General features: G+C 28.9%; 13 protein-coding genes across 13 annotated transcripts; 5 read left to right on the top strand and 8 right to left on the bottom strand.

Annotated features, from left to right (window-relative positions):
• Window positions 1-1,428: 1,428 nt before the first annotated feature.
• Window positions 1,429-2,029, top strand: Phum_PHUM359210 (mitochondrial import inner membrane translocase subunit TIM16, putative; the record flags this gene model as incomplete). Its single annotated transcript, XM_002427965.1, has 2 exons — window positions 1,429-1,802; window positions 1,990-2,029. The coding sequence occupies 2 exons, from the start codon at window positions 1,429-1,431 to the stop codon at window positions 2,027-2,029; spliced, it is 414 nt and encodes a 137-aa protein (XP_002428010.1).
• Window positions 2,030-2,640: 611 nt separating this feature from the next.
• Phum_PHUM359200 (uncharacterized protein) lies at window positions 2,641-3,636 on the bottom strand (the record flags this gene model as incomplete). Its single annotated transcript, XM_002427964.1, has 5 exons — window positions 2,641-2,830; window positions 2,942-3,052; window positions 3,125-3,297; window positions 3,374-3,466; window positions 3,556-3,636. 5 exons carry the CDS (start codon window positions 3,634-3,636, stop codon window positions 2,641-2,643), a joined length of 648 nt encoding a protein of 215 aa, XP_002428009.1.
• A 218-nt stretch (window positions 3,637-3,854) lies between these two features.
• Phum_PHUM359190 (Crossover junction endonuclease EME1, putative) lies at window positions 3,855-5,451 on the top strand (the record flags this gene model as incomplete). The annotated part of the gene is made up of 4 exons (XM_002427963.1): window positions 3,855-4,019; window positions 4,093-4,991; window positions 5,066-5,370; window positions 5,405-5,451. The coding sequence occupies 4 exons, from the start codon at window positions 3,855-3,857 to the stop codon at window positions 5,449-5,451; spliced, it is 1,416 nt and encodes a 471-aa protein (XP_002428008.1).
• Window positions 5,452-5,821: 370 nt separating this feature from the next.
• Window positions 5,822-8,195, bottom strand: Phum_PHUM359180 (Acetylcholine receptor protein subunit delta precursor, putative; the record flags this gene model as incomplete). Its single annotated transcript, XM_002427962.1, has 8 exons — window positions 5,822-6,130; window positions 6,237-6,405; window positions 6,492-6,657; window positions 6,738-6,933; window positions 7,024-7,187; window positions 7,326-7,408; window positions 7,502-7,731; window positions 8,049-8,195. The coding sequence occupies 8 exons, from the start codon at window positions 8,193-8,195 to the stop codon at window positions 5,822-5,824; spliced, it is 1,464 nt and encodes a 487-aa protein (XP_002428007.1).
• A 10,843-nt stretch (window positions 8,196-19,038) lies between these two features.
• Window positions 19,039-20,571, bottom strand: Phum_PHUM359170 (histone acetyltransferase type B catalytic subunit, putative; the record flags this gene model as incomplete). The annotated part of the gene is made up of 4 exons (XM_002427961.1): window positions 19,039-19,329; window positions 19,436-19,590; window positions 19,674-19,885; window positions 19,964-20,571. 4 exons carry the CDS (start codon window positions 20,569-20,571, stop codon window positions 19,039-19,041), a joined length of 1,266 nt encoding a protein of 421 aa, XP_002428006.1.
• A 1,351-nt stretch (window positions 20,572-21,922) lies between these two features.
• On the top strand, window positions 21,923-22,447 carry Phum_PHUM359160 (YY1-associated factor, putative; the record flags this gene model as incomplete). The annotated part of the gene is made up of 1 exon (XM_002427960.1): window positions 21,923-22,447. The coding sequence occupies one exon, from the start codon at window positions 21,923-21,925 to the stop codon at window positions 22,445-22,447; it is 525 nt and encodes a 174-aa protein (XP_002428005.1).
• Window positions 22,448-25,040: 2,593 nt separating this feature from the next.
• On the top strand, window positions 25,041-26,772 carry Phum_PHUM359150 (DNA polymerase beta, putative; the record flags this gene model as incomplete). Its single annotated transcript, XM_002427959.1, has 5 exons — window positions 25,041-25,400; window positions 25,469-25,654; window positions 25,736-26,231; window positions 26,322-26,587; window positions 26,758-26,772. The coding sequence occupies 5 exons, from the start codon at window positions 25,041-25,043 to the stop codon at window positions 26,770-26,772; spliced, it is 1,323 nt and encodes a 440-aa protein (XP_002428004.1).
• Window positions 26,773-27,966: 1,194 nt separating this feature from the next.
• Window positions 27,967-29,267, bottom strand: Phum_PHUM359140 (uncharacterized protein; the record flags this gene model as incomplete). Its single annotated transcript, XM_002427958.1, has 3 exons — window positions 27,967-28,734; window positions 28,936-29,073; window positions 29,151-29,267. The coding sequence occupies 3 exons, from the start codon at window positions 29,265-29,267 to the stop codon at window positions 27,967-27,969; spliced, it is 1,023 nt and encodes a 340-aa protein (XP_002428003.1).
• A 199-nt stretch (window positions 29,268-29,466) lies between these two features.
• On the top strand, window positions 29,467-30,729 carry Phum_PHUM359130 (peroxin, putative; the record flags this gene model as incomplete). The annotated part of the gene is made up of 5 exons (XM_002427957.1): window positions 29,467-29,683; window positions 29,764-29,948; window positions 30,036-30,235; window positions 30,316-30,463; window positions 30,538-30,729. 5 exons carry the CDS (start codon window positions 29,467-29,469, stop codon window positions 30,727-30,729), a joined length of 942 nt encoding a protein of 313 aa, XP_002428002.1.
• A 1,008-nt stretch (window positions 30,730-31,737) lies between these two features.
• Phum_PHUM359120 (uncharacterized protein) lies at window positions 31,738-34,902 on the bottom strand (the record flags this gene model as incomplete). The annotated part of the gene is made up of 10 exons (XM_002427956.1): window positions 31,738-31,788; window positions 31,867-32,139; window positions 32,213-32,371; window positions 32,458-32,947; window positions 33,030-33,232; window positions 33,323-33,562; window positions 33,679-33,950; window positions 34,036-34,300; window positions 34,374-34,716; window positions 34,790-34,902. The coding sequence occupies 10 exons, from the start codon at window positions 34,900-34,902 to the stop codon at window positions 31,738-31,740; spliced, it is 2,409 nt and encodes an 802-aa protein (XP_002428001.1).
• Window positions 34,903-35,652: 750 nt separating this feature from the next.
• On the bottom strand, window positions 35,653-36,506 carry Phum_PHUM359110 (erm, putative; the record flags this gene model as incomplete). The annotated part of the gene is made up of 2 exons (XM_002427955.1): window positions 35,653-36,216; window positions 36,288-36,506. 2 exons carry the CDS (start codon window positions 36,504-36,506, stop codon window positions 35,653-35,655), a joined length of 783 nt encoding a protein of 260 aa, XP_002428000.1.
• Window positions 36,507-38,946: 2,440 nt separating this feature from the next.
• Phum_PHUM359100 (uncharacterized protein) lies at window positions 38,947-39,985 on the bottom strand (the record flags this gene model as incomplete). Its single annotated transcript, XM_002427954.1, has 3 exons — window positions 38,947-38,960; window positions 39,254-39,378; window positions 39,681-39,985. The coding sequence occupies 3 exons, from the start codon at window positions 39,983-39,985 to the stop codon at window positions 38,947-38,949; spliced, it is 444 nt and encodes a 147-aa protein (XP_002427999.1).
• A 5,858-nt stretch (window positions 39,986-45,843) lies between these two features.
• Phum_PHUM359090 (tight junction protein tama, putative) lies at window positions 45,844-54,763 on the bottom strand (the record flags this gene model as incomplete). The annotated part of the gene is made up of 22 exons (XM_002427953.1): window positions 45,844-46,067; window positions 46,231-46,445; window positions 46,949-47,068; window positions 47,163-47,311; window positions 47,428-47,624; window positions 47,698-47,837; window positions 47,931-48,169; window positions 48,261-48,396; window positions 48,502-48,935; window positions 50,413-50,587; window positions 51,741-51,963; window positions 52,059-52,230; window positions 52,320-52,492; window positions 52,578-52,699; window positions 52,799-52,950; window positions 53,021-53,171; window positions 53,292-53,352; window positions 53,432-53,713; window positions 53,797-54,057; window positions 54,251-54,435; window positions 54,523-54,695; window positions 54,734-54,763. The coding sequence occupies 22 exons, from the start codon at window positions 54,761-54,763 to the stop codon at window positions 45,844-45,846; spliced, it is 4,014 nt and encodes a 1,337-aa protein (XP_002427998.1).
• Between the last annotated feature and the right edge of the window lie 17,109 nt (window positions 54,764-71,872).

Raw genomic sequence — 71,872 nt, 5'->3', positions numbered from 1 at the left:
TGTAAAGTGAAACAATGTGAAAAATAAATTCTCGTTTGTTCGTTTGTTCGTTTGTTTGTTAGTGTATTGTTCAATATTGATTAATCGTTACGATATTATAAAATTAATAATACCTTTATTTAAATGGGTTACCTTGACTCATGGGTGGAGGATTATTATTATTATTATTATTATTATTCTTTCAATTCATTTCATTTTTAAAATTTCCTTTAGGCGAATTATTATGACAAACAATCGAATCACGATAAGAGTATTATCGATAATATGTAAAATCAATTGGAACCGTTCACAAAAAAAAATTTTTTTTTTTTTTTATCTGTCTTCTCTTTCATTCCTTTCTATTATTATTATTATTATTATTGAAAGAACCTTTAACAACATCGTCCATTATTATTATTATATCAGTTTGTTTTTTTTTATAACATTAAATACTTTAATATTTTATCTGATTTTTAGGTAAAATGAAAAAAAAAATTTTTTTTGTTATTATTATTATTAATCTCCATTAAATTAAATTTCATTTTGTTTTTTTGTTTTTTTTTTTTTTAACCTTTTTAAATACAAATTTTGATAATAACCGTTGGTTAACACCTTAAAGAGAGAGGAAGGGAAAGGGGGGAGAGAGGGGAGAGAGGAAACGGATATGCTTTCCCTTAAAAAAAAAAGTTTTAATGGTTTTTCGTTTTAAATATATATATTTTAAATCGTTGATTCCGTTTAAAATAATATTAAATTATCCGTTTGAAATGTTTTTTTTTTTCGGGGGGGTGGGGAGTGGGGAGGAGTTTAAAAATATTATTTAATGTTAATTGCCTTTAGGAATAAAAAGAAAAAAAAATTTTAAATTGTGTACGTCGTGATAATATTTAATCCGTATAATCAAATGTTTTTAAATTTAATGTCCAGGTGGTAATTTTTCATCGCCTTTTCCTTACACACACACATAAGGAAAATATTATAAAATTAAATTCATTTTATATATTTTTTTTTTTAAATTTTATTTCACATAACGAAACCTATCATTTCTTAAATTTCCCCCTCCCCCCGACCATTTTTTTATTATTTGTATTATTAACATTATAATAATACTCTAGTAGTAGTAGAGTAGAATAAAACTTTATAACTCGGATAATTTTTTAATAATGGTAATAAAAATAAACACACAAAAAAATAAGCAATAATAATAACGAAAATTCGAAAAAAAATTTACGCGGTTTTTTTTTTCAAAATGGCCGCTTGGTTTAATTTATAAATCTAATACCACGATAAAGATGGCGCACTAAGTAATGTTCTTCGATATGTGATATATATATAATTTAAAACAGTAAATTTTAAAATTGAATTAAAATTTATTTAGTAGAATCGTTTTTTTTTTTTTCTCTTTTTTGTCTTTTATTGTTTTTTTTATTGTTGTTGTTGTTGTAAATAATGGCCAAGTACGTGGCGCAAATAATTATTGTAGGTGCTCAAGTTATTGGTAAAGCTTTTGCAAGAGCTGTCAGGCAAGAACTGAATGCAAGTAGAGAAGCTGCAAGGAGAGGAGGTGGTGGAAAAACGGGAGCAAAACGTGCACAAGAAAACATTAGATCGGGTATAACATTAGAAGAAGCACAACAAATTCTTAACGTTAGCAAAATGGATCCGGTTGAAATAAAAGAAAAATATGAACATTTGTTTAATGCAAATGATAAAACCAAAGGAGGATCTTTTTATTTACAATCTAAAGTTGTGAGAGCTAAAGAAAGGCTAGAACAAGAATTAGAAAATATGAAATCGGAAAAACATAAAATGAGTCAACAAGAGTAATAATTTAATTAGTTTACAAATATATAAATTTAAATTAGAAAAATATTATTTTATTAACGAGTGTAAATAAATTTTTTTTATTTTTTTCATATATATATATATATATATATATTATTTAGAAAAATTTTTTATTATATATATAAATTTGAAAATGTCACAATTTTTTTTCGTTTTTTTTTGTAGTCGTAAACAAAATGAAAAATGTTTTAATATTCGATTTTGACGATAAGATCACAATGAGTTAAATATCGTTTGTGAGGGAAACGAAAACTCTTTACTATTTAGTAAATAGTAAAAATTTTAAATGATGCACTATTTGATCATTTCAAATTTCTAAATTTAACTTATAGGAAATAAGTGATAGAGGAAAGGAAGCCCAAACAAAATGGGCAAGTAATTGTGCCTCCTACCAGTTGATTATCGATTAGTGTATGTAATTAAAAACCTTATTTGTAAATAAATTTTTTTTTTTTTTTAAATTGTTTGAAATTCTTTATTTGTTACTTTAGTAAAAACATTTATTTGAAAGTTAATACATTTATTTTATTTAATCAAACAAAAATAACCACCCTTATAAACTTTATTATAAATTTTTTGATAAGTAAAGATCCTCCGATATATATATAATAAAAAACTACTTTACTCTTTATGGATATTTTACATTGACAATTCATTAGGAAAAAAGACATTTAAAAAATCTTACATTAAAAATAAAATATTTATATATATATATTTTAGTTTTCTCATTCGGAAATTTTTTTTAAAATCATTATGATAATTATTTTTATTACAATCGATACATAAATACATCATCATATTACAAAAATATTACCTTCAACCTTCATTCGGAATCACTGGTTCTTTTTCTAATTGTGCCAATTCAGTTTCCAAATTTACAATAGCTTGTTCTATATCATAATTTTTAGAAACTAATTGAACCCATGTGGCTTCTAAATTGATTAATTTTTCACCTCCGCTTGTTTGCGAACTTTTTCTATCCCAATTAATTTCTTGAATTTCTTTACTAAATAGAGAAAAAGGAATTATTATTATTATTATTTACCATGATGACATCTAAAAATTTAAATAATGAATTTTAAATTCTTAGCGATTTAAATGATAATTTGAACTTTACCGAATGTCTTGAAGTTTTTTCTGAGCACACGAAACTTCATTCACTAAAAATTCCAAATAACTTCTCCAAGCTTCACATCCATATTCTAACATTAATTCTAAATTATCAACTCTAAAAATAAAATTACCCAACATAATTTTTATTTTGTAAATAATTATTTATTATTATGATTTGTTGAATTACCTTGTAGCTTGATGTTCTAGCTGCGATAATGAATTGTCAACACATTCAGCCCAGGCTGACATGTCAGTTAATTTTCCAGGTGGTGGAAGTGGAAGTTCATATCTTCTCATACTTAAAACTTCCATTGGTAACCTTTGCTGCATTCTTTCATTTTCATTTCTCATTATTTTAGTCTAAAATTATTAATTAGTAAATTTATAAATTCCATCACTTGTTACAAGCATTATTTATATGATGTACCAGTCATACCTCAAAAGATGTAAGATTTAACGGTGGTAAATGTTCAAGATAATTTTTTGTAGGTCTGTACCTTCGAGTTTCTTCTTCGACCATTGAAAGTGCCTAAGAAATTATGAATATTGATTACATTTGAAATTGCACAGTATTATTATTATTATTAGTAATTTTACATGAATATATTAAAGTCTTACAGCTTCTCGCACTCCTGGTTCATCGTAACCTTGATCGATGTATGGCAAAGCATCAACAATAACATCATTGGCCTGAGCCATTTTAATAGAAAATAAAATCAAAAAGTTTAATTAAGGTTAATACTTATTTGGATACAACTATTTACAATGATCGTGGCACTAGAATTTTCATTCTTGCAAAATTTTCATGGCGACAAATATAAGTTTCAACGGTTCTTTTATGCATTATTATTTTAAAGTTATTTTTATTTAATAAATATGATAATTATGAAAAGAAAGTTATACAAAAGAGTTCTAAAATGGAAGTCATAGAAATATTATCCGATTCGGAAAATTCTCATTCTTCTAACGATATCAAAAATTCAGTTACATCTGCTAATAACGAAAATGATGTTTTCTTAGTTGATTGGAACGATGAAGTTTATCCTCCAACAGATTATCCAATTAATGAAGAACCTTTTGAGGTATGAAAAAACTTTATATTTTTTGCGTAAAAAAGTGTTTGTGTAATGCAATTTTTTATTTGTATGATTTTAGAACGAAGGTTTAGTAAATTCTAAGGAAACTGATGGAAATGCTGCTTCTTCAACAAAAGAAAATGATTTTTTATCAAAAAATTTCAATTTTCCTCAGAAAGATCTACTTTCTACTTCCAATTATGATGTCAGTGACGTCAGCGACACTTCAAATTTATCTGTTTCGCCTCTGAAATCAAATTCGTTAAAAAATTTATTGCAAAAAAGTCCTAAAGAAAAAAGAATTAAAAATAAACTTTCGCAAGAAGAAAAACAATTAGCAAAAGATTTAAAAGAGCAAAAAAAACAAGAGAGGGAAAAATTGAAAGAAGTTAAAAAAGCAGAGCAATTAAGGCAAAAAAATGTCAAAGCTATTTTAATTGAAAATCAAAGAAATCTTAAACCCGAGGAAAATATAAAATTTTTAAAAGTTCACATAGACAATGAAATTGTTAATTTGAATTTGGGTGGTAACATAATTACTCTATTACAGCAAAATGATATACAATATACTGTTCAAAGTCAAATTAAAAGTCATGTCATTACTTGGAGTAAAAAAAAAATTCACAAAGAATTAAACGATTTCGGAGAGTTTATTGAAAAAATTGAATATAAAGATGAAACTGAATTGCTTTATGTAATCGATTGGAAAAAAACAATTAATCTCATAAATGATGATGAATTGCTAAGTCACTTGGAAACCATAAGAACTGCATACATAGAGAAAAAAATCACATTGGTCATTTGCGGTTTACAAAAATATTTTGAATTTTGGAAAAATAAAAAAAATAACGATTCAAAAGGTAAAGGTAACAAACTAACAGAATTAGAAAGAATGTATAAAGAATCTCCTTTAGTCACTAAAGATCAATTAGAATTTGCATTATGCGATTTGCAATTATTAGGAAAGCATAATTGCAGGTAAGGATTATTATTTTAATATTTAATAATTTTTTAAACAATTTAATCATTTATTTATTGCTTTTTCATTAAAGACTTTTAGAAAAACCTGAAGAATTATCAGCTTTGGTTTTAAACATAACAAAATCATTATCACAAATCGATTATAAAATAGATAAACAAAAAAGGCAAGAAGATGATTTTGAATGGTTTGCAAAAGGTGATTTTTCTCAAACAGTTAAAATCGATAAAAATGGTAATGGATTAATCAATTTATGGCAACAACAAATATGTCAATTTAGCACGGTAGGCGTCGATACGGCACAAGCTATTGTCAGCCAATACAAATCTCCACTTGCTTTAGTTAAAAAATATAAAAGTTGCTTGAATTCTGAAGAAGGTGAACTTTTATTACAAAACATTCAAATCCGAAGAGATTTTGGTTTGTTGTCTTCGAATAGAAGACTTGGACCTCAGCTGAGTAAAAAAATATATAAATTTTTTAACAGTGATGATCCAGAAGCTGAATTATAACTTTTTTTTAATTATTATTTAGATATTCTGTTATTAAATAATTTTTTTTTTTTTTTCCAGATTTTTATAAAAATATATATATATATTTTCACAGTATCTAATTACTACAGTCTATTTGAATTAAGAAAATTCTAAAAATAATATAATCCTTTGTTATTGACTAAAAATTCATATTGAAAACTTAACAACAACAACAACAACAACAGTTTAACAACACAAGCAATAATAATAATAATAATAACTAAATTAATAATTGTTTCAGTGTAAATTATTAAAACACGTGAAAGTTATTATGAATTGAAAAAACTTTTATTTATTTATATCCACACGAATCCCCAATAAAATGCATTAAAAATAAAAAATGATGCCGGAAATAAAATTCTACTCCTACGATCGATCCAGTCTGCTATTTCTTGGGGAGTCATGGTCGTGAGGCCTTTCGTTTGTTGATTGTTTGTCGGACTCGATGTTACCGTAGGTATGGGTATGACGATATTTTGACAATTTGAATCGCATAATTTGTTACTCGTAGTCGTATCGACAGTTTCAGCCGATTGATTATTACTACGAAAAGCTTCCATATTTATCGATTCTATTGAATTAACCGTGAGTTCGTTTCGACTGCTCTGTAAATAAATTTAATACAAAAAACAACCATTAAAATTTATATTATTTTCAGGTTTTTAATTAAAAACACAACGATCTCCACGACGATCTTATAATTACATTTACGTCACGCAAATAAAAAACATTGTCTTTTCCTTTGTCGTTTTCATCGACCACGGAAGGCCACGATTGACATCTTTCTATGTAATTATTTAATTGTTTTCTATGAAGTTGAGGCGTAAGAGTTGATTTTAATATATGTTTACTATTAACCTTCTTCAGTGCGACATTTTGCCTATGAATGAATCAAAAAAAAAAAAAAAAAAAAATTGTAATATAAAAAAAAATTTAAAAGAAAAAAATGATCAATCAATCATTCACTTTCTTCTCCATATCGTATTGACGAATGCAAATTCTACGAGAGAACCAAATATGAAAGCCGTACAAACAAGAAACCAAATTTCTGTTGCTTTTATATAAGAAACTTTTGGAAGTGAACTTCCCGTATTTCTCGTCAATGTTATAAAAGTAAGCATCGTGCTCGTACCTGTTTTAAACAAAAAAAAACATCAATATGAATAATAATATCATCATTATTACGATAAGAAAAATTCTGAAAAAAATTACCCAAAGTCGTTCTTCCAGGTACGGCATTTGGATCCAGCCAAAATGATACCCACGAGACGACGACTAATAAAATACTCGGAACGTAAAAATCCATTATGTAGTGACCGATTTCTCTTTCCAATTGAAATTTAACCGTCAGCGAACTGTAATTTCCAGCTGGAAAATTTGAAAAAGAAAAAATGAGGAAAATTTTATACTTAAAATAGGTTAGATGTTATAAAAACATACAAAATTTCCCATAGTGGGCAAAAGAATTTGTTAAATCTTCTCGTTCTTCTTCTTCTACTTCTTCTACTTCATCTTCTTCGAAATCTGAATTTTCATATGAAACAACTGATGAATTTTCCCACGTTTTTATCAGTTTGTATTCCGTCAGGTGTAAATCTTTATTTATAATAACGGGATCTTTCGGTTCCCATTTTAATACGAGTTCACTTGTGTTATAAGTCCCTGACGAAAAAACATGTATGTATTAATACAAAAAAAAAGAACGTCACGTGATTATTTCCCATCGGAAATTATTATTATTATTATTATTATTATTAAAAATAATCATTGTAAATTTTTTTTTTTTTTCCATAAACTTACAGCTTTCCAAAACGAGCGGACATTCTTGTTTATCAAATGGAAATTTTTGTAAATTCATCAGGCAAAATAATGTAACTTTCACTCTGGAGGAAAAAACAAAAAATTTTATCAAGTTTTAAAGTGAGCGAAAACGAAACCGGAAATAGTATCGCCTAAACCGGAAATAGAATTTTTACCTCCTCGAAAAATAAATGGTTCCATCGGGTCTGACGGTGACTAAAACGTCTTGCTGATCGGCTCCCATCATTTTCGATTCGTTTTCATTTACCAAATACACGTGCGGCACCCATATTTTATTTTTCAACATGGCTTCCCCAACGATTCTGTCAACTTTCGGCGCCATTTGACCATATGCCAAACGGGGATCTTTCCATCGAAGTCTCACGAGGAGATGAGCCGTAAATTGCTGTAGGTAAAAATAAAACAAATTCTTTTACAATAATTAAACCTCCCCCTTTCTCCCCACCCTCTCTCTTTACTTTTGTAATAATTAAAAAACAAATTTTTTTAATTAGTTACCATTACCAACTTTTTCATTTATTTATTTATTTTATTTTATTTTATTTTAAAATATTTCTTTAATCAATCAATCAAGTTATTTTTTTGTTTGTTTGTTTGTTTGTAAATTTAAAAAAAATACTCCCTAATATAAATTTACTTGTTAAATTTTTTCACGGTGTTAAAATATTTCAGGTAGATTATTATTATTATTATTATTATTACCAAGAAATGAGCTTCGATGGATCCCAAAAAATAAACGTAGATCCTCGTGTGAACTTGTAAAGGTTCCGTCGTTGAACCTGGTCTCGTCCATTTGTCGTACCCGCATTTCACAGCTTCTTGTAATAGCATGTGAGCGTTTGAATTCATTCCAGAATCCGTAGTTGAACAGGTAAGGCTACAAACAACAACAACAACCGTAATAACTATAACTATAACAATATTAATAATGATAAATTAATGTTATGTTATGAGCAAAGCAATTTCGTTTGTTTCGTTTTTTTTTTTTTTATTTTATTTTCACGCCCCCCCCCCCGAGAAAAACCCCCGCGAATCCATTATCATAATTGTACTTTAGAAAAATCCGACAGCAAAAAAAAAAAAAAAAAACAATTTAATTTTTTTTCATTTTCTTTTCTTTTCCTTCTTTTTACTTTCGAATAGAGGTTACGAGTTCATCAATAACGACAACAACAACAACAGCAACAACAACGTGGCGTTGTTTGTTTTCCTGTTAAAATTATTCACGGTTCACGTTTTATTATTATTATTATTATTATTATTATTATTTGAATGTGATTAATAAATTTCTTATTTATCGACTCACGAAAATTTACGAAAATGGAAAATCCCTGTCGGAAAATAATAATGATAATAATAATAAATGAAAACGGGGGATGAATTGAAATTTTTGTTTGTTCTTTTTTTTTTTTTTATAATTTTCAAAAAATTATTATTATTATTATTATTATGGTTTATCCACCCGCATTTTATTTTTATTTTTATTTTATTTGTTCGGTTGTTGTTTGTTGTTTGTCGTTATTGTTTTTTTTTTTTTTTTTTTTTTTTTTTTGTAAATTTAATCTCGATTGAAAATTTTCGCGTGTCCGATCGTCAAGGTTGGCTTTTCTCTCTCTCTCTCTCTCTCCTCATAAAGTTCGCGACCTTTGAAAATTTATTCGGAAGGTTGAGATTATAAAGGATACCCGCATGACATTTTTTTTTTAGTTATTGGGGGGCCGAAGGGAGGGAGGGAGAGTTTAATTGAAAAATATCGCGGTAGCATCGAATTAAAATTGTATTTAAATAATAATAATTTTTTAAAAAATTCTCTCTCTCTCTCTCTTTCTCTCTCTCTGTCTCCTTTCTTTCTCTTTCCCCGTCTCTCTCTCTCTCTCTCTCTCTCTCACGTGATTCCGCGTTTAATATTAATTAATATAACAATTATTATGATTATTACACGTCGTCACCTTGTCTATCAAAAATTTTTTTTGTCGTTTTTTTTTTTAAACAAAAATTCTTGTCGCGTTTAAGAAAACGAATAATAAAAATTATTATTATTATTATTATTATTATTTACTTTTCGTCGCTTGTAAAAAAACACGTAAAATAATAATAATAATAATAATAAATTCATCGATCGAACGACTTGCAAAAATAATAATAATAATAATAATAAAAAATAAATAAATAAAAAATTTTTGTTTTGTTTTTGTTTTTTTTTTGTTCAAATTTAAATGACTGCAAACAATAGCTTTGGTTGTTGTTGTTGCCATTATTATTATTATTATTATCATCATCATAATCATCATTCCATTCGTATTATTAAAAAACCTTTTGGGTCGTTAAACGTTTTAAATTTTAAACTTCGAAAAATTTTTTTATTAATTTTTTATTATTTTTTTTTTTTTTACAGGAACGTCATCGTCGGTTGTTGGTTGTTCACCTTCTCATGGCGAATTCATTTTTTTGATCAAAAGCTTCGATGAAAATGTCAAAAAATTATTAGATTGCCGATACCTGAACGTGTAAGGTAAGTCAATTTCATTCCTTTTTTTCCCTTTCGTTTCGTTTGTATATCAAAACGCGAAAAAAAATGAAAACTTTGGTTGTTGTGTTTGTTTTATGAATGCTGTCGAAATGTCTGTCGTGGTGTTGAAAGCAATCATTTTATTTCGTCTGCCAAGGCTTTAAAAAGAAAAATTCAGGCGTCGGTATGAATTTTCTTCACTTATTTAATTATACAATTGAGTTAGAAATTCACCGGCTTGTGTTTTTAACACTAGTTTCTGTTCTCGTATTTTCCCTCCCACCCACCCCCCCCATGGCCATCATTCGATTTTCCTTTTATTTAATTTAATTTAATTTTTTTTTTTCGTTTGTTAGTTTTATGTATGTGTGTCGTCGTTGAAAATAATAAAAAAAATTTTAACCCCATACGTCGCCTTTTTCTTATAAATCCAATGCGAAACAATTATATCACGTGATAAACGTTCCAAACGTTCGATCCAGGGAAAATCTCCCCCCCCCCCAAAAAAAAAAAAAAACTCGCCATCTTTCGCCGTAACGGAAAAAACCTTCCCCGTACGAATAATAAGTGAGAAAAAGAAAAAATAAAAGTTTTCGATTCGATATCTCGAAATTAATCGATATATAAAATGAACGTTATAAAATGTTTCGTTTTCCCAGAAAGTGAAAATTCAAATTTTCTATTTTCTTTATTCTTTTTCTTTTTTCCACACGTACTAATCGTTAAATAATAATTAATTATTTATGTGTGCGTGGGTGTGTGCGTGAGTGCGTGCACACGCACTTTTTTTTTCTTTTTTTTTTTTTCAAACGAAAACGATTTAATTTTCGAAATCGACTTCGATTCGCTTGTTTTTCGCTCGTTAACAATTATGTAAATAACAATTATTATTATTATTATTTTGACTTTTCCTTCGAGAGAGAGAGAGAGAGAGAGAGAGAGAGAGAGAGAGAAAATTAGTCGTAAAGTAAAACGTTAAAAATTTTTTAAAAGTTATGACGTATGAAAAAAGCAAAACTACAAAATATAGTTTGTAATCTGTCATACAAACACAAACACACAAACACGGTCGCGCGCACGCACACACACACACACACACACGTACACACGCCATCACAAAAATTGTGTGATAACGTTTTTTTTTTTTTTTAAATGAATTTTTTGTTTTGTATCGTTTCCTTTTACTATTAGTATTATTATTATTATTACTATTTAAAAAAAAAGAAAATGGAAAAACGAAAATTTTTTTACGTTAAACTGGGTGGTCGTCGTCGTAGTCGTAGGTGCCACCATTTTTTTTTTTTTTTTAAACTCGTTTTTTTTTACATTACTTATTATTATTATTATTATTTTTAAACATTTCTTAACTTAATAACAATTTTCCCTCTCTCTCTCTCTCTTTCTCTCTTCGTCTGACAACAATATTTCACATATGTATTCCATTTCGTATGACAACACACACGACAAACACTCCTCGCTCGTCTATTAACCCATTATTATTATTATTATTATCAATTACATAATATTTTTTAATTTAGGAAAAAAAGGGGAAAAAGAGTTTAATTTTAAAACATTTTATCTCCCCTTTTTTCCCCGCGACAATTTTCTTTTCTTTTAGACAAACAACAAACAACAAACAATATTAAAAATTTGTTTAAACATAAATTCAATTGTTTTTCTTTCTTCTTCTTTCTTCTGCTTTTAAATTAAAAATCACTCTTACTCTTTTTGCAAAAACACCAAAATAATAATAATAATAATAATAATGATAATGATAATGGTGATAATAATAATGATGATAAAACTCACTATTCATTTTTTTTTTCTTCCGCGGACGCGATTCCGAAAAATAATAAAAAAAAATTTATCGTTAAAAAATACGTTATTGTCCTTTTTTTTACACAAAAAATATTCCGAAACATTTTTTTAATAATAATAATAATAATAATAATGATAATGATAATAAATAAATTAATTAATCAATAAATAAATAAATAAAAATCGATTTATCATCAATTGATTTAAATTAAAAATTTGTTAATAATAATAATAATCAAGTGTAAAAAATTAAAATGTTTCGACGACAAACGTAAGGATTTATAAAATAATAATAATAATAATAATAATATGTTTCATTATTATTATTATTATTATTCGCGAAAATCATTTTAAATTACGGTATGAAATGAATAAGAAAAACTTAACGTTAGGCAACGTGTAAAACTAAACTAAAACTAAACTGAAATCTTCAATTAAGGTTTAAGGTATATAACAAACGTAAATTTGCAAATTCGCGCACGCGCAAAACCCAATCAATCTTCTCTTAAGCACAAATGCATTTTTTCTTATTATAATAATAATGATGATGATAATAGTAAGCAAAGAAAATAAAAGAAAAATCCGGGGAGAAAAATCATCATCATCATCATTATTATTATTATTATTATTATTATGAGGAAACGTCGTTTGTTACATGCATCATCTTGCAACAGGTTGTACCGTTTCGGTCACGACACAAGTTAAATAGAAAATGATAACAAACGACCTGCTGTCGTCGTAAACAATTATCATCATTATCATTATCATTATCATTAGTATTTCGTTTAAAAAAATTAGTACCCTAACTACTCGTCGAACGGGTACCTTTTTATTTTTACAAAAAAAAAAAAAAAGAGGGGATGGGAGAGTTGGGGAGGGGTAAGTGGAGGAGGAGGAGGAGGTATTACGCATTTATAATAAGGGGAGGGGATATCATTGACGTGACGTCATAACTTTTTTGATTTATTCGAATGGTTTAATAATGGCTGCCGCGGTTTTTGTTGTGTTTTTTTTTTTTTTGTCAAAATAATAAATTATAGGTTTATAATTTTTAAGGTATAAAATTTGTATACCTGGTTTTTTTAAAAAAATTTATTGAATGTTTTAAATTTAAAAAAAGAAAAGTTAAATATTAGGAATGCTTCTCTTTTAATTGCGTTCGTTCGTTCGTTTGTTTGTTTGTTGTTTGTTTTTCACCGGGTTTGATAATGATAATTTTTTGTTTTTTTTTTTTTTTTTTGTTTCGATTTTTTGTTTGGAAATGATAATTTGAATATTTTAAAAAAAGTTAAAATCGTTTTTTTATTTTTTTGTTTCGGTTGATAAATAAAAGTAAAATTCTATAGATCCGTTTACACGGGATTCTAATACCACGTTTTTTTTTTTAATAAATACTATTTTATACGTGAAATGAACGCCATTGATAAAATTATTTATTTTGATTTTATTATTATTATTATTATTATTATTATTATTATTATTATTATTATTATTATTATTATTAATTATTATTAGGTAAACGATTTATTATTCGATTTATTAGTGTCGTGTAAATAACTCAATTTTCATTTTTCACTCTCCTGACACGATGACGTCATTACACGAAAAATTCTTTTTTTATATTTAAATTATTTACCGCTCGTATACGGGATTTAAAAAAATTCGTTGATGTAATATTAATTAATTATTATCATTATTATTATTATTATTATTATTATTTATTAGAAACAAACGGGTTGGATAGTGATAATAATAATAATTATTATTGTAGTTTGCGTTCTTCGGCGAACGTTTCTTCGCGAATTTTATTTTTCGTTTTAACAAAATGAAAAAAAAAAACATTTAATAATAATAATAATAATAATAATAATAATAATAATAATAATAATAATAATAACAATAATAATAATAATAATAATAATAATTTAAAAAAGAAAATGGCGAACGTGCTTACGAGTTTTTCATTATCTAAAATTATTTCTTCCCTCTCCCCATTTATTTTCTTCTTCTTTCATTTTTAATTTTATTTAATCGGGGAGGAGGGATGTGGGGAGAAATTACCGGGAGTGGTGGTGTACTTCTGTAATCAAAATATTTGGTGGTTAGGTAAAGAGGATGTTTTAGGGGCGGGAATTCGGGGATCGGATTTTCCAGGGTTTACTAGGCGTCCGCTAGGGGGATGAATCTTCAACTTGGATGCCTTGGGGAGGGAGCCCGAGGTTGAGAATCGTAAGTTCAAATCCTGGGAATGGGGGGAGTTCAATTTCGGCTCGTTCAAACAAGAACAGATCTGTACCTAAATAAGGGGATAAGTGTCACAGAACTCTTTCGAGGCATTGGGGATGCGCCGTTCCTTGTTTCGTGGGGGTGAAACTGGGTACTTGATCCAAATAGGGAAAATGCGAAGCTGCGATGTGAAACTCTGGAAACTCGCAGATTCTGCGGAAGAGGCAGGAACGATAATGACAGATCGGGACTGTCTCTCGAAGGGTAAAAAGAGGAAGTACCGGGATCTTCCTCAGGTGGGATTTCTACTTTCGCGAGTGTGTGAACCTGATGGGTATGGCTAAAGAGGGGGCTGAACCTGAAGTGCAGGTTGTACTTCTGCAAGCGCCCCTCCCTCCGGAAATACGTCCAGGAGTTTTAGTTGGGTAATGGTTTCGGCCGAGTCCCCCACAATATCCCTGCTACCGGGTGGAGAAAAGTTAGTGCAAAATGCATTTCTCCTAGGTTAACAAAAAAAAAGGCGTGGGGGCGGGGTGGAGAGAAATTCACAACAGGAAAATTTCAATTTAAAAAAAAATAAATAAACTCATGTAAAAAAAAAAAAAAATTCTCATGCTTACATAAATTTATTAATACATATTCAACATACATATATTTATTATTATTATTATCAACATGAATACGTAGTAACGGAAAAACGTAATAATAATAATAATAATAATACAACGGTTCAAACAAATCGTTATTTAAAATTAAAAGGGAAAAAAAATAATAAAATAAAATAAAAAAGGGAAAATTTTTATCAGTTATCACACAACAGTAACGACAACATAAAAAAAAAAAAATTTCCCACTAGAGAATAAACAAGTTATATATAATGAAAAAAAAAAAAAAATTACAAGATACGGTTCAATTATTTTCTTTTCTTCTTCTTTTGGCCGTAATGACGTAATAATATAAATAATAATAATAATAATAATAATAATAATAATAATAATAATAATAATATGTCGGATGATTTAATGATCTTATTAAGGTTATATTTAAAAAAAATCCTTTTCTTGTTATTTTGGTATTGTCGTCGGTCAAGTTGTTGATAAAAAAAAAAAAAAATTTTTTCTACATTATATCAATTTATTATTATTATTATCATTGAGAAAAATTTTCCGAGAGTTATACATATTATTATTATTATTAAAACAATATTTAACTACTTTTTATTTTCTACAATAATTAGATTACGGAAGTTTCGTAATGATGAAATTTTCTTTTTTTTTTTCTTTTTCCACGTTTTTCTTTTCTTTTTTCTTCTGTTGGAATCGTACCTGTGAAAGAGAGAGAAAGAGAGAGAGAGAGAAAAAAAATTTATTAAATTCAAAAAAAAAAATGTTGGTATTTTATGTTAATGAGAATTTAATAATAATAATAATAATAATAATAATAATAATAATAATAATAATAATACTAATAATAATAATAATAATAATAATATGCGTATGATATTTTTTTTTAATTAAAAAAATGTCCGCATTTAGAAATTTGAAATTGAAATTAATTTTTTCTTTTTTTTTTTATATATATTCGAAAATGATAAAAATTCTTCGAATGTTTAATAATAATAATAATATTTTTGTAAAAAAAGGGATCACAAAAAAATTAAAGTTAAAAAAACGACGCGGGGGGGGGGGGGTGGGGAAGAAAACGAAAAATATATAAAAACTATATAATAAACAATAAGTAACGCGGGGAACCGTTAATTTGACGTGGCAGAATCGAAACTTTTCAAAAATTTAAAAAAAAAAAGGAAACGTTCCGGAACGTTTATGACGTTGTCGTCACGTGATTACGTCAACGGGGCAAAGTAGTTAGTGGATTGAGTAATGGATCCGTTGTTTCAATATGATTTAAATATCGAAAATTTTTTTTATTTTATCGAATTCGTTGGAAAAACAAAAACAAAATAATAATAATAATAATAATAATAATAATGGTAATAATAATAATAATAATAATAATAATAATTTTTCGCGATAAAAACGTATACGTTATCGGATAATTATTATTTAAAAAAAAAAAAATTTTTCCAGTGAAATATTATTTTAACTGTTTTAGTTTATACGTTTAAAAAACGATTGAATCATCATCGCGACATTTTCCGTCCTATAATAATAATAATAATAATTGAAATCAAAATGGCGGCTTTGAAAAGGAAAACAGTTTTTCGTACAAAAAAAAAAAAAAACGGAAATAAAACCGTTTTTGAAAATGTTTATTGAAACATTAAATTACCCGTTAAAAATATTGATAACAAGAACAAAAACATTTTTTTGTTTTCTATATTATTATTATTATTATTATTATGTTTTAGTCGTTTGTTGATTGGTTGGTTGTTGTTTTGTTTTTTGTCGTATTACGAGTAGTAGTACCTTAAATTTTTTTTTTTTTTTCTCTTCTCGTTTGAAATATATATATAATTAACATAATGAATGACATTGAATGGGATGTAAAAATCCTTGTTCGACGCATTTTCTAAAACAAGCAGGATTTCTTTTGACTTTTCCAAATAAATCCTGTCGTTGTAGTAACTTTCCCTCCTGTCGTCGTCTTCCTAATACGAAATTAATAATTTCATCTCTCAACGATTGATTTTTTTTTAAACGTTTTTCCTCTCCTGGTAAATCTTTAAAAAAAAAAAATAATAAAAAAATTTTTTTTTTCAAACAGATCGAACGAGGAGAAAACAAGATGGCGGCGGTGGATGCGATGGAAGGAAAACGTTCAAGGTCACGTAAGGTAAGTTTTTTTTTAAAATTTTTTTTCTTACCCGTGATTTTTTTTTTGTTGTCGTCATCGTCGTGCCTGTACCTGAAAATTTTTTTTTTTTTTTTCTCGAAATAAAACTTATCAAGTACTTACCGTCGTAATATTGATGTTACCTTTTACGTCACAGGCAGGTATGAAGGGGAGGTGGGGGAAAGAAAACGATCGTCGTCGTCGTTTTCGTTTTTGTTTGCTTTAATAAAACACGAGAAAAAAATTTTCAATTTTAAATTAACGACATGTTTAATTTGTTAGAGTTTTGTTGTTGTTCTTGTGTTTTATTATTGGCAAACATTTGTTGTAAAAAAAAAAAAAAAAAACCTTAAAGTTATTTATTTATTAATAAAAACGACGAAGACGATGACGACAACGATTCGAACTGGAATTAAGTGGTTAATGACGTCATTATCGGAATCTTTAATTTTGAAATTATATTTTAATTAACACATGAGAAGACACGTGGGGGGGGGGTTATCAAATCAAATCTAACAATTTTGACTTCATATTTATTTATTTATTTATTTTTACGGTGAAATAATTATTTCTATAACATGCATGACATCAAACGTTTGGAGAGAGAGAGAGAGAGATACAGGGAAGAGAGAAAGAGAGAGAGAAGGGATACAGGTGAGAGAGAGAGAGAGAAAACAGAAAGAGGGGAATACAGGGGAGAGAAAAAATAAAGAGAAAGAGAGAGAAAGGGATACAGAGCAGAGAGAAAGATAACAAGGGAAAGAGAAAGGGATACAGGAGAGAGAGAGAGAGAGAGAGAGAGAGAGAGAGAGAAAATTATTTATTTTTGATATATATATTAAAATTTCTTATCATCATTATCGTTTGTTTTTTTTTTTTTTTTATGAAGAAAATAATTTTCTTTTTTTTTGGGGGGGGGGGATTTATTATCATTTCGAGGGTTGTAAATGAGAGGATAAGAGAGAGAGAGAGAGAGAGAGAGAAAGAGAAAGACAGAGAGAGAGAAGGATATACTATTTGGAAAAGTTTTTTTTTTTTTTTAAATATTATCATCATTATTTCCACCAATTTGAATTTTCCAGTTTCGAAATGTCAAATTTTTGGCTTGTTTCCCCTCTACCTTTTTTGCCTTCGTTGTTTTTTTCCCCCTCCCCTATACCCGCATGTACGTTTCAAAACCTTTTTTTGTTTTATATATAAATTTACCGTAGGATAATAATCACGTAATCTTTTTCTTTAATTAATTTTTTTTTAATGACGTAAAAGGATATTTTCGCTTAAACAAATTATTCTAAATTAAAAATTTAAAAAAAAATTATCATAATCATCATCATCATTATTATTATTTAAATACTTGTGGTCCCTTTAAAAAAAAAAAAAAAAAAAATGATTAAAATGGTGATCGTAGGTTAATAATTGATAAGTATGAGGAAAAAAGAAAATGACGAGGAGGTTTTGGGTTTTTTTTCTTTTTTTTTTCTTTTCTTTTCTACTATTATTATTATTATTATTATTTTTTCTAAATTCTAAATTTTTTCTAAATTTTCTAAAACTTTAAAAGTTATTATTACACGCGCACTTTAACTTTATTTAAATTACTTTTTAAATTAAACAAAAAAAAAAAAAAATTTCTCTCGTCGAATTTTATTGAATAAGTTATCATCATCATCATCATCGTCATCATCACCGTTTCGCGTTTTAAATATGAAAAAAAAAAAAAAAGTTGTAGTCAATTTTTAACCGTTTGTTAATTTTTTTTTTAATATAATTATTACAAATGTTTAAACAATTTAAAAAGAAACAAAAAAAATTAATAATAATAATAATAATAATAATATTAAAAAAATATATATTAATCACTGAAATAAAAAATAATTTTTTTAAACAAAACAAAAAAACTTAAAAACTTTTTCCTTTCCTTTACACACGACACGGCACACAAAATTATTTATAATAATAATAATAATAATAATTGTCTTAGTATTTGAAAATGACACATCAAACTCCGGACACATTTAAAAATCGAATAAAAACTAAAAAAGTTTTTCCCTCGACTTTTATATTTAAACAAATCGCAGCAGAACGCGTACACGCACGCACGCACGCACGCACGCACGCACACATCACAACATCCATTCATTCATACATATATACACACATATATATTTTATCATTATCATCATTACTCCCTCCGTTTCTCCCCCCCCCTCGCCGCCGTTCCTTCGTACAAAGACGAATGGATATAAGGGATGACATTTTTTTATGTCAATTTAATTCCTTTCGTAATACATTATTCGGGGGGGCGGCGGGGCGGGGAGGAGTCGAACGATAATAATGATAATTTTTTTATTGTGATGCGATCCGATTCAAAACTCTTTCGTATTGAGTTTCGAGTTCTTTATACGATTTGTCCAAATTTGAAAGACGTTGTTCGTCGCTGAGAAAAAAAGTCGCTTTCATTTCCGCTATTTCTTGCGGTTTTAAAAAAAGTTCCAATTTTTTAAATTTTTTCTGCTCGTTTTGATTGGGTAGATTTAAACGTTTTTTAACTTCGATTCTGTAATCCTTGTATTGTTTTACATTTTCCTTATCGACAGTTTTCAATTTTAATATTTCGTAGACTCTTCTCGCTTGTTTCTGTAACGGAAACGTATTATTATTATTATTATTATTATTTGCAGCACTCATGTGTGTTTAATTTGTTAATTTCATTCCTGGAAAAAAAAATTTTTTTGATATTTACTTTGTTGATTTTGAATATGGATGCAACTTCTTGTATCAATTCCGATGTGAAACCTTTCGACCAAAGATAATCAGGTTGGAAAACTGATAAAGTCATGCAATTTTTACAATCGACAAAATCTCTTACAAGTTGTAATTCTTCAGATGGATCCTCAACTACAATTAATCAAAAGAAAAAGTAATTAATATTTACATAATTGTTTTTTCAGGTTTTCCCACTGCATAAAATATGTTTGTACCTGTGATGTCTTTAACTTCGCTCATGATTTTATAATGGTTGTAAATTGATGTTAACAAAGCAGCACCCAATCCTTGTCTTTGAAACGGAGGAAGTACCAACATTTGACTTATTCTCGGACGAATGTTTTTAGGGTAAGCAAAATATTCGTATACTGTCGCATAACCGGCGAATGCATGCATGGTTTCACCATTTTTTTTATATTTTTCAAACCTGAATATTTTAAAACATTAATCAAAGGTTAATCAAAGTAAAATGTTCAATCCAATTTTTATTATTTTATATACAAACATGAAAAAAAATTTCCATTTTTCATCATCTGTATCTATAAAACTAGCAGCATCGATAAACCACAATATGAATGTTTGTACTTTTTTATGATATGCAAGAAGACCAGGGCTGAATATGTTTCCATAATACACAACATAAGTTTTCTGCATCATTCCTCCATCTCCTCCTCCTCCTTCTTCTTCTTGATTTTGTACATTGAATGTAAATGATTCTTTCAATTCACCAGGAGGAACAAATTGACACTCATTATCGAGTGATGATATGAATTCATCTAAATTTTCATTTAATGGTATTTCTAATTTTTGAGTTAAAATTTCATGAATGTTATCTGCTTCCACGCAATCATATTTATCCGGATCGACTTTTTCAGAATAAGATATGTTTAAATAGGGATTTAAATAGGAAGCACTAAAATACAATTTGATTTTTAAATTTTTATAACCGTAAATTGATTCTTGTAAATTAAATATTTGATGTGACATAACCGGTTTGAAAACCAATGAAACATCATTTAAATCATTTTTATCTCTTATTAATTTAAATTCTAATGCTTCGTTACTATCCGTTACCATCGCTTCGCAAGGTGTTCTCGTTTCATCGTCATCCATTTTTGTTAATACTGTAATGACATGAGAAAAAAATTTTTAATATTACACACATGAAAAACATATTCGATTCACTTTTTTTTTTTTGTAATAACATTTTAACCTTTCATTTTAGAATTTAATGAATTAATTTCAACAACCATTTAAAATTTTATATAAAAAAAAAAACACTTTGAATTGATTTAAACAATGTGTGTGTGTGTGTGTGTTATGCACAAAGTAGCTTTTTTGTCAACAACATTAAAACCGCCAAAAATCATTTTTAACAAGGTTAGGTTAGAAATTAATTCTTATGAAATAGAATCAATATCATCTCACCTTTTTTTTTTTTTTTTTTTGCTTTTCAAAGATGTTGATTAAATTTTTTAAACGATATCAATTAAGAAAATGTGTGTGCGTGTGTGACGTAATAATTATATAAAAAAAAAAAATTAAAAAATGACGTTTTTATATTTGCATAGATTACACACACATATCGATAATAATAATCGTCATATTTTATTTTTTTAAATAATATATATTAATTTTATTAATAAAGATTTAATAAATAATAATAATGATAAAAAATTAAAATCAAATCGGTAATAAAAAAATTTATAATAAATATCACTTAACATAAATTATTAATATTAATAAATCTTTATAGCAGACGATTTTATTTTCTCAGAAAAAATGTTAAACGCTTAAGTCGGTGAAAGGTTAAAAAATTTTTTTTTTAATTTTTTAAAGAGAATGTGAATGAGTTAAAAACATAATAAATATATTATAAAGAAAATTGTTTTCGTTTGTTTAAAGTGAAAATTTTTTAATTACATAAGAGAGAGAGAGAGGGAGGGGAGGGTTGAAAGTTTTACTTTTCGAGAATCATCTCGAATGCAATATAACGGTAGTATTAAACCCGTTTGTTTAATTGCATTCGATAAGTTATAGGGAGTTCATTGCCTGACGTGGCAATAGTTAAAATTTTCTAACCACGATTGTCGTCAAATCGATAATAATTCTTAAATCACGCCTTTGTGTGTGTGTGTGTGTGTGTTTGTGTCAAAAGGAGCACATAAACATTAAAGTGTTATTTATGTTGTTTTTTTTTTTTTAAACTATTTAAAAGTTTTTTTTTTTTTTTCATCATCTTCTTCTTCTTCTTCTTTTTTTTTCTCCTGTTTTGAAGAATTTATAAATATTTTTAAAAAAATATATATATAAATAATATTAAATAAATAAATTATTATTCAGTCGGTTTATTAAAAAGTATTTCGTGAAATACAATTGAATATTTGAATGCTGAGCAAAATGAAATTTTATATAAAATTAAACTGCCTTTTTTAGGCAGTTTTAATTTAAATATATAATAATTATGGATCACAAAAAAAGTCCTACAAGCAGGAGAACCAAACGTCAGTCTAAGGCCTTAGAAGAAAATTATTGGGATTGCAGTGTTTGCACGTATAGGAATACAGCTGAAGCTTTTAAATGCTTGATGTGTGACATAAGGAAAGGAACATCGACTAGGAAACCTAGAATAAATCCCCAATTAGTTGCCCAACAAGTTGCTCAACAGTTTAATCCAACACCTGCCAAAACTCATAAGAGAGAAAAATCAGATAAAAAGTCTATGAATGACAGGAGGTCAAGCAAGAAAAAACATCATTTGAGAAAACTTAAAAATGTCGATAGAAATTCTGCTGAAACGAGAGAAGTTACTGTTAATAATATAACAGTTATGATAACAGAATATAAACCTAAACCTGCTAAAAAATTGGTGTCTGATCAATCTGGACAGTCTAGTAGAGCATCATCTGAATCTGAATCGAGCAGTGAAGCTCCGAGTGCAGCTGCTGATTCTGATTCTCGCAGTTCCTTATTAAAATTAAAAGTTTAATATTTTGATTTAAAAAAAAAAAAAGTTTTTCTAGTGATTATTATTATTATTATTATATTTTTTTTAGTAACAAAAACAATATTAATTTTATAGTAATAATAATGTATTAGTTGATGATAGAAAATTCAAGTTTAAATGTTTAATTGAGTACAAAAAAGTGATACTAGTCTGCTATATATGATTGTTGTCTGTAAAAAAAAAAAAAAAAAAAAAAATATTTAAAGTGTACTTTAATTTCGGTGTCAGACATTATGTTTTAATTTTTTTTTTTTTTTCATTTAATTTAGCTCAAATGGAAAATATTGATAAAAATAATTTAAATAATAAAGTAAGAAACATGATTTATTGATTATGTGTTTTTTTTATTTGCTTTGTTTGAAAATATATGCTTTACTTTTTAATAATGCAACTTTCGAATAATTATCGATAATTCATTTTATTATAATTTAAGGTTGAAAATAATTTGAAAAAAACAGCAAAACAAATAATCAAAGCAAGAAGAAATGTTAAACTCATTGAAAAAGAAAGAGGAGAATTTGAAGAAATTCATAAACTATTAGGAAAAATTGGTGAATGAATTTTTTTTTATTTACGATTCATCGTACATGTTGGAACAAATCGATATTCACTCGCTAATAAACAAATAATAATAATAATAATAATAATTGTGAAAATTTACTTTAGAAATTGATATTCCAAATATAAATGTATCAACATATGAAAGCCTCGATTCCAATTCAATCGAATGTAACAATATTCCGATAAATGTAACATGGTTGTCAGTTTTTAACAAAGACTCGTCATTTACATTATTCGATCAAGATAGCATATCATTATCTGATTTTATTCCTGATGTGAGAAAATTTAAATTTGGCAACAATGATTCAGTACTACTAACAGAAAAAACCTTCAGAAAACTTTTATTCTGTAATGAAATTGTAAGTGAACATATGAAAAAGAAGAAGGTGAAGAAGAAGAAGATGAAGAAAGGGAAAAATTGACATTTTTTTTTTTTGTTTCAGGAAAATTTATTGATAGATGATGATGATGATGATGATGGATTGATTAACTCATCAATTAGTTTATATATTTTTTATTTAATGTCCGTTCACGAAGACGAATCGCTCGTGTCATCTTGTTTCGATGCATTAAACGTCAAATCATTTCAAATACAAATCGAAGACATATTGATTATTTTTATTAATTACGGTATCGAAATTAACGATTCGAATTATTTTTTTAAAAAAAAAGAAAATCTTTTAAAAAAATATTTTAATTATTATTATAATAAATCGAAAAAGGAAAACGTCGTGGAAACATGTGGAAATATAAAATTTCCTCATCGTCATTATTACAATTTGAAAAAGGTGAATTTTAAAACGATTTATCGATCGATAAATCGATATATCGTTTTCTTTCTATTCGCACGTTCTTATTTAAAATTTTTCCGTTGTTTGCAGGTGGGTGAAACGCTCATTCGTTTATTTTCCAACGAATCGTCGTTGCCTCAATCGAACGAATCGGAAAACTTTGAAATTTTAATTAAAATTCTCGTACGGATAAATCTCGACGAAAAAATTCGTTCGAGTTCTCTGTATTCGATTTATTCGACTCTCGCGGGACTCGCGTGTTCGAGTTTGAAAGCGAAAATAAATCACGTTAAAATATCCGAATGGTTTACGATAGAAAACAATAACGATCCGTTGATTCGAATCGAAATATGTCGAATCGTATCGAAATCGATTTATCGAGAACTTTACGATACTTTGATTATAAAAACTATATCGAATATATTAAAACCGGAAAAAAACGTTTGTGATGATGATGATGATGATGATGATGATGATGCATCGATGACAGCTGCACTGCCGCTCAAAGTTCGTTAAGGTTTTTCTCTCTTTCTCTGTCTTTCTCATTAAAAAATTATTATTATTTTTTTTTATTATAGATAGAGCACGTGAAAAAGTTTCTTAGGGAATTGAAAAATAAGAAGAAAAAAATTCCAACGGAAATTTATTGCGTTTTAAAATTAATTAATAATTCACTGCCTGGTATCACTGCCACACCCGATGATATCGTGAGAAAAAAATTTAAATTTTTTTTTTCAAGATGGCGATTTTCTTAATCATTTTTAATTATTAATTTCTTTTTTGTTTTTTTTTCGGTTACAGGTAGAGATAAACGGTTTAGCGAGTTGTTTGGACCAAAAAATAAGTCAAATTGAGGATTCAGTTGATCTCATGAGGCTTAAATTAGAATTAGCTAAAATTGAAAATTGTTTAACGAATAATATTTGTGACAATTTGAAAGGGGTTGTTAATTTTAATTTCATCGGTCGTTATTCTAAAACATATGAATAAATGCTCAAAAAAAAAATTAAATTTTTTATTTTTTATTTTATTATTATTATTATTTTATTTTATTTTTTATAAACAAAATCTAACAAAGTAAGTGAACTTGGTGCGTAGAAATTTATATGTATAAACGTTTTAATTTATTTAAAAAAGTGGGGAGGAAAAAAGAGGGAAAAATGTCAGAATTATTAAATAATTTAAATTTTTACATACTTCCGTTGGGATTGGGTAGAAAAAGAATGAAATTTTTTCAAGAGCGTATTAAGGATAACGGTGGAAATATAACGAATGACAATTTATTGGTGACACACGTATTGATAGAAGATTCCATGATGGATTCATTCCCATGGGTAGCATTAAAAAATAATAATATGGATAAAATACAAGAAAATAATGGAAAATATTTGAAAATATCTTGGTTGAGCGATTGTTTAAAATGGAAAAATTTATTGGATACGAAAAATTATGAAATTAACGTAAAAGGGATAGAAAATAGCAGGGATAGAAAATGGGAAGAAAAATTAAATGAAATGGAAGTTGGTGAAACGTCATCTTTGCTGACGTCACCACCGAAAAAAAAATCAAAAAGGAAGGAGCTGGTATGTTTATTTTTTTTTGATTTGGGAAATTTTAATTATTATTATTATCATTTGTTGTTATTTTTTAGGATTTGTTACGTTGTCACGTGATTCCGTCATCGTCTTCCAGTGTGAAAAAAAATAAAATAGTGATTGAAGAATTGGAAAAATTGGAAAATGTTTATGACGTACGAAACGATACAAGTCGTTGTTATAGTTATAAAAGGGCTATCAGTGCAATTAGTTTGTATGATAAAGAAATCAAAACTTATCAAGTGAATCCTTTTTACATCTCTCTCTCTCTCACTCTCACCATCTCTCTCTCTTTTTCTAAAACTATGACGTAACGGTTTCAGGAAGCGTGTAGCATACCAGGAATCGGACAAAAAATTGCAAGTGAAATAATGGAAGTATTAGAAAGTGGAAAAATAAATAAGTTGGAAAATTTATTAGATGATGAAAAAACTAAAATATTGAAAATGTTTTGTAATGTTTGGGGAGCGGGACCCCACACGGCGGAAATGTGGTACTCCCAAGGAATGAGAAATTTAAAAGATTTAAGGAGGGGAAAATTAACGAGGAGACAAGAGATTGGATTGAAATTATATCGAGATTTATCGGAGAAAATTCCTAGACAGGAAGTTATTAAAATATTTCAAATAATTGAAAAATGCGTAACGGAAATGAATGGTGATGAGTCATCGTTGGGGGTCGAACTTGTCGGTTCGTACAGGAGAGGAAAAGAAAATTGTGGTGATGTTGACGTCATGATTGTTAATCACGATGATGATGATGATGATAAACGCCCGGGTGAAATTCTTAAAAAATTATGGAATTTATTGAAAATTCAAGGTCAAACGGAAATGAATTCACACTCTAAGAATTGCTACCATATCCGGTGTGTTCGCTTGAATTCTTTACCGGGTTTTTTTATTTTTCCAGGTTTTTTAACGGATGATCTCGTTAATTTTATACAATCGGATAATACGGATAAAGAAAATAGAAAATATTATGGAATATTTAAATTGAAGGGAGATGAGGAAAAGCACAGACGATTGGATATTTTCGTCGTTTCCGGTAGGGAATACGCTTCCGGTTTGTTTCACTACACCGGATCCGCCATGTTTAATAGAACGGTTAAAATTTTGGCGCGTAAAAAAAATATGATATTAACGGAACGTGGACTTTATGCGGGAACGATTCGAAAGGTATCCACTCGGATTATTTACATCCCGAAGGAGAGGGGGAGGGGGAAGTCGTCACGTGATAAAAAATTTTTTTTGTTTTTTTTTTAGGGTTCGAAAGTTTTAAGCAAAGGTAAATTGATACCGACGCAAACGGAAAATGATATTTTTAAACAATTGGATATCCCGTATAGGATCCCGGAGGATAGAGATTATTGAAATTTTTAAAAGGGGGATTTTCAGCCGGTGAAGAATGTTTTTCTTTTTTTTATTTATTTAAATTAATTTTTTTTTTTTAAGTAAGGAAATAAGTAAAAAAAAAATTTATGATTATGTTTGTTTTGTTTTGTAATTAAGAAACAAACAAACAAACGAGTTTTTTTGTTTTGTGGGGAGAAAGAAAGAAAAAATTGTTTGTGAATCTAGTCTAGTTATTCATTCACACAAACAAACACAAACACAACAAACAAATTTATAAAAATTTAATTTTTTTGCTTTTTTTTTTATATCAAGATGGCCGAAATATGATGTAAATGGGTGGGGGGAGAGAAGTAATAATAATAATAATAATAATAATGTCGAGAGTATTGTGTTACAAATCTGTTTAATTTTAAACTGGTAGTAATTTAATAATAAGTTTCTTTTTCTTATTTTTTTTTTCTTGTATCCTTAGGGAATCGGATAATAATATTATTATTATTATTTGTATTAGAAATTTGAAGGAAAAAAATCGATTTGATCGATTTATCGATTATACGAAAAATATTTAAATTGAAATAAAAAAATAAAAACGATTGTCGTCGGATGAATTTATTATTATTATTATTATTATTATTATATTAAAAAAAAGAAAATTTATTGTGGAAAAAAGAAAAAAAATTTGTTAAAATAAAAAAGGAAAAAATATTTCATTCATTAATTAATTATTATTATTATTATTAAAATTTGTGTCCTGGTTTCAATGGGGGAAAAAAAATTTTACGAAATCCTAATCGATAACAACTTTCAATAAAATAATTACAACGTTTCATTTTTTGTTAACCTTTGACCTTTTAATTAAAATTTAAAGTTCAATTTGATTCTATTCAGATTGTTAGTGATAAGCTTGTGTTATCATTCCAGTTATTCAAAATGCAAAAGGTGATAAGGGTCAAATGTGATAAGGATTTAAATATCAACCGTTATAAAAAGAAAAATTTTACGTATATTATTTAATATTACGCGATTTTATAATACAATTTATATAAAATTATAAAAATGATTATCGTACACAAAACACGTCCAATCATATAAAATACTGCACTACTTATTCTAGAATATTCAAGGTCATTTCATCGTTTGACCCATTGAGAAACTAACTTTAATTTCTAAAGGAACTATTTAAGTACTTAACACCCACACAATTAAGGTTTATATACATTTGACAAAATAATAATTTCATATGGAGAACATTCAGGTATATCTAAAACATTACACAACCATCCGAAAAATCCTTTATCATAATCAGTAAATTCGTCTAACCATATATTCCAATACCATGAAACTTGTTTAAATCCAGCATATATGCCTAAGCAAAGAGAAACAAAGACTATTAAAAATGGATACAATATAATCAGAATTGGAGGTACTATGATTTTATATTTAAATGATTTAGTTTCTGAAAACATTGAAAATATTCCATACCAAGTAAGGGTACCCATGAAAAACGAATACATTGATGATAATATTAAACTAATAGGTGAGCAAATAATAGACCATAGAAAAACATGCATACCACCATTTAAACTATTATAACAAATGTTTTTTTTCTTTGTCATTATGTTTAATTCTAACAATTCAAGTTCTTCCCTAGACATGTTTAAAACAACTTCAACTTGTCGTGTTTTATTCCTTCCTCTTTTAAGCGTTCCAGGTAGGATTAAATAATTTTCACTCGTTATCGAACTTGATGTACCTTTCGAAATTTCTGAATTTTCTCTTAATGCTGTCGTTTCTACAATTGAATCTTCTTCAACATTATCGCTAGCATACACATAATTCCCTTTGTTATTTTCATAAATATGTTGTTTGTTATTTACATCAGATAAAAATGTATCATCAGCCATTGTTTCAATGTAATTTTTTTCATCGCATTCTTTGTCGAAATTTATAATTTCTTCAGTCATTTCATTCTGTAAATTACAAAAATGAATTTGTGTTATCAAGAGTGAAGATTTGTGTTAAACACTATAAATTTAATAACATTATATTGATAATAATTTGAATACTTTATTTTTTTCATAAATTTATTCGGAATCTTCAATTTCTTCACAGTCTTCATCGTCACTTCCAAACATTTTATTTAAACCCAAATTTAAAGAATTGTCATTGACTAATTCAGCACAATCTAATAGTTTTAATAATGTTTTAGGATCTGCAACACTTTCATCAGATTCGCTATCTTGATCGTCTTCCTCTTCTTCTCTTTTTCTATCAGAGGTAAAATCACTGGAAGTTTGTAATTCTTCAACCTGAAAATTTCGTTTAACTTACGTAAAAAACAAAAAATAAAATTCAAAATGAATAACGAAAAATATAATAATATTACCTCGTATTTTTTTAATTGAGTTTGAACACTTTTTAATATTTTTAATATAACTTTTTCTTCTTCTTTAAGTTGTTCTAATTTTTTTTCATAAACCAGTATCTTATCTTTTTCAGACATATTTAAATAATAAATCCATTTAAATTAATGTCGTGTCATTAGACACATATTGTTTACATTAAGTATTACACTAGTGATAATTATAAATTTGTTAAAATGTTTAAATTTTATATACGAGAACTTACGGGATGTCATTTAAAATAAAATATAATTTTAGTTCGTTTGGAAAAAATGTTAAATCTTAGGGAAAATTTAAAATATGGAGGAAAATTTTTTTTATCATCAAAACAATCCATCGATTCTTGACTTTTTTGCACAGGAAGCATTAGATAATTTATTTTATCCAGCAGCTCAAAAATTTTTATTTTATTTAGCAAATCGTTATGATAATTTAACTGTTGTTAAAAAATGGTTTAATGAAATTTATTATTTTTCATTATTATTTCCTCTTCAATATCACTATTTAAAAAAGTACAGTGAGTAATAGCTAAATGTTTAAATAAAAAACTTTTTTCTCAAAGTAACGATGTTGATTTTTTAATATTTTTTTTTTTAGATGCAACTTTTTTTGAAAATTTTTACGGATTGGAAAGAAAAAATATTCAAAATCCATTGGGAAAATTAAGTAAAAAAAATTTGATTTTATCACTTGGAACTGTTGTTATATGGCCATATTTAAAATCAAAGTTAAACGAATTCAGTGAAAAATTATCGTATGAAAACGATTTCTCAATTAACGATGTAAATAAAATAAATTTTCAAGCGAAATTTTGTTTATTTCTTTAATTGCAATAAATTTAAATTAATTTTTTTTTCTTTTTTAATTAGAATAAAAAATTAAATTGGAAAAAATTTATTATCGGAAGCAATAGTGCAATTAATATAATATTCATTGTAATAAATACATTTCAACATATAAAATATTTATCGGAAAAAAGCGAAATTATATCACCTTTATTATGGATTTCTGGTGTTAAATTAAAATATAATGAAAGATTAATGGCAGAAAATGAAAATTTTACATTAAAGTTTGTAATAATGGATAAATTAATTAATTTAACATTATAAATAATCTACCAAATTAAATATAAAAAAATTTTTATTACAGAAATATAATCAAAGGTATTTTTCCTAGTAATATTTTCGGAATTGGTGCATTTTTAATCGAGCTTACTAACATGTTACAAACAGAAAATAAAAATAATGGAAATAGTTTTTTTATACCACCACCACCACCACCACCTCGTCTTAATCAGGTATTTATTAAACTTAATAATTATGAACCACATTCGAATAATTTTTTTATAAAAAAAAATTCCAAATTTTCCAGGGATATTCTCATGATGATAACCCAATTAAATGTCATCATGTTGGTAATTATTCGAAAGCTGTCATTCCGGAATCTGGTCACATGTACTGTTTAGAATGCATAATTAAATTTTTAATTGAAAATGGTTATTGTCCCATAACTAAAATACCAGCTGATGTACATAATCTCATTAGAATATATTCTCCAGTTTAATTATTTATTTATTTAAATAAATCAAAACTAATTTCTTTTTAAATATATATTTATTTATTTCTTTTTCTTATTTCATATACTTGGACAACTTAATAGAAATTCATTTTTTTAATAATAATTCCTACCCATTCATCATCTTGCCATTACAATAAACAATATAAAATTTATTTAATTAAAAAATAATAATAATAATAATTTTTTTTTTAAAAAAAGAAACCTATAATAATAATAATAACAATTATACAAATATATATATATCATTTTAAAAACGTTTAATATTTCAATTTTTTTTTTTTTTTTTTTTTTTCTCGTCGCGAATACATTAAAATAAAATAAAATAAAAAATAATGATAATGATAATAATTTTATTGGCACTAAAATTATAAAATAATTGCATTCGTTTTCCACTTTTTAAAGCCATATCATATAATATATATTTAAGAGATTCGCGATTTATATTAATACATAAAAAAAAAGTAATATGATAAGCTTCGTAAAGCAATTATTGACAACAGCAAATAAAAAAATAATAATGATAATAATAATAATAATTCTATTTGAGATCGATTCGAAATTTATTATTGATTTTGATTATGAATTCTATACTGTATATTAAATATATATATATATATATGGAAAAACTATTATGCTTGGAATGAGTATATACTTTAAACGTTTTATTTTTATTTTGTGACCCCTTGACCTTTCTACTATTATTATTATTATTTCGTTCGTTATCGATAACGGTTTCCCTTTGCGACAAACAAGTTTCTGTATTTCTTTCAACTCTCCCTCCTTCATCCCTTTTTTTTTTGGAAAAGTTGCTTCTTTCTAGACGCCTTCTTCCACTTTACGACATTTTATTTTGTACCCACAACCCATTCGTCAAAGGTCAAGGTCAAGGGGTTACTTGTACTTCTCCTAGCTTTCTTTTCTTTTAACGTTTTATAAAAAATATTCAACGGTGATTTCCGATAAATAATAGGCAAAAAAAAAAAAGATTTTTCATTATTTATCAAATAAATTCCCTCTAATCGTTTTCCTATCAGAAATTCCTTCCTAAAAAAAAACAAAATGGAGAACATTAATATCAAACCATTTAATGTCTTTTTAACGTTTTTCATCTTATTTAATAACCTGGTGAGCGTGTTGTTCAACCATCGACATCATTTGTGCTTCTAATTTTTTCAATCTTCCCTGATATTTTTTCTTACATCTATCCAAAGTCGAAACCAAAGCAGAATTTGCCGCTTTTAAATCCAAAACCAATTCTGCATTTTCCTGATACCGAAGCTCTGAATTTCTCGCTATTTGATCCAATTTATTAACGAGATCTTCGATTCTTTCTTTTAATTTCGTCGAGTCGCCATTTTGAAAACCCGATTTTTTATCCGTGTTATTTTCTTTGTCCTGAAATTTTATTCATTGATAATTTTTTTTCAAGGCATAATAAATAATCGCTCATATTTATAACAACAACCACCTCATTGATTTGATCTTTTAAATGTTTTATAGATTGTAAAAGAGATTGAAGGTGAGAATTTTGTGCTACGATTCTCAATTCTTGTGCCGCTCTTTCCTTTTCCAAAAAATGAATTTTTCCTTTCAATTCTGCTCTATCTTCTCTCATGCTCATCAATTCCTTAAAAAAAAAAAATTAAAATTTTTCAGTTTTTCAGTAAAATGAAAACCAAAAAAATTTTTTATAAACGGAAAACAAATAATTACCTGCATTAAAACGGCCGTTTCCAAATCCAACTTTCTCACGTCCGCCAAATTTAATACGTTTGCAAATGGCAGTACGTGAGGACTTTCTAATTCCACGACGGTCGTCTTAACTAAATTTCTATCACTTTTCAAAGCGTTTAATTTTTCTTTTAATTTCGTTTCGTCTTCCGGATTCCACTCGGATTGATTATTACCACCGGAATCACGACCATCTTCGAAATTATCCAAAACTCTTTTCGCGTGTCTTTCCGCTTTTTTCCTGTTCTCTATGGCTTTTCGAACGAACGGATTGTCCGCCAGTTCGCTGTTGAAAACTGAATTCTGAGGTTCTAAACAACTCGATAAAACCCAACCGAGTTCCGTTTGATTTTGTTTCGTTTCTAATAAATAAACTAAACTTTCCGCGACGTGAAGAGCTTGATCCGAATAATTTAAAGCTAATTTCAATGCAACTGCGTTCGATTCGTATTTTCCTAAGAGTAAACTTAATCTGAAAGAATAAGAATCGAATTACTGCTACTCTTGCCAACATAAAAAAAAAAAAAAAATTAATTCTCTAGTATTTTACTAACTTATCACATTGAGCTTTGCACTCTTCTAAAGTTAATGCTAAAACGGCATTTTGTGCTCTAACGTGTTCCAATTTTGAATTTAACCTTTCCGTTTCTAATTCTAGTTGTTTCTTCGACAACATGTCTCCTCTATGAAGCTCTTGAAGATCTGATTCCTCTTGCAAATCCGAAACTAAATGCTCAGCCACTTTCGTATGGCAAACCTTAAAAAAATTTTTTTTATTTTATTTTACCCTTTAAAGGAAAACTATTAAAAAAAAAAAAAAAGGGGGGGGGTTTCTATAAAATTTTACACTAACTCCAAAATTGGCTATGTCTGATCCTGTCACTTGATTATCGACTCTTTTTAATCTCACTCTTTCTGCTATTTTCGGTATAGGTGAATTACGATCGATTCGACTTGGACTGCTCCTACTTGGACTTGTTATTTTTTGGGTAACCAATGAAGGACTAGCACGATCTACAACTCTCGATGGACTGGAGACAACTGCAACTCTAACAACTTCAACACTATCTGGAACTTCACAAATTTGCTGCAATGATAAGGTAAGGTTATTTAATTCCATATGCATTCTCACATAAAACAATTTTATTATTATTATTATTAATATTTTAACATAATTAAAACCTTTATTAAAATTTTTCATACCTTTTTGTTATTTAGTTTACTAATCGTTTCTAAATCATTAAGAGCTCTATTAAGTCTTTCATTTAACATTGCATTTTCCGCTTTAACTTGAGCCAATTCTTCTTTTAAAGCCTCCAAATCTTCTGAAGGTTTATTTATTTTTTCTTCAGCCTCTTCATTTTCATTACTACTTGCTGATGTTCCAATGGTTGGATCAATTTCATTAACTTCTTCATCTATTAAAAGAGTTTGAGAACATTCGACTATTGCACTAGTTTCATTTTCATCTGTTTCTGAAATTAATTCATTATTTTTTTAATATTTTCTTTTGGAAACTGTGAAATTATAATTAGATATGTATCTATCTATCTTATCTACCAGACATATCTTCTTCTTCTCTAATCACTAAAGTTCTTTGATGTTGAACTTTTCTAGTCAGTTCAGCTATGACGGAATGCAGCTCTGTTAATTGTTCTTCATGTAACTGTAATTCTTCTTCGAGTTTTTGTTCAGCTTTATGCCTTTCTAATTCTGCCTTATGTAGAGATTTTTCAAAATGATCTCTTTCCTGGGTTACACATTGTAATCTATTCGATAAATCTAATATTTCATTTTTAAGGGATGCTAATGCAGCTACATGTAACTAAAATTAATGTTTTAAATTAATTACATAATTAATTAATATTAAAATTAATATTAAAATTTAAAATACAAACTTTATTCGCTAATTCTAATAAATTCCCACTTCCAGGATGGCTACTAGATGATGATACTAATTGCTGTAAAGAATGCGGCTCTGGACTGAGATCTCTTGCACCAGAATCAAATTCCCAAGACATTTTACCTTCTCCCAAACTATTTTCACTAGATGTGGGTAAATATTCAGGTTGCTGAGGTTTACTACTTTTTATAGCTTCAATTTCAGGTCTAAGAGCAAGTCTTCTTTTAAAAAATTCCTGATATGAAATTCTACCTTGCTCATCAGCTCCTAACTCTTTCATTAATTCTTCAATCGAATCTTCAAGATTTAATTCTCTACACACGTTTAAAAGATCTTGACTGAAAATTGCAGACGATTATTAATAATCAGGTCAAGTATTTTATTCAACTATACGACTTTATTATTTTATACCTGTCAATGAAACCATCACCATCGCCATCACATGCTTGAAATAATCTTTTAACTCTTTCTTCATCACCTATCGAACTGGTAGCATCTTCGCTGTCTTCAGTACAATCAGCCATTATTTTTATTTATTTTCAAACTTAACTATTATAGGATTAAAATTTTCATTAAAGGCGAAATTAAAAATTATTTTCATAATCGAAAACTAAAGGCACATGCAAGACTTATATGTGTAAACTTCGTACAGTTTATTTACTTCAATATTATAAACCACACATACCTTACAATATTTATTGTCTGATTCCACGTTCGTTTAAAAAAGGCTGTGACCCGCCAAAAACCGTTTAAAAAATCATTTATCTTCTTTCATGAAAGTCATTCGTGTAAAATAATTAATAAAAATATTAAAAAAAACGATATTTTTTATTTCAAATGTGGTAATAAAACTTCCTAATTGTCTTTTTTCTTACAACTTATTGAATACTTTAAAAATAATAATAATAATGAAAAAAACAATAAATTTCTGAACATGTATTATAGTAAATATATTTTACTAATATTTAATTAATAAATAAAAAAAATTAACAGAATATTTCTTTTTTTTTTAATGAAAAAGATTAAAAATTATAATGATCACAAATTATTACACTATTAATTATAATTATAAAAGAACAATTTAAGGATATTAAGCGTAAAATACAGCTTTCTAGCTAAAACAAATTAAATTTTTTTGATTTTAATGCGAATATTAACATATTTAAATTATGAGCTATTATTATTATTATTATTATTATTATTATTTAAAAAATTGACGAATCAAAAAGAGAAGAGAAAATAAAAAAAATTTCGTTCGAAAACATTCAATGATTTTAACAAACGCAACCGTTAACTCCCAAACATTGAAATTTATCAATACCATTATTTGATGTAGTTAAATTTTCTTTATTTGATTTTTCTTCCGATGATTTTTCACTCGAATGCGATCCGGGTAAATCTAATGTTAAGGTTGTACCTGTATTCGAACTTTCCCCTCTATTTAAAAAACCTAATTTATTATTACTGTCACTGTCAAAAATAATATTTTTAGTACCATTGAGTGATGATAAACTCTGAGTCTGACATTTTGTCGTAGATCTATCAGGATCACTTAAATATTGTTGAAAAGAATAACTCCTGGTTGCATTAACGGAAATGACGTCAGTATAACACGACGAAGAAGATTTTATTGGATCCGATGAAATAATATCTTTTCTATCGTTTCCACCATATGCCATGCTAAACAAAGCTTCCGGATCGCATACGAATTTATATACGTAACGTTCTCCAGCAACTTTTTGCATTATTCCTTTTTCGTAATAGTAACGAAGTGATCTGCTAAGTTTATCGTAATTCATTGCCGGCCTATTTTTTTGTACTCCCCATCGTCGAGCAACCTAAAAACAAAAAAAATTTAATTTAAAAAAAATAAATACATTATCCAGACAAAACAAACAAATGAAACAACCTCTTCCGGTTCGACTAATTTAAATTCCAATCCTCTTCCTGTCCATGCAATGCAAGCAGCACAACTCGGATCGTCCAGAAGAGCAACTAAAAATTGCCATAATTGAAGAGAACCACGTCTTCCAGAATAACTCGTTGAATTATCACTTACTCCCGGACTCCATAATTTATCATTATTATCTAATTTTTCACGAGTCGTACAACCGGAAGTTGATATCATACCGTGCACTTCGAAACCTATTTTAAATAAAAAAAAAAAAAAAAACTATTAATAATAAATAAATGGGGAAAAAAAAAGCAGAAGAAGATGATGAAGATGAAGAAAGGAAAAAAACAAAAAAAACGTTAAAACAATTTTTTCCAGATTCCCTGGACATTTTAAACCCCTTCAACCCCCTCCACCTTTCCTACTTTTCAACTTCCTATCATCTCACTCTTTTTTTTTTTTTTTTTTTTTTGTTCATCCCTGATAGAAAAAGCTTTAATTTTACCTTTGTAATTATTAATTAGAATGAAAAGCTACACCATGGTATTTTAATTTTCTCCTACATATATTTATTTTTTAATTTTTTTTTTTTTTTCTCCCAGAGAGTAAGAGCAACTAAAAAAAAAAGATGGTGGAGGATGGGATAGGGGTGGAGGAGAGGAGGATGGGGAAAAGGGAGACAGAGGAGGGAAAACGAAAACGGTGGAAAGAACAACAACAACAACCAAGGCAGGAGCAGGAGGAGAAGGAGAAGGAGCAGCAAGAGCAGAATCAGGAGCAGGGGGAGGGGGTGCAGGGGGAGGAGAAGGAGCACTCACAGTGTAATCCTAATTGACACGGGTCTTGTGAATCATCTACTAAATAATGAAAAGAAAAGCTTTTAACAACCGACTATACACTACCTTGAATTTCTATATAAATTCAACGTTTCTCCCCAGAGTCATATTTTCTCTCTTGGAGTTTTCATCATTTAACTTTTTGTTATTTATATTTTGTTTCTAATTTTTTATTAAAGATATTTTAACGTTGTTGCGGTTGTTGTTCGATGATGTAGATGATGATGATAATAATAATAAAATTTTCTAATGTTTAAATTAACCTTTTTTCCCCCTTTCTCCCTCCCCCACCTTCCGTTCATTCTTTTCCTTTTTTTAATCATTAAATCAGATTTTTTTTTAAACGTATAAAATATAATTTTTTTTTTTTTTACGGTATGTTGGCAACCTTGTTTTTAATTCTACGTATTCTTTTGTTTGTTTAATTTAAAAAAAAAAAAAATTATTTAAACATTTTTTTTTTAGTAGAAAATAAAATTCTAAGGATGGATGGATGGATGATGAATTTTGTGGCGGTTTCAAGTTGTTGACATCCGGCGCCCGGAAGTCGAGAAAATTCAACACGTAAAGAAAACAAACAAAAACAAACAATTTTCAACTCAAATGAGGAGAGGACAAACTTTAATACAACTCTGAACATACAAACAGAGAGAGAGAGAGAGGGGGGGGGGGTTTAATTGTGCAAAAGATTCTTTCTTTATTAGTTTTCTTTTGCGTTTGTTTGCTTTTTAAATAAAAAAATTAAATTTTTTTTTTATCCGCCATTTAAAATTTTTTTTTTTATTAATTCGAAGAAAAAACAGGCGTGACAATATTAAAAAAAAAAATTTATTATTATTATTATTTTTTAAACAAACGTCAATTTAAAAAAAAAAAAAAAAAAAAAATCTGCATATTGTTTACAAAATGATATTAATATTATTATTATTATTATTATTATATTTACCGGGTAAAATAAAACTTGTTGATTTTCCCGGCACGCTTCACCTACCGAATAAGGGATGAAGAAGAAAGAAAAAAAATTTTTTTTTTTTTCATTTATAAACACAAAAAAAAAAAAAAAAAAAATGAAGTGAACGGCAACAACGTTTTACCCCCTTAGGCATCCCTAAAATGAAAAGTTCAAAATGATGTAGGAGATCAAAAGGGAAAATGGTAAGGAGGAGGCGGTGGTGGTGGGGTAGGGGTCGATGGGTGGATGAGTGAGTGGGTGGGTGGTGGTGGTGGTGGTTGAGAAGGGCATAATAAAAGAGGGTTGAATATCTACTACAAGAGCGTAACAGATGATCCCGCAGCGATATCAAATTGATTTTCAAACTAAATTTTTTATGTATACATACACCGAATATTTTTTATTTAAAAAAAAATTCTTAATAATATTTTATGTAACGTGTAACGTTTTTTGTCGTGGTAATAGAAAAAATAATAATAATTTAATTACTACAATAACTTTGATTATTTTTTATCGAACGTTTATGTGGTAAAACATAAAACTTTTTTTTTTCCCACAATGATTCTTTTCCATGATTTTTATCGCGTACCCCCCTTCCCTCCCCTCCCCCTGATATGATTTTATAATATCATTTGCTGGAGATATCGAGGATAAAAATTTTTAGTATTCATAATAATAATAATAATAATAATGAAAACAGAAGGAACAATTGAAAATTTGATTTAAAGCAAACAATTTTCCATCTCTCTCAATCTCACTCTCTCTCTCACTCTCTCTCTCTCTCACTCTCTCACTCTCACTCTCTCTCTCTTTTTTTTTTTAAAAACATTTTCCAAGGGTGTGATTTTCATACAAGCTTCGAAATAATAATAATAATAATAATAAATTACATAACAAAGACTTAGAATGCAGATTTTTTTTTTTTTTAGTCTTTTCTTCTTCTTCGTATTATTATTATTATTAATATCGAATTTTGTCGTGGCACGATCTAAGTCAATTTCCTCGCCGTATTTTTTCCCTGACGAAGTCTTTTTATTCCGAGATAAAACGTGATTTTTATAACAATTATTTATTATAAAAAAAAGAAAAAAAATTTCCTTCTTTTCCATCATCTCCATCTTTGATGAGTTACAACAAATTTTAATAATAAATTTTTTAAAAAAAAAAAAAAAAAAAAAAAAAGGAAAACTTACCATTGTGCTGTTGAACGATTGGTATATCCTGCATGTGTTCGTACCCTTGATCCAAAGGTTCTTTTTTAACGGTCACGTGATGAGCAATATTAGATTGAGTTTCGCACAAAGATGGTGGAGGTGTTCTAAATCCGGAAAATTCAAAACAAAATAAATTTTTTCTTTAAATATAATACATATAATGAGAATCCACGCAAAAAGCAAACGATAATAATGATAATAAAAAAGGGTTAAAGGGGGAAAATGAAAACTTGACTCCGATGATGGGGGGGTTAAAAGGATTTATTAATCTCATCCTAAAACACAAATTTTATTGTTAATAATTAAATAGGTTTGATTATAAGTCGATAGTCCGATTAGTTGGAAAAAAAAAAAATCTCGTTTCGATTTATTATTATTATTATTATTATTGTTTGTTTTTCCTCACCTAAAACAAGATTGTGAAATATTAAAAAAAGCTGATCTCGATACTGTTTCATCAAATGTTGTTGTTGTTGTTTTATCACGATTTGGTGAATATCTTGTAAAACATGTTGGTTGGGGGGTTGTAGTAAAACAACCGTAATTATATTGATGTGGGGGTCCATAGGGTCCATATGGTACGTGAGATATATACGGACGTGTTTCTTGTTTTATGCAAATGTTTCCACCTGTCAAAAAAAAAAGAAGAAGAAAATTTAAAGATAATTCCAGAAAGAAGACCACCGACAGAGATAAAAGATATAATTCCATAATCTTATATCAAAAGATTCCAGCTGATTTCTGGAATTACTTAAAATTTTTTTTTAAAAAAAGAAAGATGGCTGATATTTTATAGAGACAAAAAATAAATTTTTTTCCAAAAAAAAAAAAAAAAACAATTGAATTATTATTATTATTATTACTAATATTAATTTATAAAATGATTCTGACCTGTTAAATGATGATGATGATGACGATGATGATGATGATATTCTGGATAATAGTGTTCATTTTCTTCTATTTCTGTACCATAACAATTTCCTTGACCTTAAAAAAAAAAAAGAAAAACCAACACACAAAAAAAAATAAGAAAAAAAAAAAAATTCTTCTGGAAGTGACATATTTTTTTCCCTTATTTAACTTTTGATGAATGAATGAATGAATGAATGAATGAATTGAAATGTTTGGAGGGAATAAACACATCATAGAAAACTTGATTTTATTCTTTTTCATTTTTTTGTCCTTCTCCAACAACATCATTCATGATGTTGACAAATAGTGTGACAGAAAATAATAATAATAATAATAATAATAATAATAATAATAATAAATTTTAACTTGAATTGAATTATTATTATTATTATTATTATTACTTTTTTTTCTCATTAAACTTATTCAATTTTTTTATTGATTTTTTTTTTTCACAAAATATTTCAAGGACAATATTTATGTCAAATTATTATTATTATTATTATTTTCTTCAAGTTCATAGGTCAATTAAACAAAAAATTTACCTTTTACCTTATTGAAAAAATGTTTTAATAATAATAATAATAATATGATTTAATGAAATTAAAAACCAATGAGAACCATTGACCATTAGAAATTGGTGGTTGGTTAATTGGGGATGATATGACAATTTAATAAAGTAAATAGAAACAGGGTGTACACACATACACACATATAAGTAAACATGATTAGTCATTTCAAGGGATTGTCAACGACCACCACCTCCGCCACCCTCACCACCACCACTACCATCACCATCATCATCACAACCTCATTATTCTCCCTTTAATCACTTTAAATTTATTTTCACTGTATTATATCCCTTTCAAAACTTAATTATTATTATTATTATTATTATTTACATTACCTGATATTTGAGATTATTTTACAACAAAAGAAAAAGACACACAAACAAACAAACACAAACACACACACATTTATAAATGTCAATAATGATAATGAAATTTTTTTTGGTTTTGTTTTAAATTTATTTTTTTATATGTAAGTTATCAATTATGATTTATTGATTATTTGAAAATATGTTTCATGTAGATTTGATTGATTTTCCATTTTCTTCTTTTGGAAAATTCTTTTCAATAAAATTTTACAATTAATTTTATTATTGGGTTGGCCAGTAATTATAATTATGGATTTTCCACCAACAGATAGTTTGTTCATGAGTTTGTTTACATTTTTGCACAGACAAGAAGAACTTTTGATAGGTTACTACTTGGTTCCTTCTGTAACATTCGGTACCAAAATTTCATGGAACTCTTAAATTGTGTGTGAGGAAAAGACATTTAAAGCCAATGGGGAGCCAAAGCTAGCATTTCCTCCACATTTTCCTTTTTTGAAAGGGTGTGTCAATGCTTCACAAGTTCATAAAAAGTTGTGGGCTGTGTAGGGTGATGAAACCTTAAAAGAATGGCAGTGTCAAAATTCCGGAGATTTTTCTTTGAAAGATGAGGATAGCTCTGGGCTTTTAGTGGAGGTTGAGAATGACTAAATAAAGACCCTCATTGATTATGATCGGCATAGTTTGACAAGGGGCATTGCAAAGAAGGTAGATGTGTCACATACGTGCGGCTTCTTGGGTACCAAAAGAAGGTTGACCCATAACCTTGGGGAGTGTGAGTTAATTAGGCAACTTGGTCTTTGTGATATGCTTCTTAAACGCAATGCGAATGACCCTTTTTTGAAAGGATGGTCACCGGAGATGAAAAGTGGGTTGTCTATGATAACATTTTGTCGAATATATTCTGGTCTAGGCAAGGGAAACAAACACCAACAACTTCTAAGGCTGACATTCACATTCATAAAAAGGTACTGTTATCAGTTTGGTGGGATTGCAAAGGTATGGTGAGCTGTTGCCACGAAATCAGACCATAAATTCAGAGATTTATATTCGACTAATTTAAATTAACGATTATTTATTAACGATATGCATCGATGATATGAACATAAAACAAAAAAATAATAATAATAATGACAGTGAAAAAACGTCACCACCAACAACAAATAAGAAACATAAAAATGAATTTGATTGTTAATTAACTTACTTTCTTGAATCCAAGGACTTCTAAGTTCTTGAAATATGGTTCCTAATAATCAAATATAAATAAAAAATTTAATAATTAATTATCTATTTATTATTTATAATAAATAAAATAACAATAAATTAACTACGATGATGGTTAACGAAGTTTCATAAACGCTCCATAAAAAAGCAAACCCTATAACGTACATATTTAAAATTTAACGTAAAAAATCGTGGCTTTAGATGAGAACGAAAATAAAAATTTTGGCGGGTTTTTTTTTTGTTGTTATTGTAAACAAATCTTTTTCGTTCATACGAAAAATGTTTTTTAACAAACGAAATTTTTACAGAAATTATTAATTAACGATTAAATTTATAGAATTAAAAAATCACCTTCTGATGTATGAGATCCTTTTTCGTGGATTCCAACACCGGAAACGCAATCATCATCATCATTTTCCGTTTTTGATCTTATTGATGACCCGACGTAATTAGAAGAATGTGAGCTTCCAAAACCGTTATCCTAAATAAAAAATATTTAAAAAACGAAAAAATTCTTTATATTAAAAAAAGAGAGAGAAAGAGAAAAAGAGAGAGAGAAAGAGAGAGAGAGAGAAACATAAGAAATATTGAAATGCATTTGTCTCCTTTGAATCTGACGACTTTACGTTCGAATCATCATTCCGGAAATAGAACAATCTTGAACCGGAAACGGAACTAAGAAAATTTTATAAACAAATCGATTTAAAAGAAATGAAATTTTCCATTAATTTTCTCGTTATTATTAAATATTAGGTTAAAATATTTCCAAAGAGGGAGAGAAAAGAAGAAAAAAAAAAATATTGAAATTTTTTTCAACTTTTCTTTTTCTTTTACCCTCTGAAACTTTTTTTTTTTTTTTTTTTTTTCTTTAACGTTATTTAATTTCTACTTTTTCAAAATTGAATCATTCAAAATAGAAAAACTAAGCAAAAGGAAATCAAAAAAAAATATTTTAAATTTGTAAAAACAAACAACAACAATAAATGTTTGCTGTCGAATAAAAAAAAAAAAAAATTTCATTAATCAAAACAACAATTTTAACGAATTTTTAAAAGTGTTTTGAGGGGGGGGGCTGTGGGGTGTGGGGTGTGAGGTTAAAACAAAACAAAAGAAAAACCTTTTGTTAAAATTTTCTTTTTTCTTTTCTTTCTTTCCAAACAAAAAAAAAAAAAAAACAGGTAAAACTGATGATAGTAGTAAACGATGTCAAGCTGTGTAAAAACCCAATTAAACTAAAAGGCTTCATACGGTGCTAAAACAAACTAACAAGAACAACACATCATCATCATCATCATCATCAGCTGTAACCTTTTTTTCAAATAATCAAAATCAGATAATGATGATAAAAATATCTTTTGTTAATGCTCCAAAATAAGAAAAAAATTTTCTTTTTTTTCCCTATCTCTCTCTCTCTCTCTCTCTCTCTCTCTTTCTCTCACGTTTGTTTATATAATTATCCATTATCAAAATGAAAATTTTTGTTTACAAGGTGTTAACAACAAACAACAAACAACAACAACGACAACAATTTATTAAATATATTGCAATAAACTTACCATTCTTTTAAGGGAATCCCCCACTTGTAAAAAAAAATTTGGTTTTTTTTCACACAAATCACATATTTAAAACACAAGGAGGGGAAGAAGGATAGAATACTACTACTACTACTACTACTACTCAACGGTGAGTATTATTATTGTTAATAACAAATAAATAAATAAAAAATTATGGATTTGAAAAAATGTTTTCACTTGAATTCATTCACTTCTTGTTTGTATCTTTTCATATTATTGATGAGATTCCCATAAAAAAAAAAAAAAAAAAGGAAGAAGAAGGTATTAAAGAGTGCATGCACGTGAAAATGTAAAAAATTAAACCACGCCCAGGAAAATTATTTACTAACGTTTTGATTGGTTAAAAAAATGAAAAGGGGAGTATTTTGAAAATTTTTTTAACCAATCATGAATTTTTCTTTTCTTTTCTCTTTTTCCTTTTTTTTTTCCTTTTTCTTTTTTTTCTTGCTCGGGAAAATTAAAAAATCAACAACAGGAGCAGGAGCAGCAGAAGAAAATTTTTTTTTTTCTTCTTTTTTTTCCTTCTTTCTTTCTTTCTTACACACTTTTTTTTATTTTATTTTTTTATCTTCTGCTTTATTATTATTATTTTTTTTCTCTCTCTTTTTTATATTTTTTTTTTATCCGGGTATTATTATTATTATTATTAATTTAAAAACGTTTTATTATTATTATTATTATTTTAAAAAACGATTGTTTTTAATTCGGTTTCGTGTTGAAATATTATTTGTTTTTTTTTTTTTTTGTGATTTGTCGGGAAAAAATTTTCCGTTTGTGAATATTATTATTATTATTATTACGACGTAGGACAATTTAATAAGGTAAAATTTACTTATTTATTTATTTATTTGTTGTAATTGTTCGCCATTAATAATTTTTTTTTCTTTCCAATCTTTCGGAAAATTTTATTGATTGACTTTTTCTTTTTTTTCTTTTTTTTCTTATAAAGGTTTAAGGAAATCGTAAAAAAAATTAAAATAAATCAAATACAATTTTAAAATATAATTATATTGATATTAAAAAAAAGAATATACGCACGCACGTACGCATACACGCACACGCACGCACTTACATACAAACGCACGCACGCACGTAGGCTCGCACGCGTACAAAAAGTTTTATTTAAAAAAATTATCATTATCATTTTTTTTTTTTTTTCATATAATAAGGTACAAAATTTTCTTTTTTCTTTTTTTCAATTAAAAAAAACGTACCTGAAAACGATTCGTTACGCGGCACGTCATTATCATTAACTTCCTCCCTCCCTCCAAAAAATTAAATTCCGGTAAATTCTGAGGGAGAAAAAGGCAGCACGAAAATGCTTTTCATTTGTCCTACGGTGTAGGTAAACAGGTAGATAGGTACGTAGGTACGTTTCATTTTTATTTTTTCAAACAAAAAAAAAAAAAAAAAAAAATTTCGTACAAAAACTAAAAACTATACTGTAACAATTAGTTTAAAAATTATTATTATTAAATATAATATTAAAAATAATAATAATAATAATAATCGAACTTCGTTGCATCGTCATCGTCGTCATCGTCATCTACGTCATCATCATGGGTGCGGATGCTGCTGCTGCTTCTCAGCATCCTTCTTCATCAGGATACTTTTCAGCAGCAGCATCCTGAGCCCATCCGATGACTCCGTCACGATGACGTCATTACACTTCCGTACGATTTTGAATTGATTACGTCACGTATTTACATAACTTAAATAATCTACAACAATTTCAACTAAAATTTAAAAAAAAAAAAAAAAATACAAAACTTAAAGTTGGAAAAAATGGCTGCGGCGAGGAGGGGAGAGAGCGGGGAGCGGGAGGGGGAGGAAATAAAAGTACAGAGCGACAAATATTAAATAAGATAGAGAGATAGAGAGACAGAGAGAGAGAGAGTGAGATAGAGAGCAGGTTAATTAATATGAAATCGATCGTGGCACCAGCTACGCTACTCGCGTCCATTCATTTAAAAATGATCGACCATGACGGAGACGCTGTTTGAATTTCTCGAATCCACGATTCCCGTGTCCAAAACGACTTTTTGCCATTTCGACGGTGATCCCGCTTGAAGTGCGAGTGACCAATCGTTGTCATCGTTTGCCGCTCTGTGTGGAAGACGAAGTTCGACGGGTATGCCGAATTTCAAACCCTGAGGACCGCACATGACCAAAGGACTTAATAGCGTTTCACCTGGAAAACAAATTCAAAAAAAAAAAACAAAAAAACTTATGAGAAGTGCCTCGAACTCACGTTGGGGAGGGGAAGGGGGAGGTGGAAGAAATACCGAACCGAACTGAATGAATGAATGAATGAATGAATGAACGGAATAGAGAAAAGAAAAACAAAAACCTACCTCGATCGGCGTCAAGAGGCGGCAAATGTGCCTCGTTCGCCCTGCAGACTTTGAAGTAAATTTCTTGCTGAACACCGTGAGGTATGGCACCGGGAGGGACACGAAGGGACACTCCCGTTTCTTGATTTTCAAGGACTCCCCCCTCGTGAGTGAATATCCCTCTAGCCGTTGCCACAACCCCCCCATTGCCTTTTCCATTCACCATACCCCTATCCCTGCGTTAATTAAAAAGCGCCACTCATGAATAAGACTCTTCTTTAAAAAGTTAGATTTATTATTATTATTATTATTATTATTAATATCTAGCAAAAATGATGACGTAATGATAAATAAATAAATAAATAAATAATTTTTTAATTTTTTTAATTCGAAACAAGAAAAAAACCTAATTAAAAAATTATAAAAATATTATTAATTATGGAAATGATGTTGAGGCCCTGTCACGTGACGTGATGATAATTTTCCTTTTCGATTATTTTCGAGAATGAGAGAGAGAGAGAAAGAGAGTGAGAGTGAGAAAAAGAGAGAAAGAAAGAGAGAGAGAGAGAGCAGGCCCCATCATCCAAAGTTTTCTTTTTTTTTCCGAAAGAAACAAATCGAATTTTTTCCAGTCGTCCCGTTAAAAACGTGACGTCACCGAGTCATGATAATACATCCACGATGATGATGATGATGATAATAATAATAATGATGATGATGATGACGACGCAAGACTCACCTCATGTTATGTTCCAAATAATGTGGTTTCTTATACAATTCGAAAGCGCTTCCTCTTTGTTCTCTATTTGCCAAATCGAGTCCGCTAACTTCGCGATTGTGTCCGGGTCCTCCGTTGTGACTGAATCGTGAAACGAAAAAAAAAATTAATCAATCAATCAATCAATCATTCATTCAATCATCATCATCATCATCATCATCATTATGAAAATTACTTTAACGAATACGGCGGATCCTGATGTCTGGAATGTGGGCTCATGTTATAATAATATTGTGAATTACGATTTGGAGATATTGTCGGAGATATCATGTCACTTTTCATGTTGTTCATATCGACGTCGGAATATTTTCCAGGTGATAAATTCTTTAAAGAAGAAAAAAAAAAAAATAATAATAATAATAATAATAATTTCGTCAGAATTTTCTTTTTTCTTTTTTGATTTTCACGACGTAAAAATGAAAATGGACGATGATTTATACCCCGTTGTGATGTATTGAATGAGAATAATTGTTTCCGTCTACTCCGCCGGCTAAAGAATAAGATTTTGCGTGTTGGTAATGATCTTTAGCCATGGTTCCCGGAGGAGATGCTGGATGCCTCCATTGACTTCTCTGACCGTCGTGATTGTGATTGCTTGTCGCGCCCGGTGGACCCCAATGATTCATGTCATTTTGACCTAAAAAAGTTAATAATTATTTGTCGTCGTGACGTTTCACAGGAATGGAGGAATTCTAGAAAAAAAAAATTACTGGAATGATGATTCGAAGAACCCCACGATTGGTCCGTTGGCGGTTGTTGTGGCGGCCTGTAATTTTTAGGTTTCGGAGGAGGTACGGGTTTGTGATTTGCCGTTTTCGGAGGAGGTGCGGGTTTTCCATATTCCGGACCCCTATTAAACCAAAAATACAATTATAGTTATTATTATTATTATTACATGCGATCGATCCCTCCCCTTTCCCTTCCCCTTCCCTTCCCCCCTTACCTGTATTTCTGATAATCCGAATTTTGAAGTTTTCCATTATTATTATTACTAGGCGGTATAACTTCTTTCGATAACGGTTGAGCTGTCGATCTTGTGAACCTGTACGGATCGTGTGAGCGAGGAGATGGATTATTATTATTATTATTATTACTCGATTTCAAATCGTCGTGAGCATTTGGACCGAAGCGATTATTATATGAATCGTAGGACGACATGGAATCGTAACTGTTACTGTTCTGCTCCGAACATACAAAAAAAAAAAAAAAATCGTTAAAAATTTTGAAAACCGGATATCGGATACCGGATGTGATATAAATTATACAAACTCACGGTTTTGACATTGTTATTGTGTCTTTCCAACGAAGAACTTGGAGCTCTCATGTGCGGCGTTGCATTTATGTAATTGGGAGGATCCGTCGGTGAAGGAGGACCGCCATCTTTACCAAATAATTTATCCTGACCCGTCCTGAAAATCAACAATGATAATAATAATAATAAGAAACGTATATCGAACGCAATGGAGAAAAAAAGAAAATTAATCTCCTCTGTCTCTCTCTCTCTCCCTCCTAACCTCGAAGCATTTATATTCGCTCTCGGAGGTTTGTTCGTCCGATCGATTCTCGGCGGAAGTTCGGGAGCAGCTTGACGATCTGGCGGAGTGAGAGGATATTTATCCCTTTGTTTATCCGGTGGTGCGACGACTCCCCCTCCACCACCACCACCCGTTCCTCTTCCCAAACCGCCACTCCGTCCGTAATCTAATTCTTGTATGATTTGCTGGTATCCGTTCGGCGGGGCGTAGGGCGGCGGAGCATTGTACGAAGGTATGTCGTCTTGGGTCGCTATGCTCGGATCGCTAGAGCTTTTCACTAGTCCCCTTGGACGCGTTTGTTGCAACCCGGTACGCGGTTCGGGTGAAAGGTCTAGGTCACTTTCCGGAGAAGACGCGTATGAAAATCGAGATGTCATTGGAAATAGGAAGTCATCGGACAGGGCTTCTTCGGGCTAAAAAACAAAGGGTTCAATGTATATATATACGTATTTAACAAAGCGTGTGCTACACACAAAAACAAAAAAAAAAAAAAATAATAATAATAATAATACATGTAAAAAAAAAAAAAATCTGACAAAAGCCCTGGAAAAGATATTATTCATGCATTTTGACGTGTATTTTTTTCCTTTTTTTTTTTTTTTTTCGTATGTTGGCAACAACACAGCCAAATAAAACATACATTATTTTATTACAAATAATTATCATGCGTACATAAAAAAAAAATTATGGTTGTCCCACATTATCATAACAATACACAATATTTTATATAATAAGCAGGAAAATACAAAAAAATATCATGGAGACCCCCCCCCTCCCTCTCTCTCTCTCACACACATTTTTCCCTGCTTATTTATTTATTTTTTTTTTCCGTTTAAATGTTAAAAATTTTTTTAATTAGACGCTTAATTTAATTAAGTCACCCTGTCAAAATAAATAATAATAATAATAATAATAATAATAATAATAATTAAATTATTACGAGTGACACCGCAACGTAAAAACGTTAAATTACCATATCCGGTATAATTATAACACGTAAACGCTAAATATTTTTACTTGTTTATTAATATACGTAGAAAAACATCCATTATTATCATTATTATTAAAATATAAAAATTTTTATTACGTTTTGAGTATGATTGCCCTCGTTTTCAGTCTTATTATATTAATTTTATAATATAATTATAAAAAGGAGCAGACAAACATGCAACAAACAAACAAATAAATAAATAAAATTAATCATCATGCGAACAACAAACAATTAAATTGTTTTAAAAAAATCACAAGACAACAATAACTACTAATACGACGACGAGGACGAGGACGACAACGACAACAAATACAACAAACAAAAAGGAACAACTACCAAGACAAAAGAAACAATCGGTGGGGGAAAAACGAGGGAAAAAATGACGGGAATAAGACGGGGGGGGGAAACTTTTCCGATGATTCTTATATGAAACCGAAAAATTGTTCGGTTATGACGGAATAACGGTTAATGCAACAATCGGATTTGCTTTGAATCATTGTGGGAGTCAATGTTTCGTAAGATGGTTCGGACGGGAGGGGGGGTGATATGTGAGTAACGGATGCACTGTTTCGATACGATTGAATCCCTCGTTCGATAGGTTCGATATATCGCGACGTGGGACACACTCGAAAGTAAACGTCTGACGGGATTTCGACCGGCTACAAAAAAAAAAAAAAAAAAAAAAAATAAGAAATCGTCAATGTAAAGAAAATTCTAAAAACCTCCATCCCTCCCTCCCTCCCACCCCTCCCCCCCGGACGAATCGACCCGACGCAGCAAAACACAAAAACAAAATTATTATTATTATTATTATTGTTGCTGTTGTTGCTGTTGTTGCTGTTGTTGTTTTCGATCTAAAAAAAAAAAAAAAAAAAAAAAAAAAATATTTTTCAACTTACTTTCGTCTCGCTCATCCAAACCGGTGACGTTTGTTGTTTATCGATCAATTCTCGAAGTTTCCTATACCAGGATTCCGGACTAGTCAACGTGATAAAACAAGAAAAAGTGTGACCCCAAACTTTTTCCAATTTTTGACATTGTTCAAGTAATTTTTTGCTGCTCTTATGCGATCCCCTAAAATTAAAATCATTTTCGTTTGTTTTATGACCATAAAAGAGAGAGAAAGAGAGATAGAGAAAGAGAGAGAGAGAGAAAGAGAGAAAAGCGATGACTTTTATGAAAAAAATTTTTTTTTTCTAATATATACAAAAACTGTGTGAAAATGTTAAAAAAAACAAATGTTGTTTCGCTTACGGACACATTTCTCGACATTTTGACATCTTATTTACTTTTTACAAGGGGGGGGGGAAAATGATAATAATAATAATAATAATAATAATAATAATAATAATAATAATAATCATTAAAGCTTCTTCATGCAACCAACCGCATCTCTTTCCCCTTTTCTATGCATATTCTCTCAAATTCGTAAGTAAACAAATCAACGCGTAGAGTACTCGCGTACTTTATCAAATCCGTTTTATTATTATTATTATTATTACTATTATTATTATTATTATTTGATATAAAGGCTACAAAACCACAACCGATCCCCTCGACCAACCCCCTCGTCCCGTAAATTTTTTTTTTTTTTAAATTTTCCGGGTGAGTATCAAAGTTACGGCGAAGAAAATAATAATAATAATAAAAAAAAAAGCAAATACATATAAAAATATTTCCGTAACGATGAATAAATAATGAATGAGTGAGTGAATGAATGAATGAATGAATGAATGAATGAATGATCGTCAAAAATAAATCGTCCGCCACCATTTTTTTTTTTTTTTTTTTTTTTTTAAAAAAAGATCTCTCACTCACTCAAAAAAAAAAAATTCATCGTCCACATTGCCCCCAATTCCCTCTTTTTTCCTTTAGCACTTTTTCCCTTCCCACCGCACACTGATTTTCAGTTTTTTTTTCGTCAATACACAAAACAACCCTTTATTATTATTATTATTATTATTAATAATATTATTAAATCCTCGAAACCTTTTCCTATCTTTTCTTTTCTTTTTTTTTTTTTTTTTTTTTTTAATTTGCTTTCTTATTGTTTTTTTTTTTTTTTTTTTGTTGTTGTTTACTCACCAGTTTAAGAAGCCGAATGCAGTACTTGCAAAAAATAAATAAGAATTATTTTTTATAAATTTATAGTAATTAATTAATTAATTAATAATTGAAATGTGTGCGTGGGCGTGAGTGCGTTCACACACACACACACACGACTTACTTGGACACGGCCGATCTAAGCTCTTTGATGACGTGTTTCGTTTCCGCTTTTAGGAAAATGACGATGGGATAAAATTGAGCGTAATTCAAACGATCCACGGCGTTCGGAGTTATGTCCAGCAGAGCGTGTTTTCCCCTGTCCATGATTTCCCTTATGGCCGACAAACGTATTATTCCAGATGATTTTTGACTTTTCGGCGCATCTTCCATGTTGTTATCGAGTTCTGAACAACAACAAAAAATTTCCCCGTTAACCATCAATATTTTTACCACCCTTCCAATTAACGACAGAAAAAAAAAAAAAAAAAGAAAAACCTACGGGGAGACGTGAATTTATCTGGAAAATCTTTCAATATTTTATCTCTGGCAATGTCCGCGACGGGACCGAAAAGCACGACCGGCCTTATAAATCCCGGATGACGAAGGAAAACTCTTTCGTATGCCGGAAATTTACTTATGCTGTCGGAAAACACGACGTCGTCCCAGTGATCCTTTTTTTTAAATGACAAAAAAAAACAGTTAAAAATATTTTAAATATAAAAAAAAAAAGAAAATTCTTTTGTTTTCTTATCTGTTTTACCCTGCTGAGAGATTTCGAACGTCTGTGACTGTTTCGTCGTCTCCTGAAAAAACTTCCACGACTTTCCGATGCCGACAATTCTTTTTTCGTGGCATTAAATTGCGCCGTCGCCAATTCTTCAGCTCTTGCCTTATTCGGAATTATTCCCTTTTGAACTTCTTGATTATTTCGACCTTTAATTTTTAATACGTATTATTCATTATTCATTATTGTTAAAATAAATTTATAAAAAACAAATTTGAAAAAACCTTTGTATACCTATTCTAAAAACTTGCCACGATCCTACGACGCCATTGTGTAAAGTGTCGACAACTCGAAACACGTCACCTTTTCTAAAACACATTTCTCCCTTGTTCGGTTGATCGTAATTGAAATGCGCTCTAAAAAAATTCATAACAACAAAATGGAGTAATGCCTTAAAAATAATAATAATAATAATAATCGTCTTCTGATTATTATTATTATTATTAAAAACTCACTTTACGTAAAATGAATCTCCCCTTTGAGATTGTACGACTTGTTCGTATTCGTCCATTCTGTGCTGTACAATGAGATCAATTTGGTCTTGAAGGCTCAGCAAAAATAAAACGGCTTCCTCACGCGTGACACCTTTCATGTCCATGTCATTAACCTAACCGGAACCAAAAAAAAATTAACAAAAAATTTTCCCAAAAGAAAAAGAAGCCAGGATCGGTTCAAACCTTTAATATTTTATCTCCGGGTTGAAGTCCTTGTAGGGAAGCAGGACTTCCAGGTTGAACGGCGGTAACAAATATTCCAGATTCATTTCCTCCAGTTAAACGAATCCCTACGGAACCGTCTTTTTGGAATGATATAAACCGTGGATCGGGCCTTTTAACAAGAATAAAAAGAATAAGAAGGAAAAAAATAAATATTTACAATAACCATTATTATTGACTTTGACTTTTTTTTTTTTTGTTGCTTCGAGCAAAAAATTTTTTTATTACTCACACAGGATGTTTAGAACGAAGTAAATCATCCTCGTACAATTGCCTCCGACTGCTGTAATAGTCTGCAAAAAAGGAAAAAAGGAAAAATGACGTCACGTTAATTTTTATTAATAAAAAAATAAATAAATAAATAATCATCACCTTCGGTTCTTGGCGGTGGAGGTCTCGGGGGTTCTTCGAGACCGCTCCTCGACCTGCTATGTGCATGATGATTTCCGGCCGAGTTTTGAGGGGTCGAGGGTCTGTCCAATTGACTCAGGCTGACGTCGTTTAAAAGGGGACCCCGCGATCGGCCGCGAGGTGCTAAATTGCTTTTATCGTCGAAATGTTGTTGGTGAGCGTGACGCGTGGGTGGTTGAACGTATAAATTTTGTGTCGGGTAATTGGCACCAGAAAAATTTTCCAGATAATTCCCTTGAGAATCTGTAAGGATATTTAAACATCATATTTTTTTCTATCCTTGTTGTTTAATATTAACGTTCCCGAATAAAATTATTATGTAATACCTTTGGTATTATTATTCGTTGCATTTTCCTGCTGTCCCGATCCCGGTCCCGGTCCCGATCCCGGCCTCCTTTCCCTTTTCACGACCAAACTAAGTTTCTCTTTTGTGTTTTCAATTAATTTCCTCGCTTCCTTCAACGACAAACCGTCCGTGCTGTGATTGTTTATTTTCAATAGGACGTCACCTTCTTGAACGGAATTTTCCTTGTCCTGCCTCGTGAATTCCCGAACGTAAATCCTACAACCGAGGACTAAACCGAAATCTGTAATGATAATAATAAGGTATTTGCAAAAACCAACAACCGACCAACCATAATCGATGAAAAAAATTTGAAATTGAATTTTTTTTTTTCTCTCTCACATTTTGACAACCGCAAAATTACACGAGGAAACCAGAATTGATTTCCAAGTCAAAAAAAACTAAAACTGAAAATAAGAAGAGAGGCAGACACTCACCATCTTTTTTTTTAGTTTTATTGAGTTGAACTCTTAGAGTGTGTGGCTGAGGAGCCGGAAGAATTATTTTTCTTCGAACTGTGAGCGCGACCGTGTGACCCGAATCCCTCAAAACTTGTACGGCTCTCGCATATTCGACATTTTCCAGGGATATCCCATTTGCACTTATGATGCAATCGTTAACCCTGGAAATTAACAAACAAAATTTTCAACAATTAAAATCATCATCATCATCATCATCATCGGCGAATACTAATGATGATGATAATTACATGAGTTTTCCCTCGGCGGGTCCCGCTTTGAGAACGTCCGATATGGCAATCGATGGATCACCGTTGGCAAAATGCGGATTATCCCGACCGCCGGAAACGGCAATTCCAAAACCGTATCCAGGAACTCTAGATAGAGTGACTTGATGAGTCTCCCATATGATTCTTTCGCCATTCTGAAAATATAAAATAAAACATTTCGAATAATTCACACGTGAGTGAGTGAGTGACTATAGTCAGTCATTCTGCGGTCACAGGACGCCGTGTGATAATAATAATAATAAAGTGATCCGTCACGATTTCGTACTTCGTAGTACCTCGTGTTACAAATGCAAAATCACAAACTTAATCGTGTGAAGAATAAGGGGGAGGGGGGCACCGATTCGAAATTTTTTTTTTTTGGAAAAGATTTTCTCGGTAGAAACTCCGTTGAAAAAAAAAAAAACCCGAGTATTTTATAACTCATTGATACCTCTCTCTCTCTCTCTCTCTCTGGTATCCAGACGTCAAGAGGTTCCAAAATTACACCGCGGCATTAACAATAATAATAATAATAATAAAACTCTTTTCAAAAACGATTAAAATCATTTTATAATGATTATTATTATCATTTTTTTTTAAATTCTTATAAATTTGAAACTGGAAGTTTTTAACGACGTTTGCTTGCTTGCTTATTTGTTTGTGTTTTAATTTTTTTTCCAGTGCACGTTTCCTGCGTAGAAATTTCTAGAATTTGATAAAGTGATAACAACGTACGTATGACGCATAATCAAAAAGTAAATAACCCAAAGGTATCAAAAGTGAAAATATTCAAATACAACTATTTAAACGAATTAATTCACTTTCGACTTTTAGTTTTTTTTTTATTTTCTTTCTCCAGCTCACTTCTTCTCTCTCTTCGTCCTCACCACCACCACCACCACCACCGCAACAACAACAAATCTACTACATACAAAATCTACTTTCCATAAATTCGAAAAAAAATCCGACGTTTAAGATTAATATTCTATTCTTTTCGTTTTTTCCAAGTGTGAAGAAAACACTTTCTTTTATTTTCTAGCAAAAGATATGGTAAATTGCGTAACGTCTTCAATACCAACAACAAATTTTATCCATGTTTGTTGATTTTACGTTTCGTCATTATTATTATTATTATTATTATTATTATTTCATTTACGAGAGAGAGAGAGAGAGAGACAGAGAGAGAGAATTCAATCGTTTAAACTTTCACCACAACACGAACGAGAGAGAAGAAAATAAAAAAATTTTTTTATTGTACTCTCGTATTCGGATTTTTTTAACGATGATATTTAAATAATTAAAAATTGTTTTCGACCAATCGTAACGGCCAAAATCCTCCAGGAGTAAGCACTAATAATAATAATAATAATATTAATAATAATAATAATGATAATGATAATAATAATAAAATATTAAAATCACAAAGAATTGGGGAAAATAAAAAAATAAAAAAATTCATTCAAACCAATTTTTTTTTCTTTTCGTTTTTTTTTTGTTTTTTGTGTGTTTTCCCCCTCCCTTCCCCCCTTTTCCCCCACGCCTCCCCACCTTTCGTGCGTTTTACACCGAAAATAAAATTTAAAAAAAATTCAAATTCTCACCGTGAAAAACAATTACAGGAAACACAATAAACTCAAAACGAGTTTGAATTTTTAATGAAAAGAAAAGAAAAGAAAAGAAAAAAAAAAATTTTTTTTTTCCTTTTTCAAATTCTGTCTACCGCCGAGTTTTCCTTCTTCTTCTTCTTCTCTCTTCTAATAATTAATCCTTATTAAAATGAATGAAAACAATAATAATAATAATAATAATAATGATAATAATAATAATGAAATTCACTAAAAACCATACATTTTTTTTTTCATTAAGTGCAAAAAGGTTCTCGGACGTTTCAAATAAGTTCCCACAAGAATAAGTCAAGCTCAACGCTTTCGAGAAAGGAAAAAAAAAAATTTCAGGTTCCGAACCTGAATTAACGACGCGCATTCAAGTCTGAATTTAAAATTATACAAAATTAAAATTTTAATTTTTTTTTTCTCATTCGTGATGGGGAAAAGGAAAAAAAAAAAAAAAAACGTTTCGACTCTTTTTCTTCTGCTTCTTCTTCTTCGGATCGATCGGCACAACCACAAAACATTTCGTCGTTTGTTGATTCCATCAACGTTATCATTATTATTATTATTTTTTACGCAGTACGTTTCGTTTTAGGTGTTTAGGTATCACGCACTCTTTTGTCACGATGGGAATCGATTCCCCCTTCCTCCCCGCGTTTTTTTCTGTCTCTCTCTCTCGCTCTCTGTGTTTCTCTCTCTCTCTCTCTCTCTCTCTCTCTCTATCTCTGTTTCTCTCTCTCTCTCTCTATCTCTGTCTCTCTCTCTCTCTCTCTTTATCTCTGTTTCTCTCCCTCTCTCTCTTTCTCATTTTTCTTCTTGAATTCCATCCACTTCCTCTTTTTTTGCGTATATAAATTTTCATTTTTTTGTAAATCCTTTTTTCCAATAATTCACGTTTTGGTCAATATTATCCATCAACCGGAAACGAAAATGAAAAATAATGTCTCATCGGTTTGTCCCGTTAAAACCGCACCACCTCCTCCTCCTCCTCCTTCTTCTTCTTCTCATCATCATCATCCCCTAATTTTTTTTTTTAAATTATCCTTTTGCTATTGTTATTGTTGTTTTAAAGAAAAACTTTTTTAAAAAAAAAAGTTTTTGTTTTCTGTTTGTTGTTGTTGTTGTTGTTGTTGTCGTTGCGGTTTTCTTCTTCTTCTTCTACTCGAATAATTCTTATAATTTGTTCTTTCACATGGGAGTAGTAAATGCGTCTGGTTGAACACTTTTTCTTCTTTTTTTTTTTTTTTTTTAATCCATGAAACCGACGAAACATATTGTTTAAAAAAAGTGTCAAATTACACTAACGTAAAATTTATTTTTATTCGAGTTTAACGTCGTCGTTTTGTAACGGAAAAAACAAAAAACAAAAAACTGGGAAAGGGAAAGAAGGGGGAAGGGGGGAACTCTTAATTATAATCTGGAAGGCGCCGACGAGATGTCAAACTCAACGAGAGAGAGAAAACAATAACAATAAAAGAATGATCCAAAATTTACGTCCGATATTACAAACGCAAACGGCAAACAACGCACCGTACCATACAGGTTCGATATGCCTGGTTTTAAAAACAAAAAAAATAATACTTTGATTAGGTATGAGTATACCTAGTAGAATGTAATAAGTAGACAATATGGAATGTGCGTGACGTCTTACAAACAATCATTATTATCCGGCACATGGAGCCACCTCGTCACGATTTTTTTTTGAGGGGAGGGAGGGAGGGATGGGGAAAACACGCCCCCCCCTTTAGGCCCTTTTAAAATTCATCCTCGTGATCAAAACAATCCAATATAAAAAAAAACGACTTTATTTAATTTGTACGAAAGAATAAAAAAACGAAAAACGAAAAAAACGTTCGCGAATTTAAAAATTTGAAATTATTTCTCTTTTCCACCCCCTCCTTTTTCCACCCCCCCCCAATTTTTTTTCTTCTTCCGGTTGTTCGTTGACAAAAGCAAAATTACGAAAATTTAAACTGATTGATAAACAGATCGAACTTGAATCGATTTCCGTTTTCTACATTTAAAAAAAAAATAATAAATGCGTGCTAACGACCTTTCCCGTGAATCATACCTGATTGTATCCTACCTCTACCTGATTGTATACCGGCACCGACCGCGCATTTCTAAATCGTTAATTTAATAAAAAAAATAATAAAAAAGTAATCGAGTGTAATATTTTTTTTACACGCGTGTGTGTGATTACGTTTTTTCGTGTGCGTGTAGTAATATACTTAGTTCGGTTATTTCCAACTTATAATCCTCCTTCCACCCCTACCCCCACCCCACCCCCGAAAAAAAAAGAAAACAACCCATTACACCCTCCGTCGAAATTATTTCTCGCATTAAAAAATTACCGGGGTTAAAACAATAATAAACCAACCCAATTCTATTTTTTTTTTATCATTATTATTATTATCATTATTATTTTTTTTTTTTAATTTTCATTACTCCTCCTTCTTTTTCTTCTGCTTTTTTTTTCATTTCATTTCATTTTTACTCCTCTCGAGTGGAGAGAGAGAGAGAGAGAAAAACATTTGTAATGATGAACCTGTGCAGGTAGGTACAAATCTAAAATGAAATGCACGATTTGATTACATCATTCCATTGGAACGCGAGAGGAGACCACATTTTTAAAATCTCCATCTTTTTTTTTTTTCTCGTACACCTCTCTCTCTCTCCCCCCCTCTCTCTCCCCCTCTATCTCTCTCTCTCTCTCTCTCTCTCTTTCTCTCTCTCCGCGTAATTCATTATTTTCTATTTTTCTCATCCGTTTTTTTTTTTTTTGTTAAAGTATATACACGAGAGAGTACGTTGTAAAAAAAAAAAAAAAATTTTTTTTGTTTCCTTCTTTAATTTTAATTTTTTCATTTGTGCAGACCAAAATGAAACTTTGTAAAATTTTTCCAACGAATAATTTTAGGTACCTGTGTACCTGTACCTGTACGTACGTACGGACGGACGGGTCGTAAATCCTTTTTTTTTTTTTTTGTTTCATTCATAACAGGTGTTGTTCCACGTCATTATAATAATAATTTTTTTTTTTTTTTTAAATTCAAAAAATTCGAATATCGATTCGTGTAAGGAGACACACAAAAGAAAATCCCCAATCAAACATTTGTTATCATCCCTTCACAAACACGCACGCACGCACACGCACACACACACACACGGACAAATACGAACGAAAACCTGAAAAGAAATAAGGTTATATATACTCTTTTCAATTTAAAAATCGTATCAAAGATTGCCAAAGTGTCGATTCCATTTTTTTTAATTTTTCTTCCCTTTCTTCTGCTTTAAAAAAAAAAAAGAGAAAGAAAAAAAAGCAATAAAACATTCAAGCATAAATCTTTCGCCAAAATGCAAAATCGTAAATATTCAGAAAGAAAGAGAGAAAGAGAGAAAGAGAGAGAGAGAGAAAAGAAAAACAACGTCAAAATCCACGTGTATCAATCATCCAATGTCTTATGATTTAATCAATAAATAAATGCGAGGGAAGAGAAATGATGATAATGATAATGATAATCGCGTTTTGATAAGGGGACATATTAATAGTAGTAGTAGGTGTGTACCTGGTCGAAAGATGTAGAGTCCGGTACTACTCTTGCGTGAGGATCCATAGCGCCGGCACCTAGGCGCTCCGTCGACGGTGACGCCCCTGGCGCGACGCTTAGCTGGCAGAGCACTATGGCAGCGATTTCTCGCACAAGGGAAAAAAATTTAGAATGACAAATGTTTATGTTTTTTTTTTTCCCCCTTTTTTTCCAACCGTCGAGTTGTCTTCTTCTTTCCTTATCCCTTTCAAAACTCGTGTCACCTTATATATAATAAAATATTTTTTTAAACACACCGGAAAACTTATTAAAAAAAAACTTTTTTTAAACTTTTCTTTTCTTTTCTTATCACACGCGGTCACCTTTATTAACTGTCATCATCATCATTATCAGTGCGTCACGAAATTTACAATCATCATCACATTATCCTCATCACGGTTAAAATGTGATTTTTTTTTTCTTTTACACTTCGAAATCGTCATTAACTAATTCTAAATTGTGAAAAGAAAAAAAAAACAAAATAATAATAATAGTAAAAGAAAAAAGATGGAAACGTGATGGAAACGCAGGTTGATACGATAACCGCCGCCATTTTAAAAAAAAAATTGATAACATTAAACGTTTACCATTTGAATCGTATATATTATAAAAATTTTTCGACATATTTATAAACAACCTGTGACGAAAGAAAGAACGACGACGACGACGACATCGCCATATCATATCAACAAAGGGCGTTACCCCCTTAAAAAAAGATGTTTGTACGAACGTTATTGCCCCCCCCCCAACAAACAAATCTCAAAAAAAAGTCCGAGAGAAACTAGAAAGCAATAATGCAAACAAACGATGGCAAAATAGCAAAACGAAAAAAAGGAAAAAAAAAAAAAAACTGGCATTAACGACTTCAAGGTTGAAAATTAAATATTTCATCGGCTGCACCGTACAACAACAACAACAACCACTCCCAAATAACAACAACAACCGCATTTGTTTGAGCACAACCCATACGAACAATTAAAAAAAAAAAAAAAAAAACAAAAAACAAAATTCTCGGTCGGTGTCTCTCTCGCTTCAACTTAAGACTTTAAATTTTTTTTTCAATATTTTCAATTTTTCCCTTTTTTTTCGGTGGGGGAAGAGGAGGGGAGGGGAAGGAAGGTTGGGGGACCGACAACAAATTGAACAAGTGAAAGAGAAATTCACGTTGGAATGTGAAAGTAAATTTTTTTTTTTTTCAAAATCAAGATTTTTCTCTCACCCGGAGGAAGGCGGCGACGACAACAACAACAACAACAACAACTCGATAAAACTCTGACAACTCACTCAAAAAAAAACCTGCTTGCGCCAACAGCAACGTAATTATTAATAATAATAATAATAATAATATCAACAACATTTTCTAAATGGTTCGAAAGTGGAGATCGAAATAATGAAGGGAAAAAAATTTTTTTGTCGCAATTTTTAAAAAAAAAAAAAATTTGAATTTCGATATACTTCAACAATTTACGACATCCTTTTTAATTATTATTATTATTGTTTTTAAAAATCGACACTTTAAACGATAATTGATCGCTTTACAATTACGAAAAACAATCAAACAAACAAACAAACAAACACAAAACGTAATCGTCGAAAACGTTTTTTTTTCCTCCGTAAAAATCGGCGAATATAAATACAAACGACGTAATTGAAAACGAACAAACAAACAAACAAACGATCGCGTTACCATTTAATTACTTCGATTACCAAAAAAATAAAAAAATGGCGTTTATCGAGTGTCAAATCCCAAAAAAAATAATTTTTTTAAACTTCAAAGCGCGCGTGAAATTCCCACCGCCTTCTCTACCGCTGTCTTATAAATAATTAAAAATCTCGTAAGCTCGTCAACCGGAAACGAAACCACAATGGAAACGAATAACATTCGTTAATAAATGGACGACGATGACGTTGATAACGAGTGATTTTCGTGATAACGGATAAAATATAAATTATAATTATAAAAACCGCGCGTATGAAATTTACGATGCGTTAAGGAGGTCTAGCTCTCTCTCTCTCTCTCTTGCAAAATGTGTGCGAGTGAGTGAGTGAGTGCGTCCGTGCGTGAGCGTTCTTTTTAAGTCTTCTTGTGCAAAAAAATAAATAACCCACAAACCTTAACTTTTTCTTCGAAAAGTTTTTTTTATTACTACGATGATTCATTTTTTCTCCATTTTTTAAATGGCAATAAATCGCGTGTGCCCCCCCATCTTTTCGACGACACGCTCCCCCCCCAGCCGAAAATAAATTTTTTTTAAATGACGATTTTTCATATTTTTTCTTGTTTTAATGCATTGGAAATTTAAGGTTTCTTCGACTCTTTGAAATTTGACCGAGTTGTCCCTCCTTCCCCCTCTCTCCCTCCCTCCCCCCTACCCGTGTGTACTACGTCATCGTGTTAGCTCCAAAAGATTTTCTCCAGAAAAAAAAAAAACCCAGAAAATTCAACATCTCGATAAGTTGATCTGTGTGCCTGATTCATTTCACATATAACTCTTGTGGTATTTGATAATCTAACTACCATCATCATCATCATCACCATCACCATCACCATCATCATCATCATCATCATCATCATCATCATCATCGTTTACGCGTCGGATTTTAATCAAACAACATACTTAACATAAATGCCCGAAAACGAAAACATTAACGACAAACATATTTAATACTTTATCGTAATGATAATGATAATTTTTAAAAAAAATTTCCACGTGGTTTTCCCGTACGAACGAATAATTTTCTTATTCTCCTCACGGGGGAGGGGGGGGCGTTCGCCCTCGTTCGTGTCAAAATCTTTCGACAAAAAGAAACAAGGAAAGAAAAACGCGTAATAGAATGAATCAAGCTCTCTTTCTCTCATTCACGGTCAATAAATCATAGCCAGAAGAAAAAAAAACAAAAAACCTTGCGCGGGATGAGGGGGGATGAGGGGGGAGGAAGGGAAAGGGAAAGAAGAAGGGAAGAGAGGAAAGGAAATTGCGGGACCGTGTCTCCCCCTTTAAAAAAATCTTTCGTGGCAAAAGAAGGGACGATCAAACGACGACAACGACAACGACAACGACGACGGTGACGGCGACTCGAATAAATATTCAAAAATAATAATAATAATAATAATAATAATAAATGAGGGAAGATTGACGTAAAAATTTTGATTTTTTTTTCTTTCCCCTCCGCTTCCTCTTTCCCTGCTCCTCCACCCCCCCCCCCCCCCATCCCACTCCTAATATGACGTCATCGATTTATCGTTACATTATTAATAACCGTTCGAAAAGTTCGTTATAATAAAACAAACAAATTTGAAAAATGAGAAATTTTTTTTTTTTGTTTTTGTTTTCAACACCGAATCCGTTTCGAAACCTAACACTAATAATAATAATAATAATAATAATAATAATAATAATAATAATAATAATAATAATAATAATAATAATAATAATTAACAACCGACATAAAGTAAAATGTTTTTAAAAATTAAACATTAACAAAAAAAAGAAATCAGATTCCGGAATGCAATTGTGTGTGTGTGTGTGTGTATGTGCGTTCGTTCGGCAATTTAACTCTTCTCACGCAACGTCCGACATTTTGTTTTTTCGGTTTCGAAAACTTGAAAAAAAAAAAAAAATGTCGAAATGATTTTCAAACCGAGAATCGTTCGACAAACAAAAACAAACAAAATAAAATAAAATAAAAAACAGTTACGTAAAATCGACGAGAGAAAAAATATTAATAATAATAATAATAACAACAATAAACGGAAAAGAAGAAAAGAAAAGAACAAAAAAAAAAAATTTTTTTTTTTAAATCATTGTTAACTGGTAAAACTGCATTTTTCAAAGACATTGAACTTAGCTTAGCGGAGACAAAATTCCATAAGCGAGATTATTACATCTTTTTTTTTTTTTTCTTTTTTTCCTCTCCCCCCCCCCTTTTCCTTTCGCCCTCCCCATGAAAAACCAACAAAAAGTAAAAAAAAAAAAAAAAAAAAAAATGAAAAAAAAAGTAAAACGAAAACAACAAAAACGAGCAACAACGCCATATTTGTTTAAACTCCAACGGACAAAATAAAATTCGAACGACGATGACGATGCCGAAAATGGCAAAAAAAAAAAAAAAGCCAAATGGAGGATATTTATGTGTGGCAGCAAAACTTACGAGCTTAATAATAATAATAATAACGATAATAATAATAATAATAATAATAATAATAATAATAATAATAATAATAATAATAATAATAATTTAAAAACGAATTTAAAAAAAAAAAAAAAAATCACTGGATTTATCGGTTCAATCGCATTCCGATGAGATCAAATCTTTTTCTCTCTCTCTCTTTCTCTCTCACTATCTTTCCATCTCTCTCACTCACTCACTCAATCACGTTGTGTGTACAATTTTTTTTTTAATATTAAATTCTTTTCTACTCACACAAAAACGAAAATACTCAAAGACCTTGGCCTTAAATAAATTTGCTGTACGAAATTAAAAAAAAAAAATGGCGGAAGTAAAGTGAGTCAAACAAAACCTTTTCTACTATTACGTCATCAAATAAGATAAATATATATAGAAAAGGATAGCGATAATTAATTCCAAGAAACGCCGCAACAAGTGTCACCTGCTAAACAAAGCCGAAGAATATAATGACGATGACGACGACATGTTAATCCTCACAAATATAAAAAATTATAAAATTTTTTTTTTTTTTTACACGTTTAACGATTCAAATAATAAAAAAGGAATCACTTTTTAAAAATAATTACGCGTCATTTTTTTTTTTTAAATAAAAAAAAGAATCAAAATCACTTTTAAAAAAAAAAAAAAAAATTTTCGTTAAAAAATTACATTCTTACGATGTTTAACCGTCCGAGTTGGAGTTGAAACTAGTTCGACAAAAGCAGGCTCTCAAATCACGAGGCTCAAGGACAGGTAACACAACCAGATTCCATATTATAAGAAGATAATTACATTACACGTTTACCATTTACAAATAATTGTTAATTAACGTTCCGCAAGTTGAAAACTAGGGTTAGAAAAAAAAAAGATTTTTGTTTAACTAACTCGAGTCAGTGTTATTAAACGAGAATTCGAAGAAAAGAATAATTCTTTTAACAAAAAATTACACTTCAAAAAAAAAAATTTGCTTTCCGTTTGGCGACAATTTTCCCTACTTCCCCCACCCTACCCCATCCCATCCCATTCCATTCCATCACCCTAAAATTTATGCAAGAATTTTTTTTTTTTTTTTTTAACAATCGTTTAACGTTTTCGTTTTTTTTTTTTTTCGTTTTATTAATAATAATAATAAATTTATCATGTTACGTATTGAATTTTTCGTAATTTTACGTTCGTAAAAACAACGACAACAACAACAACAACATGCCTTAAAAGAACGAAAGAAAAAAAAGTAATAATAATTAAAAAAAAAAAAAAAAAAAAATGCCGATCGTAATAAATCAAAATGGTTGCCTTAAAAAAAAAAAAAAAAAACGTTTTGAAATTTGAACACGTACGCATTTTTCTCTTTCTTTCTTTCTTTCTTTCATTTTAACAATAATAAAATATTTTATTATTTACTCATAAGAATAATTATATATACTAAATTTTAATTCAATTCCTTTTTAAACGGCCTGAAACTCTTTTATTGTTTCGTTACAAAATTTTTCAGCCATTTTTGTTTTTTTCTTGAGTAAATTTTACTTGAGCCTTCAACCGTAACGAATTTTTACCTTTTTACACTATTACTTGTGTGAGAAAGAAACGAAGACATACAACAACAAAAATAGAATAAAGGCATAGGTATTTAAACTCGTAAACTAGAGAGAAAGAGAGAGAGAGAGAGAGAGAGAGAGAGAGAAGATGCCTTTTCAACGTGAAAAAATTTTTTCATTCAAAACAACAACAACAACAACAACAACAACGACAACGACAACAACAATTCAATACAAATCATTTATTATTATTATTATTATCATTATAAAATTTGTTATTAAATTCGAATCAAATAATAATAATAATAATTCGTAATAATTACATGAAATGGATATTAATTAAATTTAACGAAATCAAATCACGATTTAAAAAAATAAATAAATTATTTAATTATTATTATTATTATTATTAATTTACTTTCGTTGTGGTTTTTATTAAATGATAAGAAAGTTTACTTGGTGAAATTTAAAAAAAAAACCTGATCGACGAGAAAATAATAATAATAATAATAATCATTTGAATTTAAAAAAAAGAAAAATTTAAATAAAATTTAGAGAAATCACAAAAAACACGTTGTGTCATTATTTATTTATTTATTATTATTATTATTAATGAGGTTCGTTAATATACTTTCCATTAATTATTTAAATGATTTTTTTTTTTTTTTTGTAAATTTTGGGGGTAAAAATAAATAAATAAATTTTATTTTATTACCTTTTTCCGTTTTTTTTTCCTTTCATCGTTTAAATTAATTAAAGATTTCCCATAGTTCGAATGACATTTTCTCCTTTTATATTTTTTACAATTTTTTTTTTTAACATTATTTTCACGATATTTTCCAAAACCGAATAAATCATTTATTAATTTCATTTTTTTTTAAATTTAAATTTAAATTAAAATTTAAATTATAATTTTTTTTTTTTAAAAACAAACAACGTTTTCACTTTCTACGTGCGGTTAACGTCCTTTAATACGATTTTAAAAAAAAAATAACGAGAAGCCATTTTCTCTACTAAGACATTTAATATCAATAGAAAATCCGTAACGGTTTTTTAAAAGAAAGAAACCAAAAAAAAAAAAAATTAATTAATTAATTATTGTAATCTTTTTAAACAAAAAAAAATAATTGCGATTAATAATTATTTTCGTAAAGCAGAAGATATTATCATCGTATCGTAAAAACGAAAAATAATAAGTGTAATAAACCACCCACAAAAAATTAAACGTTTATTTATTTAAATATTATTTCGTCTGCTACCGTAATAAATAACATGACACTTGACAAAATATATCAAATGATAACACAAATATATATATACAGAATGTTTAAATAAAAAATAAAAATAAAAATTTCAAATTTTCCATAAATTTAAACAACCAAAAAAAAAAATTTTTTTAAATTATTTTATTTAAAGCCACAAACAAACGACAACGACAAACATTTTTTCTATGCTGGAGGTAACCTATTTACGTTGTTGTTGTTGTTATTTTTAACCGTTAAATTTTTAACCGTTAAATTATTATTATTATTATTATTATTATATTTAATATATTTTTTTTGAGTAATTTAATGTAATAAATATTTTAATAGCATTTTTTACATACTAGGTTAAAGTACTCATCATATATTGTCAATAAATATATATATATATATCGCATCCCATCGTAAAAACTGTTTATTATTATTATTATACGATTTATGTTTCATAAAGTTATCATCATCATTATTATTATGATTATATTTTAGACAACAAGACGAACGCGAATTTTTTTTTTCCCCGTTAAACCCCTTGATATTTTCCAAAAGGAGGGAAAATTTTTTCTTTTTAGGGATATTTAAATCCTGTCGCGTTATCGTAACATTTTCCATTTTTCCCCCCCCTCCCTTCCCCTCCTTCCTCTCCCTCTCCTCTCCCCCTTCTCTCACGTTAAAATATCATTTTAATAAAATGAAAAAATGCTTATTATTTAGAATTGTAAGAAAAAAAAATATGGTACCACCTTGACACTTGCACTTTATGGTCTCACCATTAAAAACTTCTTTACGGTTTGAGTAATAATTATTATTATTATTATTATTAAAGACCAAGAATTTTTTTTTTTTTTTTTTTTGTAACTGGAGCAAGTGTGTGCGATACTTTAAAAACATATATATATATAAAATTGATTTTTTTTTTTTTTTTAATTGTAACTAAAAACTTAAAAAAAAAAAACACACCCACATAAAAAAATATTAAATTACGAGATTTGCAAAGAAGATGAAAATATAAAGATTAAAGTGTGTTTTTAAATAAAAAAAAAAAATTTTTTTCAAATTTATTGACATTTGTTTTATTATTTCCCTCCCTCCCTCCCCATCCCACCCTCTCCCCCTTAGGTTCAGGTTTTCATTTCAGGTCATTGCTAAATCTCCAATGTTATTGTATTGATATAAACTTTCACGTAACTCAATAAATTATTACTTTACTTTTTTTTTTTATGTTGTGTTAGTTATGCGGATGTGTATACGTAATACCTAATTAAATTCTTATAATTCAATCGATTTTACTTTTTTTTTTTGTTTAGTCTAGTCAATAACTTTTAAATAATCCAATTAAAGTTATAAAAAAAAAAAATAAATGGAAAATCTATTATGGCGTCATATTATCAATAATATTTATATAATTATTATACTTTTAAATTGGAAAAATTACGTAAAATTAATACTAAATAAAATAATTTTACGTAATTAATAAATGAAAACAAAAACAATAATAAAATACCTGAAATTTTGTCGTGTAATAAGATGAAAAGGGCGACATCGAGCGGGGAGACGGAGAACTACATGGGAAAAAATATGGCGTCGGTGTCGGTGTTGATGATAAACTGGTGCAAGTGCTACACGATAATGATCGTTGAGATGAAACAATAGTTCCTTCCAAACTTCCACAGCTTCCGTATGGATCATCTCTCGCATCGTTTGTTCTAAATAATTAAAATAAAGAAAATGTTTTTAAAAAAATGGAGGAAGAAAAGATACGATTGAGAACAATTGTAATAAATTATAAAACTAACGTATTATGAATTCCATAATAAAAAAAAAAATATTTTTTTTTTTTTAATATTTCTACATTTTGTTGGGGGGGGAGTGGGGGTAAATGCGACGTCTCCCGCTAAAATACATTTCTACTATATTAAACAATAAATATTTTTACCCCCATTGCCAACAGCTATTAAAATCTTTTTCAAGTTTTTATTTTTCTACACCGAACACCATTCATTCATCCATTCACCCACCCGCCATTTTTACGCTTTTATGAAAATTTCTTTTTCAAGTGTTTATCTTTATTTTTTCTAACGTTTCCCTTTTTCATCCCCCCCTTTCCCCCCTTCTTCCACTTCCTCTCAACATTAAATTTTCTAGAAAATTTTCATCGTAACATTCTTATTTTTTTAATATGTCTACGTTGCATAATATTTAAAATTTGTTTTTACATGTTTGTCGTTATTTTTTTTTTATGTAAGTAAAAAAATGAAAAATATAAGTTGAATAATTTTAATTTAGTTAAATAAAAAAAAAGGGGGGAGGGAGGGAGGGAGGGGGAGACCACAAAAAAGTTTTAAAAAAACGACGGTAAATTTAATTTATTGGTTTAAAAATTGAAAATTTTTCGAAACCTTTTTTTTTCCTTTTTTTCCTTTTCAAGAGAGAGAGAAAGAGAGAGAGAGAGAGAGAGAGAGAGAGAGAGAGAGGAAAGTATTTTTGACTTTTTCTTTTTTGTGTAAAGAAAAGTATGTTTCACATTGAATAGATCAAATGCACTTATGTTTAAATTAAATTTAACGGAAACGGAAACGAAAAAAAGGAAATTCGACATTTTGATAATTTATTTTCTCAAAACCTACAAAAAAACTTACAAAAAATTAACAAAAAAAAAAAAAAATTTTTGATATTGTAGTTTTTGGCAAGACGAAGAAAATTTACTTCCATCACCCCTTCCTCCCCTCCCCCCGACCTTCTCCCTCTTTAATTTTCATTTATTATTATTATTATCATTATTATTATTATTTTTACCGTAACTTAACCGAAAGGGAAAATTTCATTAGAAAACCTTTTTGAGTAATCACCCTCCAAAATTTAATTAATTAATTTGATTTATCTAGAAAAAAAAAAAAAAAGAAAAAAATGTCCGGCAAAAAAAAAAAAAAAAAATTTCATTAAATTTTTAGAGAAAAGGAAAGGAAAAAAAAAAGTAATTCGAGATGAGAAAAGAGAGAGAGAGATAGAGAGAGAGAAAATTAAATAGTGTGTGCATGTGTAGGAAAGTTTGTGTGTGTGTTAAAGAACTTTTTCGAAAAAAAAGAAAAAACAATCAAAAGACATAATAATAATTGTTTGATTTTTTGCCAAAAGCTTTAAAGTGCCAAACCTTCTCATTTTAACGATTTTTTTTTTTTTTTTTTTTTTTTACTCCTGTCAAATATTAAATATAAAAACCAATGAAACGTTTTTAAAGAGAAAGAAAACGAAGTGGAAGAAGACAAAAAAAAAAAAAAAATTAAGTAACGCGTTTACATAATCCTCCAAGTACGTTTAAAAAATAAAAACAAAAATTTAACCGTTAAACAATTTATATTTAACAAAAATAAATAAATAATTTATTTATTAATTAATAACTTCACTGATGATAACAACAATAAATAAAATAAAATCGTCTGCTTTTAAATAATTATTTATTAATAATTTATTTTAAAAAAAAAAAAAAAACAAATTTTTTCCCCCTTTACTCATCAAATCAAATTTTAAAAATATTATTTATTTATTTTAACGTGGCAGCAAACGGATTTTTTTATTCTTCAAAATATATTTTTACTAACTGAATAATAATAATAATAATAATAATAATGGTTGATTATAGAAAACATTTTAAATAATTAATTACGGGAAAAAAAAACAAAAACAAAAAAATTTATTAATTAAACTTTGGCCTAACAACAACAACAACAACAACAATCAATTAATAAAATAATTAATCACTCGTTAAAATAATAATAATAATAATAAATAATTAATTATTAAATATCTTGTCGGGTCGTTAACGAAAAAAAAAAAAAATAATAATAATAATAATAAAACGTCAGACATAAAAATATTAAAATTTTTGCATTGAGTTCAAATATTATTATTATTATTATTTAAATAAAATTTAATGGCGGAAAAAATTCAATAATAATCGTTGCAGACGATAATAATTTAAAAGAAAAACGTATAAAAAGAAAAGAATAGAGAACAAATAATAATAATAATAATAATAATAATTTAATTTATTTTATTATCAACAAAATTTTATCAGGCCAATAAATATGGCCCGGGGGGGGGGGGAATTTATATAAATCCAATTTTTTTTAATGTAATAATAATAATAATAATAATAATAATAATCAAACGGAAATTAGTTTTTGTTAAAAGTTTAATTGTAAAATGGAAATTGTAATGTGAAAACGTGAAAATGTTAACGGTTTATAAAAAAAAAAAAGAAAATTGATTGATATTAGTCGTGTAATGATAAGTTAAAAGGGTGATGACGATAATGATGATATCATTTAAAACGACAGCTGAGTCTCGTTTAATCATCATCATCATCATCATCATTATCATCATTTATCCCTTTTTTTTTTTCTTGTCAGACTAAACATTAAAAAAAGGGTTTTTTGTTTTTTAACCAGAGCGTGAAATTTTTGTTTTTTTTTTTTGTTTTTGAATTTTGCGTCTTTTTTTTATTCAAATTCATTTAAGTGAAAATAAATAAAGATGGCGGAGATGAACGACATAATATTGTCATATTTATTAACTAATCGTTATAAATTACGAGCAATCAATCCGGTTATTTATTTATTTCCTTTTACTGAAATCCCGTAAGAAAAAAAAAAAAGGTGCGTCGTAAAAAAAAAAAAGTGGAAGTAGAATGACTGGGAAAAAGGAAGGAAGAAGGAAGGGGGGAGGGGGGAGAGGGAAAGTTTACGATGAAAATGTATGGTAAATGTTTAAAACTAAACGTAGCGTGGGGACTTGTTTTTTACGGTTAGAAAAAGAAAAAAATTGCGTAAAAAAAGTAAAAAAAGGGGGAAAGAAGAAAAAAAAAATTTAAAACTATTCAAAAAAAAAAGCCGAAAAGAAAAATGGCCGACGCGCGCGTGAGCGCTAGTATCAACGGATAAAACTTAAACTAACAAACGTATCGTTTAATTTAAATTTAAATTTACGCGCGAAACGAGTCTTATACAACGACAGGATAAGAAAAATGCGTAAATTTTTAAATTTAAATAATTAAAGATAAATGTAATGTAAATAAATTTATAGAAGTTTCTAGAAAATTTAATAAAGTTTATCTTAAAATATATATCCATCCTTTTTCCTCTTAAATAAAACTAATTAAAATGGGT

Source organism: Pediculus humanus, genomic scaffold (genome assembly GCF_000006295.1).
Source record: "Pediculus humanus corporis 1103172107775 genomic scaffold, whole genome shotgun sequence".
Classification (NCBI taxonomy): domain Eukaryota; kingdom Metazoa; phylum Arthropoda; class Insecta; order Psocodea; family Pediculidae; genus Pediculus; species Pediculus humanus.
The sequence above is the reverse complement of the archived record's forward strand: the minus strand, read 5'-3'. Positions and strand labels throughout refer to the sequence as shown.